The sequence below is a fragment of the Salvelinus namaycush genome, chromosome 18, assembly GCF_016432855.1.
Source record: "Salvelinus namaycush isolate Seneca chromosome 18, SaNama_1.0, whole genome shotgun sequence".
In the NCBI taxonomy this organism is placed as follows: Eukaryota; Metazoa; Chordata; class Actinopteri; order Salmoniformes; family Salmonidae; genus Salvelinus; species Salvelinus namaycush.
In genome coordinates, this window is record NC_052324.1 from 30,475,843 (window position 1) to 30,531,049 (window position 55,207).

Here is a 55,207-nt window from a genome sequence, read left to right on the forward strand (position 1 = left end):
ATTCTCTGCATAATAGGCTACCACTGTGAAATTTCCTATTACACAGTTCTATTTTAGTATGTTAGGAATCTTATCAAGTTATCCAGGACATTATGGAATGTATGGAGATCTGCTATGTTTGGCTGTTCACGCATACGCTTCTCCTCTGGGTCTACTCTGGTTGGTTTGCTTTTGCTCTGATAGATATTGATATTTTATGATTTTTGTTTATTATTATCGTATATTGTGCAATGATATGTGTTAAATTGTATTTGATTTAGGAAACATTTTTGATAATGCCAGAAAATGTGCTTGGTCTTTCAGTAAATATCTTGTTCATATGTTAGATGACAATAAAAGGAAAAGGGTAAATGTGTGTCTGTGAACTCATTGGCTGTATGTTGTCTGTAAGCATCATTGCCACAGCTTGAAGAGACTGCAACCATGAAATGAACCCACTTCCCCTGAGAGAGAACGCAAGGAGACTAATGGCTTAGTGACACTTTTGAATTTTAGGTCATTTGAAACCTTCGATCATGGAGCACCTAATGCTATACCTACATGGAGATAGGAGAACATACAGTGGACTATTAGAATAGCAGAACATGTATCTACAGAGAAGTAGAAAGGGACAAGAAACAATGTGTTTTGACGTTTTGAAAAAAAATAAGATTAATATCTATACAGGAAGTAGGAAGTCAGATACAGAACAGTTTTAGTGTGACTGACAGACAGGAGATTTACACCAAAACCCTTAATGGATGTGTGTGTGCTGTGTGTATGTGAGTACGTGCGTGCGTTTTTGTTGTGAAGTGAAACACTGACCTTTCCTATGAAGGAGGGAGAATGTCTCTCAAGCTACCTCGGAACTGGGACTTCAGCACCCTCAAAGCTGAAACCGCCAGAATAGGTAAGTTACTGGTTGTTAAACTGAACATAAAGCTATTCTTAGGTGTCATTGCATTTGTGTAAGTCGGTTTGTTCTATGACCAGTTGCATTGTACACTAGTGTACAGTATGTGTGTGTAACAGGCCTCTAGGTAAAGAGACTGGACCTGTGGGTGTGACATGAGGTTGACTGTGGCAATGTTATTCTCAGACTTGGTTATATTAGTGTGTTTAGTAGTGATTGTGGTCCACGGCCTTGGCTTCCAGCAGGATCGTACACCTGATTACAGGTGAGGCGGTGCACCTATAATAGTGAGTCCATGTGAATACAGAAGTACAGTACATAACCTTATATGGCATGCAAATTAATTCATGCTATAACTATCAGTGGAATATTGCAGTTGTCATCAACATGAGTCAGTGAAAACAATGTGGATACTTATATTTACAGTTTTAGTAGGTTATACTGGATGCACATCAGCATAATATAATAAGCATAATTTAATAAATTGGCAATCATTTATTGAGTAAATTATGATATTATGAAGTGGGTTAAAACAGTATCCTGAATAGTGTAATAACTTTAACCAATAATGTAATAACAACCTATAAAAAATACAATAACTAAATTCCCTGTCTTTTATTTATGCATATCAAGTGTCATGCTTCAGTAATAGCTGACTACACACCATACCACATTCCTGATTCCTTATTTGATATTAATAAAGGACTATAACTGGACAGTTAATTAAACCAGTGGACTAATGTTGGAGGGGCCATACTCATCTTTCCCAGCAGACATAAGTGAGGAGATCGTGGCATTTGAATTCCCGACACACTTAGATACTACAGATAATCCCAACATGTTGTCATATCTACAGAACATATGTCAAATGGAGCCACGAAGGCAAGTTTGTATTAAAATGCTTCTTGTACTATTTGAAAAAGAAAACGTGTAACATTTCCATATGTGAGGGTCATAAGAGGACTGTAAAGGCAGATAAATGAAAGTAGTCTAAAAAACTGATTTTGGCCTTGGGCCGATAGATGTGGTAAAGGAGTCAATGGAACGCAGACGTTCCAATGACCAGATTGGCGCTTATTCAACAAATCGGATATTTGATATTCGTCAAATCCGTCATGATTTATACATTGTAACAGGCCCACATTGTTGTTACTTAAGTCTGATTTGGATATATTTGGCTGTTTTCACTTCATAAAATGTAGAAGTTGTCCCTTTTCAGGTTTAGAAGCAGTGACTGCCTAATGCTAACCCCTGTTCGTATAAACTGGTTAGCATAGCTAGCATACAGAAATCGGTGGTGGTAGTCAGTCATTTTTAACTGTAATGCAATTGATTGGTAACGATGACATAAACATGTGCTGGGGTTGACATCCATATAAGCATTATACACCGATTTTTACCTCAACATAGTGTGAAATACACATATAAACAGCCTAAATGTTGGCCAATTTTGCTGGGGGGCAATGAGGAGACTGGATATATCCCCCACGGACCTTTCCCCCATGCGTTTCCTTGGCAAATCCATTGTTTTGGTCGAGTTCGATTGACCTGTTTACCACATCTATGGGTTAAGTGTGAGTGAGTGAGTGAGTGACTCAGTCAATCAGTCTGTGAGTGTGTGAATCGGTGAGTCTGCCTGCCTGTCTGTCTGACATGAGTCTGGTTCGATCTCCACTCTTTAAGTCAAAGTAGCCTGGTAAATCCTGGGATAAGGAGGATTGAAACTCTTCTTGAATATTTTTGTGATCATTAGAATTTGGCTACACATGACTGCAAGGTGTGTCTTCAAATTGAGGATTGTTGTTGTTTTTTCTCTCTAATGACACTGGATGTTTGAATGGAAGTGCAATAGTAACACATTTTGCAAGTCTGTTGTGGCAATGGATGCAAATTAAAAGTGTTCAAGTGTGTAACACTTAATATGCATCCCATTAATGAATGGTTGTTATTGGTTTAAATTATTACACTGTTGATTAACTTGTTTTGTTTTATCCACTTTGTAATGTAATATATATATTTTTTAAATTCACAACTGTGTGTGAGGTGGGGGGTGCGATTGGGGGTGCTGTGGGATTATTTAAGATACTTTTGGTATTTCAGATGTTTTCGGAGGACGGGCAAGGACTCTGCTGTCCTAGCTTCAGGGGGAAGCTGGTTACACCGTTGGGGTGCCAGGACAGAGAAGAGCTTGGACTGAGCTGAGCTGGTGCTGGTGCTGGGGTGGGAGGGCTAAGAGACCAGAGGCAGAACAGAGTGCTCAGGTTGGGGTGTCAGGTTTGAGCAGAGCCTGAAGGTAGGGAGGGGCAGTTCCTCTTGCTGTTCCGTAAGTAAGCACCATGGTCTTGTAGTGGATACGAGCTTCGACTGGAAGCCAGTGGAGTGTGTGGTGGAGCGGGGTGACATGAGAGAACTTGGGAAGGTTGAACACCAGGCGGGCTGTAGCATTCTGGATAAGCCCAGCCAACAACAAGTTGAAGTAGTCCAGACGTGAGATGACAAGTGCCTGAATTAGGACCTGCGGCGCTTCCTGTGTGAGGCGTTATGCATTCCGCATATTTATTGCATTATTGGCAATTTATTACATTGTCAGCATTTATTACATTATAAATGCTAAAGCCATTACATTATTAGCAGATCATTTCCTGCAATTCTACATATTTTGCCATGGGCCAAAGAGAAAAATGTGCAGTTTTATAGCTATTCACATGCTATTCTACACATTTTCCCATGTGGCTGAAAGAAAATGTTGCTGTTACACATTTTGCCATGGGGCAGAGAGGAATGTGTAGTTTTATAGCTAATCTCATGCTATTCTACACATTTTTCCATGAGGCTAATTTCGTCAGAGCTGTGGGTGTTTCTGCTACTCCAGTGGCAGTAAGGCGTTTTTGATTTCCTCTGTGCTCTGTGGTGCTTTCAGCAGGAAGCTGATGAAATGCCAGAACAGTAGCTGTGAGTAGGCTTGCAAAGGAAGGGTATATTACCGGTAACTTTGGAAGTTTACCAATATACTACCAGAATTTTGGAAACTTTCAAGGATTTTATGGAATTGTCATAACATGTAAAATGTGTAAATTAACAAAATAAGATGATTTTAATATAAAAGAAATTGAATGACAAAGCTGTAAAACATGATCCTAAATACACTGCTCAAAAAAATAAAGGGAACACTTAAACAACACAATGTAACTCCAAGTCAATCACACTTCTGTGAAATCAAACTGTCCACTTAGGAAGCAACACTGATTGACAATAAATTTCACATGCTGTTGTGCAAATGGAATAGACAAAAGGTGGAAATTATAGGCAATTAGCAAGACACCCCCAAAAAAGGAGTGATTCTGCAGGTGGTGACCACAGACCACTTCTCAGTTCCTATGCTTCCTGGCTGATGTTTTGGTCACTTTTGAATGCTGGCGGTGCTCTCACTCTAGTGGTAGCATGAGACGGAGTCTACAACCCACACAAGTGGCTCAGGTAGTGCAGTTCATCCAGGATGGCACATCAATGCGAGCTGTGGCAAAAAGGTTTGCTGTGTCTGTCAGCGTAGTGTCCAGAGCATGGAGGCGCTACCAGGAGACAGGCCAGTACATCAGGAGACGTGGAGGAGGCCGTAGGAGGGCAACAACCCAGCAGCAGGACCGCTACCTCCGCCTTTGTGCAAGGAGGTGCACTGCCAGAGCCCTGCAAAATGACCTCCAGCAGGCCACAAATGTGCATGTGTCAGCATATGGTCTCACAAGGGGTCTGAGGATCTCATCTCGGTACCTAATGGCAGTCAGGCTACCTCTGGCGAGCACATGGAGGGCTGTGCGGCCCCACAAAGAAATGCCACCCCACACCATGACTGACCCATCGCCAAACCGGTCATGCTGGAGGATGTTGCAGGCAGCAGAACGTTTTCCACGGCGTCTCCAGACTCTGTCACGTCTGTCACATGTGCTCATGTGCTCAGTGTGAACCTGCTTTCATCTGTGAAGAGCACAGGGCGCCAGTGGCGAATTTGCCAATCTTGGTGTTCTCTGGCAAATGCCAAACGTCCTGCACAGTGTTGGGCTGTAAGCACAACCCCCACCTGTGGACGTCGGGCCCTCATACCACCCTCATGGAGTCTGTTTCTGACCGTTTGAGCAGACACATGCACATTTGTGGCCTGCTGGAGGTCATTTTGCAGGGCGCTGGCAGTGCACCTCCTTGCACAAAGGCGGAGGTAGCGGTCCTGCTGCTGGGTTGTTGCCCTCCTACGGCCTCCTCCACGTCTCCTGATGTACTGGCCTGTCTCCTGGTAGCGCCTCCATGCTCTGGACACTACGCTGACAGACACAGCAAACCTTTTTGCCACAGCTCGCATTGATGTGCCATCCTGGATGAACTGCACTACCTGAGCCACTTGTGTGGGTTGTAGACTCCGTCTCATGCTACCACTAGAGTGAGAGCACCGCCAGCATTCAAAAGTGACCAAAACATCAGCCAGGAAGCATAGGAACTGAGAAGTGGTCTGTGGTCACCACCTGCAGAATCACTCCTTTTTTGGGGGTGTCTTGCTAATTGCCTATAATTTCCACCTTTTGTCTATTCCATTTGCACAACAGCATGTGAAATTTATTGTCAATCAGTGTTGCTTCCTAAGTGTACAGTTTGATTTCACAGAAGTGTGATTGACTTGGAGTTACATTGTGTTGTTTAAGTGTTCCCTTTATTTTTTTGAGCAGTGTATAACCCATCAACTTAGTGAATACCTTTGGTATTTCCGTTGGGTTTCAGCATGAAATATCCTTTATATTTTGACACCCGTTTATTTATTTTACTATGTCATATGTCTTTGTGGTGGCAGTTGTGAAAAAAGTCAATAGTTGGAAGAGCTGCAGAGTTAATTGCCTATTATGTCATTGTTGATTAGATAATTTTTTCATTAATTAGGCTATTTTCTCTTTATCCATATGGTCTATCCAATATAAATGAATGGACAATATGTCCATAGATATTTTATTGTATTTCATATATACATTACCGGTAGTGTGTGTATGTGTTAGTGATGCGTGGGTTGACTCATAATCTGCCGTCCCCACGGTTATATCTACGGGGTGGGCAGGTTTAGGGTCATGAAATATTGTGTGATGAAGGGTGGGTGGGTGGCGGGTTGAATAAAGAGAAAACTATAACTTAAAAAATCCATAAATGTATCATTCTTGTGCAATTTATACCTATAGGCTACATTGAGGTTTTTCTTTCATTATTTTAGGCTATCTGGCATTAGTGTGTAAGTCTAAGCTGTACACACGTCAAATAGACTGCACACCAACGGGCAGAAAAAGTTAACATTGATCCACAGAGGCCAGAAAAGTAATGTTTGTGAAATATTTGGTGAAGTGGTAAAAGAGGTTGATAGCAGTGCCTTTATGTGATGATTATGAGGCGGTACACAAATTAGACAGTCACAAGACGGGCACTTCAAATAGGCTTATGGTACGTCAAGGGAACTGTAGCCTACTGTTCAGATGGGTTAAATGGAAACTGAAATCTGGACACTGACTGTAGGTCTAAAACCTGTCACATTGCCTTAATATTAACTCCTGCAGAATTAAGCTTTTCTTACTGTAAATTGATACACCAAATGTAGGCTAATTTTGGACTCTGGAACAGGACTGGAGAAATATGATATATTTCTTTCGGCATCTTGAGAGAATGTGAATAGGCAGTTAGATAGAGGTGCTATCTTTATCAGCATCATAAAAGCTGATAGTATTTCAACCACATAAAATATGCATCCAAGCCGAACTGAAATCTTATCAGAAACATGTTGGGTCGTTTTCACAGCTTTCTATTTCCCTACAACCAACCGGTCAAACTGATGTCATTTGGAAATCTTGCACAGAAATTATTTTCAGATTTTTTGCATTTTCTCCCTAAAGATCTTTGTTATCGATGTCAACTAGTATATTGAATAATATATTCTACCGATTTATGACATTATTCTGGTGAGCAAGGGTTTATTCAGGCTTATAAGGAAACATACTGTAGGACAGAAGAGAAGCTGCATGTATCTAATTATAGACAAGTTGACTAACAAATAGCATACCAAAATGTCGGAAATTATAAGCAGAAACACATCTAAATCAGGCAACAACAACAGAATCTGCACCCCCTGTCCAAAAATGTTTCTGCCGTCTCTGACTGTGGCCTACAGCACCGTTTCTATATTAGCGGGTTAGGATCAGGTGTGGGCCTCAGATTTTCACTTTATCACATATAGTCGGGCGGTTGCAGATGGGTTATCCGCAATTTTGTTCACCCAAGTGAACAAACAGCTGACCCGCACACTACTAGTGTGTGTGTGTGTGTGTGTGTGTGTGTGTGTGTGTGTGTGTGTGTGTGTGTGTGTGTGTGTGTGTGTGTGTGTGTGTGTGTGTGTGTGTGTGTGTGTGAGAGAGAGAAAGAGAAAGAGAGAGAGAGACCATGTGAGAAGGCCTGATGTACTTATCTACATCACTACTGTATTTTTCCTTACACCAGTACACTACTATAAATGTCAATGGCATTCCATAGCTAGGCATAAGAAATATATACACAGAATTTAAATGTACAGTTACACAGCTGACTGGGGCAAGTGTTTTCTGTCATTTGAACTGCTAAAGTTGCCACCCTATTCAGTGCATTTTTGACCAGGGCCCATAGGTCTCTGGTGAAAAGTAGTGCCCCATAGGGAATAGGGTGCCATTTGGGATGTATCCTTGGTATCTAGCGTTTTTTAAATTGTATTTTATAATTTTACCTTTATTTAACTAGGGTTCAACATTCACTTTTTCTTCAGAACGTCATTGAGATTATTTGGAACTTCATAATCCTGTGAGTGCTGCACAGTTCAATCAAGTCTCATTCATTTAACATTATTCAACTTGACCTAAAACAGCTGGGCTTGATGGAGAATTTGAACATTCATTTCCGGTTCCATGGGTCTATTGGGTCTAGGCGGGTCTCTGTCTAGTTCCTCAAAGGTCTGTGTCCATCTTTCCAGAGGGTGTTGTGTCTCATACATCACTGTGTGAAGGTTCATCCAGAGCCTTTAGACCAAAGGGTCTGAGTTGTAGGTAGGGGCCTTCGAGTGATGATGCAGTAGCTCTCAATCGCAATCAGTCAAATCTTTCCGGCAACCTATGGTGCCACCGTCTGTGTCACTCCGTCCATCGCTTTCTCTCTCCATCCTGTGCCACGTAGCCTACTTTGGCCAGAATCTCCCTGTTCTGCCTGACTTCATCGTTGTGAGAAAGAGTCTCTCTACGCAGCTGTTCGTTAAGCTGAATGTCTACTCTTGTGCCCCCAAATGTTTTTGAACTCACCGTAGCTTGCAGGTGTGAAGTTGAGTCTTGGTGGCGCAGAGTTGACTTCGTAAAACTTGGTAGGTCTTTGAAACCATTACTGGCCCAGGTTGACGTTTTGTAAGTTCTGAAGAGTAGACAATCCCAGCAGTACAGTTTCCTGATTTGCTCACACCCGGTCATCCATAGATAGGGCTCATAATTGTTAGCTTGAAAATGCCTTTCCAAGCTCTTTCCACATTGCACCAATCAGGGTAGTGCTGGTGTTGGCCACCCCCTCTGCACAACATTTAACTTCTCGTAGAAAGTTAGCCTTGATAAGGGCAATGCCAACAAATTAGCCAACACATCCTCCTTGATAACACCTGCTACAGCCACCCCATTGTCAAACAAAAGCATGGGAAAACTAGGCTACTGCTCACTATTGGCTCCCAGTCAGTAGTGACATGTCTAGGTCTTCCAGAAGGCCTTTTTATACATTTTAAACGACGCCACCCATTGCAAGTCTAAATATGATTGGTTTATTCCACTGTCTAATACAATTGAATGGCAGAGTCCTTCTCTCCAGCTTCTGAAAGCCTAGCCAGTGGCTGACTGAACTAGCTCGATTTTTCTTCCCAGAGACCACCAAAGAAAATTCCTGATTGGATATTCTTTTCTCTTCAGAATTAACTCTTAGCTTTCCAACACAAACGGAAGCAATGAAATCAGAAGAGCATACATTAAAAAAAACATTTTAAAAGAAGTCCCTCAAGATTCCCCACTGACTTTGGGTCGCACACATCCCACTGAATGTGGAGCTCCAGTTCATCTGCTGATCTTTCAGCAGTTTGCTGACATTTTCGTGGGATTCTAAATATAAAATCTGTTTGCACTCGGTTCGCAAAGCACTCTGGCAGGCAAACGTTATTGGTGTGACACGTAGCCTACAACTTTACCTCCATTTCCATCCTTTCTTCATACGATTATTTTTTTCTCTCTCATGTTCTTCTCTGACATCAAACACAGACGACTAAGACAGTCAGGATGTTGCTGAGCAATGGATGTCCTTTTAGTAAAGGGTAAAGAAACCCAAACATGGACAAATGACTCAACCTTGTTTCATATGGTATGTATTAATTTGTCGATGTTCATCACCCATTTCATATGATGTGCTATGAATTACAATTCATATTATTTTATATATAATATATGTTACGAATTTGCAAAAGCTAGCAGGCTAACGTTAGCAACGTTTGGTTTGCTAGATGTTCAGGTTATATGCCTACCCATCCACCCCGACCAACCACCCTACTTTTGTTTTTGCCTTAAGTAACCATCTGTGCTATGTAACCATACCAAACATAACATATCATACTAATTTGAATATTTACTATATTACGTCTAGTCTATGAGACCAGGCTGAGTTGAGACCAAACTGTATTATTGTTCCTGATTTGCTCTTTCCTCTAGTGCACTTTACTGTTGAAGGCCCAGTGTATTTGTTGTTCGCTACTTTCCATCCACTGAACAATCACAGCAAGAATTTACAATAGCATGTACCTTGACAGGTCAGATTGAGGCAGCTGTATCCTGCCAGGCCACCACACACAAGGAGGACAAAAATACACTTGTCAAGTTTCAGCCTGCAGCCCTGCACACAGCCGCACACACTGACTTCTATCTACTGCAAATGTCAGATTGATGCATATTCAAATCAATAAAAGAGGAAGACCTGACTTGACGGATGTTGAGAGCCTTGTTGACATCCTGCCTGTGTTTAGTAAAGAGTCTCTTAAGGCTGTCTTTAACAGTCTGGTGTGTTTGTTTCCACTCTGCTGCAGCGCGGTCTAAGAGTGTGATGCCTGGAGAGGGCAGCCCTGGGTCAGGCTCGCCCGGCTCCAACACCAGGTCCATGGAGAGGCCACTGAAGGCCGGCTGGCTGAGGAAACAGAGGTCCATCGTGAAGAACTGGCAGCTGCGTTACTTTGTGCTGAGAGGGAGCACACTGACCTACCATAAAGATGAAAAGGAGGGGAGTGTCCAGGTGAGAGATGGGCCACTAGCTATCCTTTACTGGCGTTTCCTGATCTGGTCATATCGTTAGGAAAAACTCAGGGACCTTTAAGCATCCAAACAACACTACTGCTGTCAATATTCAGTTAGCATGTTTCCATCTTTATTGAAGTAATTTCCTGTGTTTCCTGTAGCATGTATGTGTTATTTACTAAGATGTCAGTGCCTGTCTGCCCCTCTGTCCCTAGGGAGTCATCCAACTGAGGTTCAGTAAAGTAAATGAGCTCCCACTGAACCAAGATGACCTAGGGAAATTCCTGTTTGAGATCATGCCGCGTAAGCAGAAGACTGTCTCTGGTCTCTTTCGCTCTGTCTCTCTCTCTGTCACTCTCTCTCTCTCTCTCCCTTTTCCCCTTGATCTCTCTATCTTTCTTTCACCCTCTCTCTGTCCCTCCGTCTCACCATCTCTCACTCTCTCTCTCTAAAGACCCATCTATGTATGATGTATCCTAGTGTGTTGGAGGGTCATACCCTCTCTGTATCTCTGTGAATTCCAGGCAGCAGTGGTGATCGGGAGCGGTGCCCCTACATTCTCATGGCCAACTCCCACAGTGAGATGGATGAGTGGGTCCGCACGCTGCGCAGGGTGGTTGGAGCACCCTCTAGTGGAGGTACAGATAGCTTGGTGAATATATTTAGAGACAGGAGTTTTCCCTGGCCAAGGTACTTGACCCGGAAAAACAGCGTATAACTAGGATATATTTTTCCTGGTCGGATCACATGATCAGGAAAAATGCAGGGCTCTAGTGTGACATCTGAACTTATTTCCTTGACTTTTGGTTCGAGAACTCTTTTTGGAGTTGTCTTCGGGCCCATGACATAAACCATACAAATGTTTCTAGCCACGGGTCAGTAGGCCTACATGGTCGCAAAGCATGAGGAGCCTGCCATCACTACCCACCAGACCAGTGGGTCTCGAGCCTCGACCCACAACTTGAGAAACCGTGTTTTTGATTCTCCAGATTGAGAGAATGCGAATAGGCAGTTAGATAGAGGTGCTATCTTTATCAGCATCATAAACGCTGATAGTATTTTAACCACAAAAAATATGTGACTTACTCTAACTGCTCTCTTACCCCCTCAGCGATATTTGGCAAGAGCTTGGGTGATACTGTGACCTATGAGCAGCGGTTTGGCCCCCACATGGTGCCCATCCTGGTGCAGAAGTGTGCTGAATTCATCAGAGAACACGGACTGAGTGAGGAGGGCATCTTTAGACTGCCGGGACAAGACAACACCGTCAAACAGTTCAGGGACGCGTTCAACGCCGGAGAGAGACCTTCCTTCCCCAGGTGAGACGCCTCAGAGCTAGAGCCCCAATATACAAACAGATAACTATTACACCCTTTTTATAAAAACTCAAATGAACCAATTATCATTGCAGATGGGGTACTGTCTCTAAAGGTTGCATAGAGACATGAGAGAGATGCGGTCAGGATGATAGTGCAGAGAAGCCTTCTCACTTCTCTCGGTGCTCTGTGGCTTACACCACATCCTGTCCAACTTGACAGAGAAGAGGAGTGCAACGTTAGTCAACATCCCAGTGAACAGTCTTATAAGAACCTTCTGCTCACACTGAACTCTCTATTGACAAAATTAATGAAAACGGGGACAAACTGTTTTGTAGCTGGATTCAACACAAAATAGCAATACACTCAGCACGACTGTATGTTCGTGTGTGTGTGTGTGTGTGTGTGTGTGTGTGTGTGTGTGTGTGTGTGTGTGTGTGTGTGTGTGTGTGTGTGTGTGTGTGTGTGTGTGTGTGTGTGTGCATGCATGTGTATGTGCGGTAGTGTGTGTGGCTGCGCTTGTATAGCCTGTGTACAGTTTGCACTGTTTGACTGTTTTGTGCCCTGCAGTGACACAGATGTCCACACAGTGGCGTCGTTGTTGAAGTTGTACCTAAGGGATCTGCCTGAGCCAGTGGTTCCTTGGACACAGTACCAAGACTTCCTGGACTGCAGCCCCATGCTGGACCCCAACAGTGCTGCAGTAGGAACTAATATTTACTTAAATGTAGACCTTAGGCAAATATTGTCAAAAATAAACCCTTTGCACTACAATTTGTGATTTAGCACCGTTTCTATCAACTTGTAAAGGAATAAATACAAACTAATTCTTTAGCCAATATTCTTATAATTACACATTTTCTCTTTGCTACAGTTTGTCATTTAGCTCTATTTCTGTCAAGTGTTCCTTTCCTTTCAACGAAGACCATAGCCAAATATTCATATAAAAAAATGTTTTTCGGTACAATTTGTAATTTAGCTCTATTTCTGTCAACTGTGCCACAATTACTATATGGCTGCGTTTAGACAGACATCCCAATTCATATATTTTTTTCCAATAATTGGTATTTTGACCAATCACACCATATCTTTTCAGGTCACATCTTTTTCAGAGCTCATCTGATTGGTCAAAAGACCAATTTGTGAAAAATATATCAGAATTGGGCTGCCTGTTTAAACGCAGCCTATGTAGGCCAACTGAATCAATGTTTTGCCTTACTAACTCTCTCTTTGCTCAGGGTCGTGAAAGACTGGAGAAGCAGATCACCCTCCTTCCTAGACCCAACTATAACCTCCTCAGCTACATGTGCAGGTGAGCTTACAGTCACACAACCAAAGATCAGGGGGGTAAGGGGGATCAGGGGGATAAGGGGGTAATTGATTGAATTACAATTCATAGAACCTGTAGTTTGAAGCTCCTTGCAAAACATTTGAAAAGCAATTTGATAACTACACTGTAATATTTAATCTATAGCTTGCTCATACAGCATTTGTTGTTTGATTAGTACATATTTCTGGTGTGAGTGACTTTGCTGCATAACCTCTCTTTGCAGGTTCTTATTTGAGGTGCAGCAAAACTCCAAGGTGAACAAGATGAGTGTTGAAAATCTGGCCACGGTCATTGGGATCAATCTGCTCAAGCCCCAGATCGAGGACCCCATCACTATGATGACGGGTGAGACCAGACTACTGCCTGTCAGGATCCTCTTAGTGCATACTGTAACAGGGTAGTATTTTATTCTACTTTTATTTTTCACATACTGCTGCTGCTTGATGCAATGACCAACTGACCTTACTGACCTACAATAAATACAAATCATGATGCACTGTTTGATTAAGGGCTTGTAAGTAAGCATTTCACGGTAAGGTTTACACCTGTTGTATTCGGCTCATGTGACAAATACAACTTCATTTGATTTTATTTGATATCAACAAATTGTTTCTTTATCCTCACTATATGTTTACCTTTCAGAAGTGTTTGTGTGTTAACAGACTGTATACTTGTCTGTCTCCTCCAGGTACTCCTCAGATCCAGAAGTTGATGACAGTGATGATCAGACAGCATGAGGCTCTGTTTCCTCCGTCTAAAGACGTGGCTCCTTCACCCCCCAGCAAGAAGAGTGAGAGCAAGAAGAACAGTGCTCCACGCAGCTTTGTGGGCTGGGAGTCTGCTGAGGTAACAACATAACATTTTCAAACGCAGCCCATATGGCCCTAATCAAAAGTAGTGCACTATAAAGGGAATAGGGCACAATTTAGGATGTAACCTTAAAGAGGCTCTCCTATTGTTTCATACTGTGAATGTGGTGAGTAATATACAGTATTATGATACATTATACCAGTAAGCATTGCATAAAGCTAAACGATATAAATATAATCTCTCATTCTAGTTTTGTCGTCTATGCTATATTCCACATCCTCTATGTCCCTGCAGTGTGAGGGCTTTCAATCAGAGTCTCCAGAGGAGGAGGAGGAGGAGGAGGACACAGACACCCTGGGGGCCGAGCCAGTTACCATCTCCATCCCCCAGCAGCCCCACTCCCCCTTCTCATCCTCAGACTTGGACCCCTTGTCTGTAAGCCCCCGCAAACGCACCCAGACCCTGCCTACTTTGAACTGCCCTGTCCCGGGGAGCGGGAGGGCCGGCAAGCTGGAGGCCATGAACCGCTGGAGCCGCATCCAGGAGAGCAGCGAGGAGAATGGAGAGAAGACTCTCTCAGAGGACATCTTTAAGATCCTGGACCTGCAGAAGACGTCTCTGTTCGGAGGCGCCCAGAAGGACTGGGAGGACAGAGGGACGGCCAGGAGAGGAAGTGACATCACAGTCACCTATGATGACATCACAACCATCTCTTCCAAACCCAGCAATGACCCCCGGCAAAAGTCTCAGTCCACGACCCCTGAGAAGAAGACAGAGGCCAGTACAGCTGTGGTTCCATCTTCAGCCCTCCAATCAGACAGCAAGGCTGACCAGCAGGAGGACAGCCAGGGAAACTCAGAGCACCCCAGTACTAGGTCTGTATATTGGGGGTAAGAATACTGTCTGCATCCTAAATGGCACCCTATGCCTTACATGATGTACTGTAGGGAATTGGGTGCTATTTGAGACGCAGACACTATCTTATTGGAAAGGACAAAATGTCAAAGACGCAGACACTATCTTATTGGAAAGGACAAAATGTCAACACTAGTAAGATTATTACATAAATGCATGCACGCACACACACGCACGCACGCACGAACACACACTCACACACACACACTGACCAATACATACTTTACTCTGCATTCATAAATAATATCTCCTCCCCTCTCCCCTGTCATGCAGCCTGCAGCAGAGGAACAAAGAGCTGAGTGCCACAGTAGCAGAACTGCAGTCAGCTCTGGACGCAGAGAAGCGCTGTGTGTCCGCTCTGGAGATCCGGCTGAGGAACGCGGAACACAGCCGAGACGAGGCCCAGAGACGTAACCAGGAGCTGGACCAAGAGATACAGCAGTTCCTCAGCAGAGAACCACAAGGGCCTACTTAGAACCATGAGGGCCAACTTAGAACCACGAAGGGGCCAACTTAGAACCACGAAGGGGCCAACCTAGAACCATGAAGGGGCCAACCTAGAACCACAGGTCCAACCTAGATCCAATAGCTCCCCACCAGGGAACCATGAAGCCTACCTAGAACATAGAACTGCCTATAGCCTTAAGTTATCAACGAGATCCCACAATAAAGTATATGGATATTTAACATAGAGATCTCTAAACTGTAACATAACATAGAGATCTCCAACATAGAGAAGAAAGCCCATCACAGTGGACATCACAGCCTCATGCAGATACCTGACTATAGGCCACCTGCTGTTCTACGAGAGGTAGAGAGTCAGTGTCTTGGCCAGAGCTGTAACTCTGGCTGGGACCTGGAACATGTTGCTACAGATGCAGGATCTTAATTTGACAATATTCTCACAGTGGGAAAATAATCCTGCATTAACAGGAAATGTGAATTCTTGTGTGGATTATAATTAATGGACATTTTTGTAGGGGGTGATACATTTTTTGTTAGGGCAAGTCAAGTCTGAAATTTTCAAGTGGACATTACAAACTTTAGAAGCCTTTTTAAACCTTGAATACACTATACGTTTGCATTTCCTGCTGTGCATAAACTGTCCTGCAAGAACAGGGTGATCAAATTAAGATCCTATATCTGTAAGTTTGTTGAGAAAACCCATGGGTAAACTCTTTAGTCAAACCAGCCATTGTGTTGACTACACTTCACATTTTATAAACACAAAATGAGGAATACTGTGACTGTATATGAATGGCTTTTGCTCGGTGTAGCTGATTATGTAGTATGGATGTGATGTTCAGTAGCCTATACAATGCTGATAGTTGTTGACCATGCCGGCTCCGTTACATTTATATTCTCAGATGATTAGAGCATGTACATGAAATAGCAGGTTGTGCATAATGTCCAGGTTAAGAGAATGTCCAGGACAATTGGACTATAATGGTCTGTATAAGTATTTTGGCCAGGATTCAATTCACAGCGCAGCGCGCTGAAAGCCAACTTTGCCGTTTTTAATTAAATAAATTTTACCTACATTCGCGGAGATCGTATTCACGGTAAACGCTGTGCATGTCGACTCAATTGTTAAGGTTTGAATCCTGTTTATATTTTGTTTGACCAGACATTAATAAAAGAGGAACAGAATAAGACGACTTGGCTGATCAATAATCTGCACCGTTTGTTATTATTATGACTTACAAGGTTGAACTGTAACCTTTAAAGAGGGATTGGCAATACAATAAGTGTTACTATAATAATCATGTTTCATAGAGTGAGTGCTAGAGAGAGAGATAGAAAGGATGAATGAGGGCCAAAGTGAATGTCGTCACTCACACTGACGGGGTCAGAGGAAAGATAGTGTGTCAGTGTAGATAACGTGTGTAAGGCCAGGGGAGAAATGGCTGCTGGGAAGTGTGTGCGTATGTGTGTGTGCACATTTGTTGGTTCATTCGTGTGTGTGGGAGCACGTTTGTTCGTGCTTGTGTGTTTGTGAGAAAGGCTGCGAGAGAGCGAGAGAGAGAGTGGGGCAGGGGCGTTATCAAGCATTCTTCAGCAATGACGGGAGATGGAAGGGAGAAGGGACTGCATACATGGGACTGCACGGGAGATAAGCACCTCTGTCAACTGTCACCCTGGAGGATGAGTAACAGGGGAAGGAAGAGCCTGTTCCTTCCCATGTTCTCCCCTCCTCACTATCAAGAGTGTATCTTTGCAGGTCATAGTCAGAAGCTCAGGAATGAGGACCCCTGAATTGTGGTTGAACCAAGCAGTAGCATCCATACAGATTTTGAAAGTGTAGTTAAATGATACGTCTAAATTTAGGATCTGGAGCTAATGGTAGCATAAATTAACCTCACAGTCTAGCTTTTAAGGCAAATCTGAGAAGACGAAGTGTTGTGATGAGGTATTGAGTGTTTGGAATCACAGTGTTTGGAATCAGTCATCGACAGAGAGAGGAGGTAAAAAGGGCTTTATGAATACATTTGATTGATTGATTGATTGATTGAGAGGTAGAGACAGTGGGCACTCAGTGTAGATTACTCATCTGGTCACTGGTCAGTAGGGAAGTGTTCTAACTTGAGTCATCCAGGTTGCAGTTCTAGTTTGACCTTTGACTCCATGCTGTCTCCCCAATCACAGTGGAATGCTTAGAGACCAGTCTGCCCTTACAAAGCATGGAGTCTGCCCATGCAAAGCCCTCTCTCTCCTGCACTCCACTCTGGGCTGTGGAATCTGGACTAAAGCTAAACTCAGGACCTCAGAAACACTGAACTGAGGGACGTGTGAGGGAACAGCACAGGGCACATTGTAAGTAATTGTAAGTTCTGACTGCTGTGCATTTAATAGACAGTGAGGCCTCTTAATCAGACATCCAGACAGAGATAACCCATTTCCAAAACTGCTGTGACTTCTGCAACATGTTTGCCTACTAAAAGAGGAAGCGTACTTACATTAAGTGTTGCAAACTTCCAAACTCAATTAGGTAATGAGTGGATTACGGGAAAGTTGTGTTTTGTTGTGTAGTCTACTCTGTTTCCACAACAGACGGGGAAACAACAACGCTATATATCAATTTTCTGAAATGTTGGTAAATTAGCTGTTATTGGTTAAAGGAATTATGAAATAGATCGGTGTGTTTTTTCACTATCTAATCATGGCATGGGGTTGTTCAATTACAGACGTATTTGTTTAAAATCTATCACTTGATGGTTTCATTTCACATAGACAAATAATCATGTTTCTTTGCAAAATGCTATACACTCAGTGTACAAAACATTAGTAACTCTTTCCTAATGTTGATTTGCACCCCATTTTGCCCTCAGAACAGCCTCAATTCGTCAGGGCATGGACTCTACAAAGTGTTGAAAGGATTCCACAGGGATGCTGGTCCATGTTGACTCCAATGCTTCCCACAGTTGTTTCAAGTTGGCTTGATGTCCTTTGGGTGGTGGACCATTCTTGATACACACGGGAAACTATTGAGCGTGAAAACCCCAGCAGCATTACAGTTCTTGACACACTTAAACAAGTGCAGCTGGTACGTACTACCATACCTCCTCAAAGGAACTTAAATATTTTGTCTTGCCCATTCACCCTCTGAACGGCACACCTACACAATCCATGAATACATTTTCTCAAGGCTTAAAAATCCTTCTTTAACCTGTCTCCCCCCCTTCATCTACACTGAATGAAGTGGATTTAAAAGGTGACATCAATAAGGGATCATATCTTTCACCTGGATTCACCTGGTCAGACTACAGTGCCTTCGGAAAGTATTCAGTATTCAATTTTTCCACATTTTGTTACGTTACAGCCTTATTCTAAAATTGATTAAATACATTTTATCCTCACCAATCTACACATAATACCCCATAATGACAAAGCAAAAACAGAAATACCTTATCTACATAAGTATTCAGACCCTTTGCTATGAGACTCGAAATTGAGATCAGGTGCATCTTGATCATCAATGAGTGGCTTCCGTTTGGCCACTCTACCATAAAGGCCTGATTGGTGGAGTGCTGCAGAGACGGTTGTCCTTCTGGAAGGTTCTCCAATCTCCACAGAGGATCTCTAGAGCTCTGTCTGTGTGACCATCGGGTTCTTGGTCACCTCTCTGACCAAGGCCCTTCTCCCCCGATTGCTCAGTTTGGCCGGGCGGCCAGCTCTAGGAAGAGTCTTGGTGGTTCCAAACTTCTTCCATTTAAGAATGATGGAGGACATTGTGTTCTTGGGGACCTTCAATCCTGCAGCCATTTTTTGGTACCCTTCCCCAGATCTGTGCCTCGACACAATCCTGTCTCTAAGCTCTACAGACAATTCCTTCGACTTCATGACTTAGTTTTTGCTCTGACATGCACTGTCCGCTGTGGGACCTTATATAGACAGATGTGCCTTTCCAAATCATGTACAATGAATTTAATTTGACACAAGTGGACTCAAATCAAGTTGTAGAAGAATCTCAAGGATGATCCATGGAAAAAGGATGCGCCTGAGCTCAATTTCGAGTCTCATAACAAAGGGTGTGAATACTTATGTAAATAAGGTATTTCTGTTTTTTATTTTTAATACATAAAAAAATAAAAAAATGTAATACGTCATCATGGGGTATTGTGTGTAGATTGATCAGGGGAAAAAACGATTTAATCAATTTTGGAATAAGGCTGTAATGTAGCAAAATGTGGGAAAAGTCAAGGGGTCTGAATACTTTCCAAATGCACTGTATGTCATGGAAAGAGCAGGTGTTCTTAATGTTTTGTACACTCAGTGCATATCTGCCTCACTCAGAGAAATAAGTCACACAGTTAAATGTAACAAATAACAAAAATAATTTATAAAGAAATGTACAAATGATACATTTGTAACATCAATATTATTATTTTTTATAATTCATACAGTAATATGAGCTCTGTATGTAAAACATTTACAACTTAAGATATCTAGGTGAGACAATCACATATCACAGTCAAATATACAGGATATGAACATTCCATTATAGCTAAACAGTGGATACATAGCGTTTCGCAAAACAACAACAAAAAACCTTCATAGACATCTGAAATCTATGAATAAAAAATCTGAGAACAGTAATATTTTACACACACGAACGTACCAATTAGCAATCATTTCTGATGAAAAACATAAATGTGAATAATTGGTGGATAAAGCATTTTGGAAATAAACTCAACATATTCCTCTCTCATTATACTTTTTCTCAAAATAAAATAAATGCTTTTTAGGATTACATTTTTAAGTATTACAACTGATTTATGAAATAATATAACTTCTGTCATAAAATGAAAAGGAAATGCAGGATTATGCGCTGTGCTGTTCTCATCAGCTGATCTCAATCTGTTTGTTTTGTGCAGATTTACTGATGTCCAACAAATCTTTAATCCGTACCCATTACATCTCACACCTCATTAAAATTACATTTAATTTGGGAAGGTACTGTCCAACCGACATATCCTGTCGCATTCATCAACATCAACAAACCCTTTACGGATTTGTCAACAAGAACTGGTCAATGGAGCAAAGTTCTGTATCTGCAGCTCCACCATTTACAAAACAAATAAACACATAAACAAGATCATCCCTGCCTGATTTTCTGACCCAAAAAATATTGCTTTCACAAGGAAGAGGCTAATGTTTACAAAATCGTCATTAAGGAAGTAGTGAGATAATACACACACACACACACACACACACACACACACACACACACACACACACACACACACACACACACACACACACACACACACACACACACACGAAATGCAGAGCTTACCATATCATAGATAAGGGACAGAAAGAAAGCGAGAGGGAGAGAGAGAGAGAAAGGGAGAGAGAGAGAGCGAGAGACAGAGGGGGGAGAGAGAGAGCGAGAGAGAGAGCAAGAGAACAGAGGGGGGAGAGAGAGAGCGAGAGAGAGAGTGAGAGACAGAGGGGGGAGAGAGCGAGAGAACAGAGGGATATACTGGGAGAAAAAACAAAACAGATGCCTCCGTTGGATGCCGCAAAGCCACCCTTTCACCGGAACTCCAACTCTTTGGTAAACAACATCAAAAGGTGTGCATGAGGATAAAGGGTGTAAGATCTGGAATAAAAGCAGTTTATCTGGGTTCCAAGCCACACACAGAGAGAGGAACACACAGAGAGAGGAACACACAGAGAGAGCGACAGAACACAGACCTCCACACTGATCAACTCCAAGGTTCAACAGCACCTTTTAAGTCCCCAGAGAACCGACAACCACCCGGATCAGCAAGAGAAAAACACGGTTGCTGTTTCTCACCCTTCATCAAGCTGAATGTGGACCATTGGATTAACACGTGTGATAGATCTAATTGTGTTCAATCGTAAACAACCTTGGATCATCCCTGTGGACACAACAACAGTACCACTCCTCTCCATGGCGGAAACTGGGCTCCCCAGGTTGGAAGCTACCTTTATCACCCGGATCCTCTTCCCCCTGCTCTTCTTGCTGCTCCTGATGTGGCCCCTGTCTGGGCAGGGCAGCCCCATCTCCCTTGCCCCAGAGAGGCATCACCCTGCTCCCGGGCTGAGGGACAGCCACAGGGGAGTCATAGACCCATCTCTGTTGGAGCAAGACAGTGATGTGGACATGCAGAGCCTGCTGGTGAATCTGAGAGGCCAGTTTCTCCGGACCTTCAACCTGTCTGGCCTGGGCCCTCCTGCCCAGCCACCTGGCAGTGCCCGTGTGGAGCCTCCTGAGTACATGATGGAGTTGTACAACCGCTTCGCCAATGACCGCACCGCCATGCCCACCTCCAACATCATCCGCAGCTTCAAGAATGAAGGTAGAGAACCGCTGTACTGTATTTGGTATCAAATGATTGACGGTGTTAGATGGTGTTCTTCGCTTTCATTTGGAGAAAGAAATAATGAATGTGCTGTATAATAACTTTATAATTAAAGTATTATTATCAGAACTGTTCATCAAAAATGTATTACGTATCAAAATGGACCTGTAGAAGGTCAACACCTGCCTGCATAGTGTAAAAACAATGAAGGATAAACATTTTCAATAAGATTTGTAATACATTTTTTATTTTACAAATACTGTAGCATCTTAAATAATTGAGAGTGTTTTTTAATTATTTGGTTGAGAAGATCCAAAATATTTCAAGGTGAATTTCTCATAATTTATTTAAAAACAAATACAATTACAGTTGAAGTCAGAAGTTTACATACACCTTAGCCAAATACATTTAGACTCTGTTTTTCACAATTCCTGACATTTAATCCTAGTAAAAATGCCCTGTCTTAGGTCAGTTAGGATCACCACTTTATTTTAAGAATGTGAAATGTCAGAATAATAGTAGAGAGAATGATTTATTTCAGCTTTTATTTCTTTCACCACATTCCCAGTGGGTCAGACGTTTACGTACACTCAATTAGTATTTGGTAGTATTGCCTTTAAATTGTTTAACTTGGGTCAAACGTTTCGGGTAGCCTTCCACAAGCTTCCCACAATAAGTTGGGTGAATTTTGGCCCATTCCTCCTGACAGAGCTTGTGTAACTGAGTCAGGTTTGTAGGACTCCTTGCTCCCACACACTTTTTCAGTTCTGCCCACCAATTTTCTATAGGATTGAGGTCAGGCCGTTGTGATGGCCACTCCAATACCTTGACCTTGTTGTCCTCAAGCCATTTTGCCACAACGTTGGAAGTATGCTTGGGGTCATTGTCCATTTGCAAGACCCATTTGCGACCAAGCTTTAACTTCCTGATGTCTTGAGATGTTGCTTCAATATATCCACATGATTTTCCTTCCTCATGAGGCCATCTATTTTGTGAAGTGCACCAGTCCCTCCTGCAGCAAAGCACCCCCACAACATGATGCTGCCACCCTGTGCTTCACGGTTGGGATGGTGTTCTTCGGCTTGCAAGCGTCCCCCTTTTTCCTCCAAACATAACGATGGTCATCATGGCCAAACAGTTCTATTTTTGATTCATCAGACCAGAGGACATTTCTCCAAAAAGTGCGATCTTTGTCCCCATGTGCAGTTGCAAACCATAGTCTGGCTTTTTTATGGCGGTTTTGGAGCAGTGGCTTCTTCCTTGCTGAGCGGCCTTTCAGGTTATGTTGATATAGGACTCGTTTACCTGTGGATATAGATACTTTTGTACCTGTTTCCTCCAGCATCTTCACAAGGTCCTTTGCTGTTGTTCTGGGATTGATTCGCACTTTCGCACCAAAGTACGTTCATCTCTAGGAGACAAAACACGTCTCCTTCCTGAACGGTATGATGGCTGCGTGGTCCATTGGTGTTTCTACTTGCGTACTATTGTTTGTACAGATGAACGTGGTACCTTCAGGCGTTTGGAAATTGCTCCCAAGGATGAACCAGACTTGTGGAGGTCCACAATTTTCTTTCTGAGGTCTTGGCTGAATTCTTTTGATTTCCCCATCATGTCAAGCAAAGAGGCACCGAGTTGCAAGGTAGGCCTTGAAAAACATCCACAGGTACACCTCCAATTGACTCAAATTATGTCAATTAGCCTATCAGAAGCTCCTAAAGCCATGACATAATTTTCTGGAATTTTCCAAGCTGTATAAAGGCACAGTCAACTTAGTGTATGTAAACTTCTGACCCACTGGAATTGTGATACAGTGAATTATAAGTTAAATAATCTGTCTGTAAACAATTGTTGGAAAAATTACTTGTGTCCTGCACAAAGCAGATGTCCTGACCGACTTGCCAAAACTAAAGTTTGTTAACAAGTAATTTGTGGAGTGGTTGAAAAACAAGTTTTAATGACTCCAACCTAGGTGTATGTAAACTTCTGACTTCAACTGTACATATTCATTCAACTTGATCTAGTTCAATGTTGAATGGGATGTTACAGTAAAGCTGCAATTGCCTCTCGGAAGTGTGTTGGACAAAATCTTGGCTCTTGCTGTACTTCCAATTCTGCATGAAGTGTAGTACAATGGTGGTCTATTCAAAGCATCAACAAGGAGAACTCCTGATGAACAGCCTTTGTCTCTGTGTATTCCTCTCCCGCAGACTCACCTCCCTGCAGTTTGGGTAGTGGAGGGGTGAGACGACACCCTCTGCTCTTCAACGTATCCTTCCCCCAACATGAGCGCATCACCGCCGCAGAGCTGCGTCTCTACACCCTGGTCCAGACCAACTGCAACCTCTACACCCTGGTCCAGACCAACTGCAACCTCTACACCCTGGTCCAGACCAACTGCAACCTCTACACCCTGGTCCAGACCAACTGCAACCTCTACACCCTGGTCCAGACCAACTGCAACCTCTACACCCTGGTCCAGACCAACTGCAATCTCTACACCCTGGTCCAGACCAACTGCAACCTCTACACCCTGGTCCAGACCAACTGCAACCTCTACACCCTGGTCCAGACCAACTGCAACCTCTACACCCTGGTCCAGACCAACTGCAACCTCTACACCCTGGTCCAGACCAACTGCAACCTCTACACCCTGGTCCAGACCAACTGCAACCTCTACACCCTGGTCCAGACCAACTGCAACCTCTACACCCTGGTCCAGACCAACTGCAACCTCTACACCCTGGTCCAGACCAACTGCAACCTCTACACCCTGGTCCAGACCAACTGCAACCTCTACACCCTGGTCCAGACCAACTGCAACCTCTACACCCTGGTCCAGACCAACTGCAACCTCTACACCCTGGTCCAGACCAACTGCAACCTCTACACCCTGGTCCAGACCAACTGCAACCTCTACACCCTGGTCCAGACCAACTGCAACCTCTACACCCTGGTCCAGACCAACTGCAACCTCTACGCCCTGGTCCAGACCAACTGCAACCTCTACGCCCTGGTCCAGACCAACTGCAACCTCTACGCCCTGGTCCAGACCAACTGCAACCTCTACACCCTGGTCCAGACCAACTGCAACCTCTACACCCTGGTCCAGACCAACTGCAACCTCTACACCCTGGTCCAGACCAACTGCAACCTCTACACCCTGGTCCAGACCAACTGCAACCTCTACACCCTGGTCCAGACCAACTGCAACCTCTACACCCTGGTCCAGACCAACTGCAACCTCTACACCCTGGTCCAGACCAACTGCAACCTCTACACCCTGGTCCAGACCAACTGCAACCTCTACACCCTGGTCCAGACCAACTGCAACCTCTACACCCTGGTCCAGACCAACTGCAACCTCTACACCCTGGTCCAGACCAACTGCAACCTCTACACCCTGGTCCAGACCAACTGCAACCTCTACGCCCTGGTCCAGACCAACTGCAACCTCTACGCCCTGGTCCAGACCAACTGCAACCTCTACGCCCTGGTCCAGACCAACTGCAACCTCTACACCCTGGTCCAGACCAACTGCAACCTCTACACCCTGGTCCAGACCAACTGCAACCTCTACACCCTGGTCCAGACCAACTGCAACCTCTACACCCTGGTCCAGACCAACTGCAACCTCTACACCCTGGTCCAGACCAACTGCAACCTCTACACCCTGGTCCAGACCAACTGCAACCTCTACGCCCTGGTCCAGACCAACTGCAACCTCTACGCCCTGGTCCAGACCAACTGCAACCTCTACGCCCTGGTCCAGACCAACTGCAACCTCTACGCCCTGGTCCAGACCAACTGCAACCTCTACGCCCTGGTCCAGACCAACTGCAACCTCTACACCCTGGTCCAGACCAACTGCAACCTCTACACCCTGGTCCAGACCAACTGCAACCTCTACACCCTGGTCCAGACCAACTGCAACCTCTACACCCTGGTCCAGACCAACTGCAACCTCTACACCCTGGTCCAGACCAACTGCAACCTCTACGCCCTGGTCCAGACCAACTGCAACCTCTACACCCTGGTCCAGACCAACTGCAACCTCTACACCCTGGTCCAGACCAACTGCAACCTCTACACCCTGGTCCAGACCAACTGCAACCTCTACGCCCTGGTCCAGACCAACTGCAACCTCTACACCCTGGTCCAGACCAACTGCAACCTCTACACCCTGGTCCAGACCAACTGCAACCTCTACACCCTGGTCCAGACCAACTGCAACCTCTACACCCTGGTCCAGACCAACTGCAACCTCTACGACGGGGTCGACCGCAAGGTGACCATCTATGAGCTGGAGCAGCAGGATGGAACAGGGGAGAACAATAGAACAGAGGAGGACAACAGAACAGGGGAGGACAACAGAACAGAGGAGGACACTGAGAAAGGAGGAGGAGGTGAAGGACGGGAGCAGTTAGTGGAGCTGGCATCACGGCAGGTCTATGGTACTGATAACGGCTGGGAGGCCTTTGACCTGACCGCTGCTGTCCAACGCTGGCGCAAGTCAGAGTACGGCACAACCCACAGGCTGGAGGTGCACATAGCAAGCCTGGCCTCTGAGGGGAACGGAGGGCAGGCACTGGCAGAGGGCGAGGGAGAAGGAGAGGAAGAGGGGAGGAGGACATTTAGGGAAGAGATGGAAATAGACACCAGCCCAGAGGACAAACACAAACCCCTGATGATCGTCTTCTCCAATGACCAGAGCGGTGATCACCGTGACGAGAAGCAGGAGCTGAACGAGATGATTGGACACGAGACTTCGGAGGCGGTGCTTCAGGGTGACCTGGGGCTGAATGGGCTATGGGGGGAGCTGAGCCGGGGCCAGGAAGAGCAGGACGAAGAGGCCCTGATCCAGATGCACTCTAACCTAATCTATGACACAGCCTCTAGGATACGCCGCAACGCCAAGGGCAACCAGTGCATGAAACAGTCCCTCTATGTGGAGTTTGAAGACATCGGCTGGGACAGCTGGATCCTAGCGCCGGCTGGGTACGAGGCCTTTGAGTGCAGCGGCATCTGCGCGTATCCACTGACCGAACACGTGGCGCCCACCAAGCACGCCATCGTCCAGACACTGGTGAGCATGAAGAGCCCGCAGAGGGTGGTGCAAGCCTGCTGTGTGCCTACCAAGCTGGATCCTATCTCCCTGCTTTACCTGGATGACACAGGAGTGGTCACGTACAAGTATAGGTTTGAGGGCATGGTGGTGGCAGAGTGTGGCTGCAGATAGCCAGTCTACACACCCTGCTAGTCATATGGACATGGAGAAAGACAGTGGTGAAGAGAAATGACAGGGTTTGGATGGAACAAAGCAAAAACTAAGAACAAAATGGTGGCATTAGAATACACAGACCCTGAATTGAATCTGGTATCACCATTGAGAACAGTTGAGAAGAGAAACAAAAAGGAAGAGTGAGCATTGACAAGGGAGAACAGGACTATGTTGTATCTGCAACTATGATTCATCTAAACTCCTACACTTTGTACATTGTAAATTTATATTTTGAATTTCAGGAAAATGTATGTTATTTTCTACAGTACAACGTCTACGATACGAATTCATCATTCTGAATGACTAAAAAAGTATGGACCTTCAAGAATAAACTATCCTTTTAGCCACACAGCACCCAGGCATACAGTACTGTCCAGTAGGCCTAGCTGGTGGGACCTCACAGGGGGAGCGTTAGCTCTCCTTCTCTGACACTTATCTCTGTTCTCCCCCTAGACGCTAACACTAATCCACACTTAATTTACCTGTCTCTCTAACAGTAACAGCAACAGGCTTCCCAAGGGGAAGCAAAAACCTGACTGGACTGGACTTCTGCTAGGGGCCTGCCCTCATCCTCACCCCCACCACCTCCCCCTGGCACTTGGGCTGAGGTCAGAGGTTAGGGTGGACTGGGTTATCTGGGTTATCTCACCCACCTTCCCACATTGTCCTCAGAGAGTCAGTCACATGACATGTGAGCCATTCTCTCCCACTCCTCTGCACAGATAAGGAGGTGTTGGCACTGAGAAACGTGCTCCGCCACTCACGACTGGGGGGGGGGTCTGTCAAGATTCCATGGTTACTAATAGAAACATGAAAAGATTGTATAAACTTAGACCGGGTGTTGAGCCATTGTATGTACAAAACAATAGGACAGCACTCCAATGAATAAACTTAAATGAACATATTTTTATGTTACACAAACTTTTCGGGTATGAGCCTTTCTTCAGCGAGCATAGGAGGCAATGGCAATCAGTGTCACGACAACAAGCATTTGTGATGCAGTAAAAATATGTTCATTTAAGTTTATTCACCGGAGTGCTGTCCTATTTTTGTTCTACTAACGTTAATAGAAACAGACTCTACTTATACTCTTAGAAAAAGGGTTCCGAAGGGGTTTTTCGGCTGTCCCCATAGGAGTACCCTTTTGGTTCCAGGTAGAACTCTTTTTGGTTCCAAGTAGAACCCTTTTGGGTTCCATGTAGAACCTTCTGTGGAAAGGGTTTTACATGGAACCCGAAAGCATTCTACCTGGAACAAAAAGGTTATTTAAAGCCGTGGAACTCTTCTAGGTTCTAGGTAGCACCTTTTTTTCTAAGAGTGTAGCATAACTCACTGACCTACATGTACCCCCATGTGCCCCCACCATCACCACCCTGAAAACCCCCTCTGTCCCTTCACCTTTACTATCCCCATCCCTCTCCCCCCGGCCCTGCCATCCTTCACGTTTAAGGAAAGGATTTACCTGCATTTGGCCTGTTATCATGGACAGGCTGAGGATGAGAGGAGGGGGGTGGCACCTCATGTCTCTCCTCCCCTCCTCTGTGAGACTTAAGGAGTTCTGTGTGGGGTCCTCTCTTGTTGTTCTGTGTTCTTCTAATACAAATGTAATACAGTTCTCTGCTGCTTGATAATGTGAAAGCCTATTTATTGATGAATTTATTTATGTAAAATTGTATAACATGGATATGCATACAGAGGGTGAACATACAGCACATACTCTGACCATATTTTAGGAAACAGCCTTAATTTATAGATATTTTGTGAATATTATATTTTGTTACCTGTTGTTCTGGTTGCTTAGTGAATCCTATTGTAAAATACTGAAGCAGCAAAACTGCAGTCTTAGAGTGCATAAATAATTATATTTTCATACAATGAATAGTTTAAAAAATACCATTGAATATAAATGATCATAACATCTTCATCAGGAATCATTATCCATTTCTCCCTTGGCCTGACAACTATGAACATAATGCAACACTTTAGAAAGGGGGCTCTCAGGACTAGGAAGCAGAACTCTGAGGTTGGGACAGTTGCGTACCACAGTATCAGCTCACAGGCCATAGTTTACACATGTCACACAAACACAGAACCATGGGAAACTGACTGGAAGCCCAGCTAATGAACACAATGGATGGTCTGCCTGATGGTCTGCCTGTCGCTCGCTATGACAAACTGCAGATGCAGACAGCTGCTCTGGATGGAAAACCTGTCCTTCAAAGCTTTTTTGTACGCTTCAAAACACGGAGAGAAAATGAACTATTAACATGGTTCCTTTGCTTCCAATGCTCTTCTTGATGGACTTATATCAACAGCAGCAGCGGTGTCAAGGCATGTTATTATCATGTAATGTCATTTTCATGTACCAATGCACATAGTGGATGTAAATAAAAATAATGTGCTCCAAAATGTTGTGTAAAGATGCATGACTCTTGCAGTTGTGATATAATGACTTGGTGTAGAAGCACTTGTAGTAGGCCAAGAACATTTTCCTAAGGTTGTGGTGTTGCCTTCACAGATTTGATAATCACTTTGAAGCCATAAGCGTTTTTAAGAAAGCTATAGACTCTGGACTTGATGTAGCAGTAGTCCTACTGTGCCCAGCTAAACAGTACACAGTACACTGACACAGTGCAAGGGCCAGTTGACTGTATGCCAGTCTGTGTAGGCATGGTGTCTCCCTCTCTAAGAGGGCTAGTGTGACCCTTGTAAACACACTGAGGAGGGACACATGCAGAGAAGCAGAAACATGGAGGAGCTATTGGCTTTCCCAAGCAGCTAGTTTAAACCCTGTGATAACACAAAAACATAACAGAGTATATAAGGACATGGGAACATTTCCTTCCCGTGATGTGGATTGATTCAGAGATTCAGAGACAAAGAAAATGGTCATAAAAAACAACAACAACAGAAATACAAATAACACTAGTTATATGAATAGTCTGGAAGCGGTTCACGCCACCCAGAAAGACATTTCTGACTACGAGTTATGATATAGTAAGTCATAATTATTAGATAGTTATTATGAGATAGTAATTCTGGATCATGGACAGTCCTGCAGGTTGACCCCTTTTAAAGGAACAATCTGCAATTCAAACATTAACAAAGCTGGCTGGCTCACTTCCGAGAGGCAATCCTGGCTATTTTATTTGGTAAACAGCTGAGGAATGGAGATCAAAATGATAGTTTTAACTGTGTTTTGAAGCTATGCAGTGTTTGTTTATGATTACATTGTCTACAAACAATGGAGTAAAACAAGCTTATATTTGGGGTTCTGATGGGGTAAGACTGTTGCTCATGAGGCATTTCTAAGTTACATTCTTCAAGAATCAACGTCTATATATTAATAATTTATATAAAAGTCCAAAAATGTATGTACCAATCCCAGATTGCCCTTTAATGGATTGAATTGAATGAATGAATGAATTAAATCGGATGTCAACCAGACGTCATCAAACAGGCACCAACTCACATCAACAAAACTCTCCAATGCATTAAAATGGAACAATATTAACACAAACTCTCACTCGCTCTCTCACATAGACATGCACACACACACACACACACATACGCACACACACACACACACACACACACACACACACACACACACACACACACACACACACACACACACACACACACACACACACACACACACACACACACACACACACACACACACACACATAGACACACACACAACACATTTATGACTTGCTATCTCATAATAATAACTCACTATCTCATATTTTCTGACTTATCTCATAACTCGTAGTCAGATTTTCTTCTTTGTTTGAAATGGGCTTCCATAGAACAGAGCCCTTACACAAAATGTAATATTAATGAAAGGATTAGTTCAACAATACACATAACACTTGACAAAACATGCCTCCACCAATCAAATACGTGCATCAAAGCTCATTAACTGCAAAATATGAAAAGTTAAGTAACATCGACACACTTTTTTTGAAGAGTCCTACGTCATACAACTACATGTCTGAGTTATTCACAACCACAGACACAGCTCTTTGAAATCACCATACTAATGACAAGTGCATTGCGATGTTTTGGCAAGAAAAAAATAGGAAACTATGAGATCAGTGACCTCTGTCGTCTCGTGTTAGATGAAAGCAGAGGCCGTCTATATATGGCTGCAAACCAGAGGGCAAGGACCCTAACCAATTACTGGACGACTGGACGTCAACATGCTAGCATGCAAGCCTCGGTGTAGGAGCTCTATAATTTAATATTTACAGAAACCACTGAAAAGAGGAGTCTGGCCACTGTCAACTAATGCCCAAGTCTAGGAAGCATGTTGAAATAGGAAGTCTTTAATGGTTGTGCTGACGATATCTCATGAATGTGGTTTCTATGGCTACTGCTCATGCTACAGAATGACACAATTCTCAAAACATGCAGTGTATGACCCATCAATTGACTATCATAAAAAATAGATTCTTACTCTTTGTGTAATGGTGCATGTGCCAGATTTATGAAATCAAGTTTTTTTCTGGATGTGAAACACACTTAGGCATAATTGTGCAATTGTTATGTTTAAGTAATACACTAGTTTATCAAAGCTAGAAAATGTGTTTTGATTTGTCATCCTGCCCTGCCTTTTCTCTGACGTGGGACAGCTACCATCCCATCCCTCCCTCTGGATCCTTTAGGCCCATATCAGATCATCTCAATAGCAACCCAGCTCCTTACGCTGATCCCCCTCATCCTGCCCTGCAGCTGGACAACAAGACATTACATAGACCTAAACTTTACTCTGTCATTGTATGTCTCTACTCTGTCAGTTGTGCAAGGGCGTGTTTGTGGGTGTTCTTTCCAGCTGGGATTTTGTGTAATTATCTATCCATGCTCATAGGAATAGTACAACGGAGAAGAGGAGAGAGAATAAATAATAGATACACAGATAAAGAAGAACAGAGAGGTTTAGTAGAAGAGAGAGAGGCAGAGCGAGACAGAGCAAGATGGAGAGAGATGAGAAAAGAGAGATGGAGAAAGAGAGAGAGAGAGATACAGAGAGAGACTGAGCAAGCGAGAGAAAGGGGGAGGGAGCTGTGAGATGTAAGGAATCATCGAACGTGAGTATTTACACGGGAGGAAACCTCCTAATTGCCTGTAATGAGGACAGGGGGATGTGTGGCGTACGGTCGACGATGCTGCCCTCCATTCAGCCAGCTCTCTGCCCCACAGCCCCACTGATCAGGGAGATACAGTAGTTGGCACACTTGTGGGAGGCCAATTGTACTGAGGAAGCTGTGCTGAGGTCATGTTGACATGTGGACTAGCTGTGTGGTGAAGAGCTAGGTGTGTGCCTGCATCCTCCAGGGATGGCCCCGGGCCTGTCTTCCCCCTTCAATATATAACAATAACGAGGCTATATATAGGGGGCACCGGTACCGAGTCAATGTGCGGGGGTACAGGTTAGTCGAGGTAATTTGTACATGTAGGTAGGGGTGAAGTGACTATGCATAGATAATAAACAGCTACTAACAGCAGTGCACATAACAAATGGAAGGGGGGGCTGTCAATGTAAATAGTCCGGGGGCCTTTTTATTAATTATTCAGCAGTCTTATGGCTTGGGGGTAGAAGCTGTTAAGGAGCCTTTTGGTCCTAGACTTGGCATTCCGGTACCGCTTGCCATGCGGAAGCAGATTAAACAGTCTTTGACTTGGGTGACTGGAGTCTCTGATAATTTTTAGGGCTTTCCTCTGACACCGCCTATTATATAGGTCCTGGATGGCAGGAAACTTGGCCCCAGTGTTGTACTGGGCCGTACGCACTACCCTCTGTAGCGCCTTACGGTCAGATGCTGAGCAGTTGCCATACCAGGTGGTGATGCAACTGGTCAGGATGCTCTCGATGGTGCAGCTATAGAACTTTTTGAGGATCTGGGGACCCATGCCAAATCTTTTCAGTCTCCTGAGGCGGAAAAGGTGTTGTTGTGCCCTCTTAACGACTGTCCTGGTGTGTTTGGACAATGATAGTTTGTTGGTGATGTGGACACCAAGAAACTTAACTCTCGACCCGCTCCACTACAGCGTCGTTGATGTTAATGGGGGCCTGTTCGGCCCGGGTTTTCCTGTAGTCCACGATCAGCTCCTTTGTCTTGCTCACATTGAGGGAGAGGTTGTTGTTCTGGCACCACACTGCCAGTTCTCTAACCTTCTCCCTGTAGGCCGTCTCATTGTTGTCGGTGATCAGGCCTACCACTGTTGTGTCGTCAGCAAACTTGATGATGGTGTTTGGCCATGCAGTTGTGGGTGAACAGGGAGTACAGGAGGGGACTAAGTACACACCCCTGAGGGCCCCCAGTGTTGAGGATCACCGTGGCAGACGTGTTGTTGCCTACCCTTACCACCTGGGGGCGTCCCATCAGGAATTCCAGGATCCAGTTGCAGAGGGAAGTGTTTAGTTCCAGGGTCCTTAGCTTAGTGATGAGCTTTGTGGGCACTATGGTGTTTTTAACGCTGAGCTGTAGTCAATGAACAGCATTCTCACTTTTGTCCATGTGGGAAAGTGCAGTGTGGAGTGCGATTGAGATTGCGTCATCTGTGGATCTGTTGGGGCAGTATGCAAATTGGAGTGGGTTTAGGGTATCCGGGAGGATGCTGTTGATGTGAGGCATGAGCAGCCTTTAAAACACTTCATGGCTACCGACGTGAGTGCTACGGGGCGGTAATAATTTAGGCAGGTTGCCTTCGCTTCCTTGGGCACAGGGTGCCCACCCATAGTGGTGGTCTGCTTGAAACATGTAGGTATTACTATTACTATAGACTTACTATTCCAGCTGTGCTCTATGCTGCTCAGGGCTTTACTGTTGTACTATTAGTAACTTTCATCTCCTCAATCAGTGCTAAACTGACTATCACTGATATGGGGGAATCCTTTTTTGGGGGGACAATTTACAAAATGTTGTCGTTGTAGCCTCAACACACACACACTAGACTAGTGTACTGTAAAAAACAACTATTTCCTGTGTCTATGATTCATGGTTTCGCTCTCAGTCTAGCATCTATTTCTCCCCAACCACACTGTGACTCTACTGAGTAGCCTACATGTTGCAAGTTATTGACTTGAGCCCCTTGTTACAATCAGTCAGAAATTGACTCAATGAAGACATCTTGTGGTCTTCCAGGGTATTTATGGACTCTGATTCTGCATCATGTAAACTTTCCAGGACCACCATTCTGACATTATGAAACCGCGTCTTAATGAAATACAGCAGTTACTACTCAGTACTTAGCCGTATGCCAGAAAACATTATCTGTGATTGAGTTCAAGTAGAGTGAAATTTACTTTTTGTTAACAAAATGTGGAAAAGGGGAAGGGGTCTGAATACTTTCAGAATGCACTGTACTTTGAATAAACCTTAAGTACATTTTATGTATATTTCTCAACTTATTAGTATTTATGTATTTACTACAATTCTAATTTAGTGTAAACAAATATTTATATGTAGTTGACCAATCAACAGTGGTGGAAAAAGTACTCAATTGTCATACTTGAGTCATTTTCGATTAAGGCATCTTTACTTTTTTAAGTAAAAGTCAACAAGTAAAATATTACTTGAGTAAAAGTCTAAAACTATCTAGTTTTAAATGTAATTAAGTACAGTGCTAGAAAAAGTACTCAATTGTCATACTTGAGTAAAAGTATAAAAAGTACAAGTAAATGCTATACATCAAATTCCTTATATGAAGCAAACCAAACAGCACGATGTTCGTGTTTTTTTTTGTTTGTTTTTACAGACAGGAGCACACTCCAACACTCAGACATTATTTACAAACTCAGTACTTGTGTTTTGTGACTCAGCCAGATCAAAGCCAGTGGGGATGACAACGCATGATATTGATAGGTGCGTGAATTGGACCACAATTCTGTCCTTCCTGATTCTTTGAACAGGTACTTTTTTGATGTCAGGGAAAATGTATGGGAGTAAAAAGTAAATGTTTTCTTTAGGAATGTAGTAGAGTAAAAGTTGTCAAAAATATAAATAGTGAAGGAAAGTACAGATACCCCCAAAAACGACTTAAATAGTACTTTTAAGTATTTTTACTTAAGTGCTTTACATCACTGCCAATCAAAGTCATTGTATTATAGTATACTAGCATGATCAATTAATAACCTTTTACTGCAGTTGGCTGAATCAAGGTCACAAAGAGTGTTTCTTGGTAGTATTACATAAATCTACTTTGAAACAAAAGTAGACACCTCACACACATGGGAATGGGCTTAAAAAGCCTGCACCATGTGAGATACAGCGTTGAGGTTGCATCCCAATATTACGCTTTATTTCCCTCACAGCAGACTGAAATATAACAGAACCGTTTTAAAAAGAAACACCAGATTTTCGGCGATACACTTTAAAAAAAAAATGAATTCTGAAAAATATGAATAACATTCCACCCATGAGGCTACTAGAGGATGATTTGGTAATTTGTATTTTCTTTACAAATAAAGTGTATTTATAATATCTTCCAAACATACTTTTACAAATAGACCTAATAATTAACCACATTGACCATTGTAATTAGCCATGCAAAGGTTACCTTGTGGCAGGGAAGTCAGGCGCAGGAGAGTTAAAATGGAGACTTTTATTAAATGTCCACTTAACATGCTCCAAACACAAAAATGTACATACATAAAATAAACATGGGTACGAGGACCCGTCGCACACCTATACACCAAGAAACACTTGACATAAAACAATCTCTTACAAAGACATGAGGGGAAACAGAGGGTTAAATACACAAGAGGTAATGGATGGGATTGAAAACAGGTGTGTGGGAAGACAAGACAAAACCAATGGAAAATGAAAAATGGATCGATGATGGCTAGAAGACCGGTGACGTCGACCGCCGAACACCGCCCGAACAAGGAGAGGCAACGACTTCGGCAGAAGTCGTGACAGTACCCCCCCCCCCCCCTGACGCGCGGCTCCAGCAGCGCGTCGACACCGGCCTCGGGGACGACCCGGAGGGCGAGGTGCAGGGCGATCCGGATGGAGGCGGTGGAATTCTTTTAACATGGAAGGATCTAAAACGTCCTCCACCGGAACCCAGCATCTCTCCTCCGGCCCGTACCCCTCCCAGTCCACGAGGTACTGAAGGCCCCTCGCCCGACGTCTCAAATCCAAAATGGATCGAACAGAGTACGCCGGGACCCCCTCGATGTCTAGAGGAGGCGGAGGAACTTCACGCACTTCAGCCTCCTGGAGCGGGCCAGCCACCACCGGCCTGAGGAGAGACACATGGAACGAGGGATTAATACGGTAATTAGTGGGCAGTTGTAACCTATAACATACCTCGTTCACTCTCCACAGGACTTTAAAACGGCCCCACAAACCGCGGACCCAGCTTCCGGCAGAGCAGGCGGAGGGGCAGGTTTCGGGTCGAGAGCCAGACCCTGTCCCCTGGTGCGAACACCGGGGCCTCACTGCGGTGACGGTCTGCGCCAATTTTCTGGCGCCTTATGGTGCGCTGAAGGTGGACGTGGGCTGCCTCCCAGGTTTCCTCAGCGCGTCGAAACCAATTGTCCACCGCAGGAGCCTCGGTCTGACTCTGATGCCAAGGAGCCAGAACCGGCTGATACCCTAATACACATTGAAAAGGAGTGAGGTTAGTGGAGGAGTGACGTAGCGAGTTCTGGGCCATCTCTGCCCAGGGCACGAACTTCGCCCACTCCCCCGGCCGGTCCTGGCAATAGGACCGCAGAAACCTGCCCACATCCTGGTTAACTCTCTCCACCTGCCCATTACTCTCGGGGTGAAAACCTGAGGTAAGACTAACCGAGATCCCCAGACGTTCCATCAACGCCTTCCAGACCCTTGATGTGAACTGGGGACCCCGATCAGACACTATATCCTCAGGCACCCCATAGTGCCGGAAAACGTGTGTAAACAGGGCCTCTGCAGTTTGTAAGGCCGTAGGGAGACCGGGCAAAGGGAGGAGACGACAGGACTTCGAAAACCGATCCACAACGACCAGGATCGTGGTGTAACCCTGTGAAGGTGGAAGATCAGTCAAAAAATCCACCGACAGGTGCGACCACGGCCGTTGAGGAACGGGTAAAGGTTGAAGCTTACCTCTGGGCAGGTGTCTAGGAGCCTTGCACTGGGCGCACACCGAGCAGGAGGAAACATAAATCCTCACGTCCTTAGCTAGTGGGCCACCAGTACCTCCCATCAAGACAGCGCATCGTCCGACCTATCCCAGGATGACCAGAGGGTGACGTGTGAGCCCAATAGATCAATCGGTCGCGGACAGCAGACGGAACGTACAGACGACCAGCTGGACACTCAGGAGGAGAGGGCTCTGCACGTGACGCCCGCTCAATGTCCGCGTCCAGCTCCCACACTACTGGCGCCACCAAACACGAAGCTGGGAGTATGGGAGTGGGATCCATGGACCGCTCCTCTGTGTCATACAGCCGAGACAATGCGTCTGCCTTGACGTTCTGGGAGCCTGGTCTGTAAGTAAGGGTAAACACAAAACGAGTGAAAAACATGGCCCACCTTGCCTGGCGAGGATTCAGTCTCTTCGCCTGCCGGATGTACCCCAGATTGCGGTGGTCGGTCCAGATGAGAAAAGCCAATGCCTCCACGCCTTCAAGGCTTTTACGACAGCTAACAGCTCCCGGTCCCCCACATCATAGTTTCGCTCCGCCAGGCTGAGCTTCTTCGAAAAGAAAGCACAGGGGCGAAGCTTCAGTGGCACACCCGAACGCTGAGAGAGCACTGCTCCTATCCCAGCTTCGGATGCGTCCACCTCCACTATGAATGGCAAAGAGGGATCCGGATGAGCCAACACAGGCACCGAGGTAAACAGAGTCTTTAGGTGTCCAAAAGCCCTGTTCGCCTCAGCCGACCACTGCAAGTGCACCGGGCCCCCCTTTAGCAGTGAGGTAATGGGAGCAGCCACCTGACCAAAACCCCGGATAAACCTCCGGTAGTAATTGGCAAACCCTAAAAAACGCTGCACCTCCTTTACAGTGGTTGGAGTCGGCCAATTACGCACGGCTGTAATGCGGTCGCTCTCCATTTCCACACCTGAAGTGGAAATCCGATGCCCTAGGAAGGAGATGGATTGTTGGAACAACAAGCATTTCTCAGCCTTGACATATAGATCATGCTCCAACAGGCGACCAAGCACCCTGCGCACCAGGGACACATGCTCGGCGCGTGTAGCGGAGTATATCAGAATATCATCGATATACACCACTACACCCTGCCCGTGCAGGTCCCTGAAGATCTCATCTACAAATTATTGGAAGACTGATGGAGCATTCATCAACCCATATGGCATGACAAGGTACTCATAATGACCTGAGGTGGTGCTAAATGCCGTCTTCCACTCATCACCCTTCCGAATACGCACCAGATTGTAGGCACTCCTGAGATCCAATTTTGTGAAGAAGCGTGCCTCGTGCATTGACTCAATAACTGTATTTATCAGAGGTAACGGGTAACTATATTTCACCGTGATTTTATTGAGACCTCGATAATCAATGCACGGGCGTAAACCGCCATCCTTCTTCTTCACAAAAAAGAAACTCGAAGAGGCTGGTGAAATGGATGGCTGAATGAACCCCTGACGCAGGGATTCAGAGATATATGTATCCATAGCCACCGTCTCCGCTTGCGACAGGGGATACACGTGACTCCTGGGATATGCAGCGTCTACCAGGAGATCTATCGCACAATCCCCCCGTCGATGGGGTGGTAATTGAGTCGCCTTCTTTTTATAGAAGGCGAGAGCCAAATCGGCATATTCTGGGGGAATGCGCACGGTGGAGACCTGGTCTGGACTTTCCACCGTAGTAGCACCAACGGAAACCCCATAACACCTACCTGAGCACTCTCGCGACCACCCCGTGAGAGCCCTCTGTGGCCAAGAAACAGTGGGGTTATGACAAGTTAACTAGGGTAGGCCTAGCACCACAGAATACGCAGGGGAATCAATAAGGAAAAGACTAATCTTCTCCTTGTGACCCTCCTGCGTTATCATATACAAAGGTGCGGTGACCTCCCTGATAAACCCTGACCCTATTGGTCGACTATCTAAGGCATGAATAGGGAAAGGCATATCCACAGAAACAATAGGGATCCCGAAACTATGAGCTAAATTTTTATTAATGAAATTCCCAGCCGCGCCTGAATCTACTAGCGCCTTATACTGGGAATGCAGGGGAAAATCCGGAAAAGTGACAGAGACAAACATTAGTGCAGCAGAGGGCTCTGGATGAGAATGGTGCCTACTCACCTGGGGTGATGCCAGAGTGCCCTGCCTGCCTTCTCTATTCCCAGAGGAACCAACCCGGCACCGACCAGCAGTGTGATCTCTGCGATCATAGATGGTGCTCGAGCGGGAACCCCCTCCGGTCTCCCTGCGCACCATCCCTCCCAATTCCATAGGTTCGGGAGAGAGGGTGCGGGAGGATGGAACAACCAGACCCCGATCTAGACGTCCACGAGTAGCCAGCATGTTGTCCAGCCTGATGGACATGTCCACCAGCTGATCGAAGTTGAGGGTGGTGTCTCTACAGGCCAGCTCCCGACGGACGTCCTCGCGTAGACTACAACGGTAATGGTCGATCAGGGCCCTGTCGCTCCATCCAGCGCCGGCAGCCAAGGTCCTAAACTCCAAAGCAAACTCCTGTGCACTCCTCGTCTCCTGCCTCAGATGATAGAGGAGCTCACCCGCCGCTCTGCCTTCGGATGGGTGGTCGAATACCATTCGGAAATGGCGGATGAACTCCTCAAAATGGTCCAACGCCGCATCCTCCTCTCTACACACAGCGCTGGCCCACTCCAGGGCTTTCCCGGTGAGGCATGAGACGAGGGCGGAACTCTTCTCACGGTCCGATGGTACTGGAGAGACCGTGGCCAGATACAAGTGCAGTTTTAGGAGAAAACCCTGACAGCTGGCAGTATCTCCATTGTATCCCGTGGGTAGGGATAAATGGATCTTGTTATGTTCAGGAGGAGAAAAAGCGTTCAACGGAAATACCGGTTGTGGTGGTGGAGGCGCTGGAAAAACTCCCTGTCTCTCCCAGCGGTCCATATTCTGGACAATGCGATCCATGGCAGCGCTCAGACTGTCAATCTCCTCTGCTTGTTCCATGACGCGTTCCTCTACCTCCATGAGCGAAGTGTCTCGTCCTGCTGACTTCATAGTTAGGGTCAGAGATTCTGTCAGAGTCGTGTGTATAGGTGGCAGGGAAGTCAGGCACAGGAGAGTTAAACGGAGTTTAAATGGAGACTTTTAATAAATGTCCACTTAACATGCTCCAAACACGAAAATGTACATACATAAAATAAACATGGGTACGAGGACCCGTCGCGCACCTATACACCAAGAAACAACACTTGACATAAAACAATCTCTTACAAAGACATGAGGGGAAACAGAGGGTTAAATACACAAGAGGTAATGGATGGGATTGAAAACAGGTGTGTGGGAAGACAAGACAAAACCAATGGAAAATGAAAAATGGATCGATGATGGCTAGAAGACCGGTGACGTCGACCGCCGAACACCGCCCGAACAAGGAGAGGCAACGACTTCAGCAGAAGTCGTGACACCTTGATTGACCAAAGCATCTTCTCAGCCAATGTTACAACAGTTATTTACAAATAGTTGTGGCTGGAGTTGCCATTTACAACTAACACTTTTTATAACTGTGATCAGTTGTTCACATTACAGTAAAACATTAACATTCAAAAAATGTGTAACGTATAATTAAAAGTACAACATTATTCAGTTGGAAAATGAACATCAAATTTGAATAAGCTAAATATGAGAAACAACATATTATAATTCAAAACTTCAGACGCAGAAAAGGATCCTGGGTAATATGCAAAAATATCACAAATATATCATTTGGTTCATTTGCACATTTCTTTACAGTTCAGACATGTATTTGTTTAATATAAAAAAGTAGTTATTTGTTACATTTAACTGTGTAAAACCAAGCAGTACAACTTATTTCTCTGAGAGTGAGGCAGATACAGTTAAGTTGGAAGTTTACATACACCTTAGCCAAATACAGTCCCTCCTGCAGCAAAGCCCCCACACAACATGATACTGCCACCCCCGTGCTTCACGGTTGGGATGGTGTTCTTCGGCTTGCAAGCATCCCCCTTTTTCCTCCAAACATAACAATGGTCATTATGGCCAAACAGTTCTATTTTTGCTTCATCAGACCAGAGGACATTTCTCCAAAAAGTACGATCTTTGTCCCCATGTGCAGTTGCAAACCGTAGTCTGTTTTTTTAATGGAGGTTTTGGAGCAGTGGCTTCTTCCTTGCCTTTCAGGTTATGTCGATATAGGACTCGTTATACTGTGGATATAGATACTTCTGTACCGGTTTCCTACAGCATCTTCACAAGCTCCTTTGCTCTTGTTCTGTAACTGATTTGCACTTTTCACACCAAAGTATGTTCATATCTAGGAGACAGAACGTGTCTCCTTCCTGAGCGGTATGACGTCTGTGTGGTCCCATGGTGTTTATACTTGTGTACCTTCAGGCATTTGGAAATTGCTCTCAAGGATGAACCAGACTTGTGGAGGTCTACAATTTCTTTTCTGAGGTCTTGGCTGATTTCTTTAGATTTTTCCATGATGTCAAGCAAAGAGGCACTGAGTTTGAAGGTAGGCCTTGAAATACATCAACAGGTACACCTACAATTGACTCAAATGATGTCAATTAGCCTATCAGAAGCTCCTAAAGCCATGACATCATTTTCTGGAATTTTCCAAGCTGTTTAAAGGCACAGTAAACTTAGTGTATGTAAACTTCTGACCCACTGGAATTGTGATACAGTGAATTATAAGTTAAATAATCTGTCCGTAAACAATTGTTGGAAAAATTACTTGTGTCATGCACAAAGTAGATGTCCTAACTGACTTGCCAAAACTATAGTTTGTTAACAAGAAATTTGTGGAGTGGTTGAAAAACAAGTTTTAATGACTCCAACCTAAGTGTATGTAAACTTCCGACTTCAACTGTATATAACATTTATAAAAATGTGTTGCTACCCGCGGACATTCATCCACTCGCAAAATATTTACAGCCTCCAAACAGCAGTGAATGGAAAGAGACATCTGTTACACAAAACACCAAAAAGTGTGATGACATTTTCTGATTGTCATTAACAGGGATGCAAATTGCTGAGGGCCCAAAAAGGTGACACTTTTTTTTTGTTGCACTGAAACATGCAAAAAATCCCTGTTCGGGGGAGATGCAGGTTTTAACTAATTAAACAACAAAGAATATGATCTACATGATCAGTCTCCATGTGTAAAATAAAAAGTGGTTCGTGTGAACCTGACTCACAGCTAAAAAATGTAAAGCAAGCAATCCAATGTTATTTGTTGCCTAGACTTTACTGCAAATGACAAGTCTACAGAAAAAAACAATACACTAATTTTGCAGTTAGCCATGCCAGCCTTTATAATGGAACGTTTGTGACCACACACACAAATATTGCACTTGGGAAAAAAACATCTTAAAGTAGAAATAGAATGAAACAAACAGGCATTATATTTTTGCTCTATTATAGTGGCCACTATAGTAGACATCGATCAAGTGCACAAGGCTATATTGGCAAAAATAACATTCACAGAGTAAAAAAATATATATAATCCCCCCTCACTCACGTGTTACTGTCAAGTTCAACACAACAAAAACAATATATTTGGGCTACACTGCACATTATTAAATTGTACACTTTCTGTCTGTGGACATCAACAAAAGTGAGAAAGAGGGAAAGTGTGTGGTGTTCCTTTCACCTCTATAGTGGCACCCAGTTTAAGCCAGGCCCAGCTCCAACTACACTTGATCCCTGAATCCGCAATGCCTCATTTTCACCTAATTCTCTCACTCTGAAAATTAACCACATACTGTACAGGGAAAACATTAGTTAGCATAGTGGTTAGTTTGTTAGCTAGTTAACATTTCACATAGATTGCCAGGGTCCAGTAAGCAACTAACATGCTATAACTTGAGGAACGGCAAGGAGTCGTATACCAGTTAATACTATAGCGAATTGTTTAGGTTACTAATGTTAGCTCATCTGATGTTGTAACTTTAGCTAGCTGACGTTAACTGTCTGATTTTATTAGCAATTTTATTAACTGCAAAGTAGGCTTACCTGGTAGAATGAATTGTATCAAATCGGGTGGTATTTTGTTTTGCAAACTCTGCTATTCCACATGCACAAAAAAAACTAAAGTACAAAAACACTGCCAGCCAAAAACCAGTCTCTTGATGTGCTCAATTGAAATTAAAAGGGGAACTAAAACCTGCAAAATATATAGTTTTATTTTCTTCCCCACACCTCAAAAGTGGTCTCCTGATGTGATTTAAGCTTTGTTGTACTTAGAAAAACAACAAAATTGTATAAAAAATAATAATTTTGAGAGTGAAAACTGACCTGTCAGTTATTTGAATGCTTCATTGCTTGCATACATTTTAACACACGCATGCCTGCGCACATACACAGTCAGACCCCAGGCTTTTCCTCCTCCTCCTTCTCCTCATTGTCCTCCCTCCATGTTTCCTTCCTGCCTCCTCCCTTACCCTCAGGTAGGTCCCACAAAGCCAGTCCCAGTGCCTGAAGTAGGGGGCGTAGTTCCCCCTGTAGACGTGGTGGTGTGCCTGGTGGAAGGGGGCCCCTCCAAAGCAGGGCAGCAGTCTATGGAGGGCCCAGGGCAGGTCATAACCACAGTGGTCCTCTATGGCCAGCCAGGTGTTGAGCAGGTGGAACAGGGCCTCGCTCAAAGGGTGGCAGCCCACCACCCAGGCACTGGTCAGGGCCAGCACCTGCAGGGAGAGGAGCTCAGCCGGGCTGGCATCCTGGGCAGTCAGGGCAAAGGTAATCCGGTTCTGGTGGTGAGCCTGGTGGACCATCCGATACAGCCAAGGAACCCTGGGGACCATACAGACAGAACTTTGATGTGTATGCACTGTATTGTGTTGGTCTATAACTTTGTTGTCTGGGTTACAACTAAATTATCAAAAACATAGGTGTGTGGTGAATTAATAGGAGAAGCCTTTAGTGATTGAACCAGTGACACCTCAAATCAAATCACATTTTATTGGTCACATACACATGGTTAGCAGATGTTATTGCCAGTGTAGCGAAACGCTTGTGAAATGCTCTGGTGATTGAACCAGTGACCCCTGCAGTTACAGGGCAAGCACACTCTTGGCAGATGCCATGATATGCTTACATACAGGAAGGCCCTGAGAAGCATTGACGTGCAGTCAGGGTAGGCAATGCTTAACCTGTGATAATCTAAGAAAAAAAGCTGCTATGAAAAGTCAAATAAAAATCACAATTATATAATTATTATTTTTTGTTATCTAATGTTTTTTCTCAAGGATTCTAGTTGTTTTCATGCTCAATCTCAAGAGTTGCTAAAACTGCATCAAAACCTCAGGAAAGGAGCCAGGGTATTCATGCCTTCCTTCCTGACTCCAGTCACTGTTCAAATCACATTTTATTTGTCACATGCACCGAATACAACAGGTGTAGACCTTCAAGTGAAATGCTTACTTACAAGCCCTTAACCAACAACGCTTTAAGAAGTTAAGACAAAAAAAGTAGAAAATAGAAAATAAAAGTAACAAATAATTAAAGAGCAGCAGTAAAATAACAGTAGCGAGGCCATATACAGGGTGTACCGGTACAGAGTCAATGTGTGGGGGTACCGATTAGTCGAGGTAATTGAGGTAATATGTACATGTAGGTAGAGTTAGTGACTATGCATAGATTATAAACAGAGAGTAGCAGCAGTGTAAAAGAGGGGTCTGGGTAGCCCTTTGATTAGATGTTCAGGAATCTTATGGCTCGGGGGTAGAAGCTGTAAGAAGCCTCTTGGACATAGACTTAGCACTCCGGTACCGCTTCCCGTGAGGTAACAGAGAGAACAGTCTATGACTAGGGTGGCTGGAGTCTTTGACAATTATTAGGGCCTTCCTCTGACACCGCCTGGTATAGAGGTCCTGGATGGCAGGAAGCTTGGCCCCAGTGACGTACTGGGCCGTACGCACTACCCTCTGTAGTGCCTTGCGGTCAGAGGCCGAGCAGTTGCCATACCAGGCAGTGATGCAACCAGTCAGGATGCTCTCGATGGTGCAGCTGTAGAACCTTTTGAGGATCTGAGGACCCATACCAAATCTTTTCAGTCTCCTGGGGGGGAATAGGCTTTGTCGTGCCCTCTTCATGACTGTCTTAGTGTATTAGGACCATGATAGTTTGTTGGCGATGTGGACACCAAGGAACTTGAAGCTCTCAACCTGCTCCACTACAGCCCCATCGATGAGAATGGGGGCGTACTCGGTCCTCCCTTTCCTGTAGTTCACAATCATCTCCTTTGTTTTGATCACGTTGAGGGAGAGGTTGTTTTCCTGACACCACATGGCCAGGTCTCAGACCTCCTCCCTATAGGCTGTCTCATCGTTGTTGGTGATCAGGCCTACCACTGTTGTGTCATCGGCAAACTTGATGATGGTGTTGGAATCGTACCTGGCCATGCAGTCATGAGTGAACAGGGAGTACAGGAGGGAACTGAGTATGCACCCCTGAGGGGCCCCTGAGGGTATAGCGGGATTTCTTATAAGCTTCCGGGCTAGAGTCCTGCTCCTTGAAAGCGGCAGCTCTACCCTTTAGCTCAGTGCGGATGTTGCCTGTAATCCATTGCTTCTGGTTGTCGTATGTACGTACGGTCACTGTGGGGACGATGTCATCGGTGCACTTTTTGATGAAGCCAGTGACTGATGTGGTGTACTCCTCAATCCCATCGGAGGAATCCCGGAACATATTCCAGTCTGTGCTAGCAAAACAGCTCTGTAGTTTAGCATCTGCTTCATCTGACGAGTCACTGTTGCTTCCTGCTTTAGTATTTGCTTGTAAGCAGGAATCAGGAGGATAGAATTATGGTCAGATTTGCCAAATGTTGGGTGAGGGAGAATTTTGTACGCGTCTCTGTGTGTGGAGTAAATGTGGTCTAGAGTTTTTTTCCCTCTGGTTGCACATTTAACATGCTGGTAGAGATTAGGTAGAACGTATTTGAGTTTCCCTGCATTAAAGTCCCCGGCTACTAGGAGCACCGCTTCTGGATGAGCGTTTTCCTGTTTGCTTATGGCCGTATACAGCTCATTGAGTGGGTTTTAGTGCCAGCATCGGTCTGCGGTGGTCTATAAACAGCTACGGAAAATATAGATGTAAACTCTCTTGGTAAATAGTGTGGTCAACAGCTTATCATGAGATACTCCACCTCAGTCAGGCAAGCAAAACCTTGAGACTTCCTTAGATCACACACCAGCTGTTGTTTACAAATATACATAGGACACTGTTCTATCCTGCCGAAAAAGCATAGAACCCGCCAGCTGTATGTTAATCATGTCATCATTCAGATATTAAAGTTTTAAGATACAGTTTTTAATGTCCCGTTGATAGGATATACGTGCTCGTAGTTCATCTATTTTATTATCGATTGATTGTACGTTGGCTAATAGGACTGATGATAAAGGTAGATTACCCTCTCGGTGACGGATCCTTACAAGGCACCCGGACAGTCGTCCACGATATCTCTGTCTTTTCCTCCTGAGAATGACGGGGATGAGGGCCCTGTTGGGCGTCCGAAGTAAATCCTTCCCGTTCGACTCGTTGAAGAAGAATTCCTCCAGTACGGGCTGAGTAATCGCTGCCCTGATATCAAGAAGCTCTTTTCGGTCATAAGACATGGTGGCAGAAACATTATGTACAAAATAAGTTACAAATAACGCAAAAAAACATACACAATAGCACAATTGGCTACGGGATCGTAAAACGGCAGCCATCTCCTTTAGTGACATTATTATTTCCATGGGAAGGACAGGGTAAGCAAAAGAATCACTGCTTTGCCTAGCTTCATTTGTTGCATTGAGACTATTTCATATGTTGTGCATGCGTATTGCCTAAACATTTGTGTGTAAGTCTGTGGTAAACTCTGCACATTTGGGGTGTGTCTACATAATTCTACATAAGACAGCCGATCAGAGATCAGAGGAATGTTTTACAACACTTTGGACAATAGTGTTCCAATGAAAGCCAGGTTTGATAATTTTGTTATCCTTGGACGTACAACGCTGTCACTGAGAGGTTCACCCTAAAAGACAGACGAATAGACTTCATTTACAAGGAAAGGTAGGCCAAAACACATTTTCCTTGCAATTTGTGGGTTAGGCTACTGTTGAATGAAAATACATGTAGAGCATATAACTTTGAAGCATTTTATTTATCTAGCTAGAATTTCATTTTCAATCATTTTGATTGTTGATATGGACATTTTGTTAGAACATTATTTATTATACAGTACCAGTCAAAAGTTTGGACACACCTACTCATTCAAGTGTTTCTTTATTTTTACATTGTATAATAACAGTGAAGACATCAAAACTATGAAATAATTATGTTGCCAGTTATCTTCTGAACACCTCCCCTACCTTGTCACAACACAACTGATTGGCTCAAATGCATTAAGAAGGAAAGTAATTCCACAAATTAACTTAAGGCACACCTGTTAATTGAAATGCATTCCAGATGACTACTTAATGAAGCTGGTTGAGAGAATACCAAGAGTGTGCACAGCTGTCATCCAGGCAAAGGTTGGCTACTTTGAAGAATCTCAAATATAAAATATATTTTGATTTGTTTAACACTTTTTTGGTTACTACATGATTCCATATGTGTTATTTCATAGTTTTGATGTATTCACTATTATTCTACAAAGTAAAAAATAAAGAAAAACACTTGAAAGAGTAGGTGTGTCCAAACTTTTGACTGGTGCTGTATATGTGTGTGTAATAATATTTCACATAATAATATTATTGTGTGTGTGTGTGTGTGTGTGTGTGTGTGTGTGTGTGTGTGTGTGTGTGTGTGTGTGTGCGTGTGCACGACGAGCAACCGCAGGGTGCATGTGACACGTCTAGTGCAGTAGTGCCTAGGTAGAGTTTAGTGGCATGCCCGCTTACCACATGTTTGCATACCCTTGCTTACAGCTCACTGCCGCCGGCAAGCCCTTGTGGTGAATTGGGCAGCATCTTCATGCACAAGTCTCCCCTTGTCGGTACAAAGCCTCTCCATGACCAACACTCCTGTCGGGCCTCCTCACGGTGGCACACGTTAACTGGTTGTCTTGAAATTCCAGGCTAACCGGCAGGGGACCTGGGAGCAGCAGTGGGCCCCAGAGATGCATCTGTACAGGCCCACCTCTATGTGGACACGTCCTGGCAGCAATCAACCACTGTCCCACTGCCTTGTGGGTTAATCTGGTACAACAAAAGCTAGGGGATCACACCCTGAGAGAAAAGCAGCGTGCTGGCGGCATGCGGTAGGCGGACGCCGACAGACTGGAGTTCCGGCAGCCTCCTGCAGCTGTGGAAGATACTGGTCGTCCTGGGTTTCCCCCTTGTCACTGGACTTTCACCTTCCTGCAGTGAAGTAGTGCTGTTGGGAATTGCGCACCCTCAGCGGCACTTAAAATAACTTCCTTTGCGCAGGTATCGGCTTCTGACCTTGGTGAAGCCATCAACCAGAAACCGGACTAAAGTCTGGCGGCGTTGGGGTGTCTGGTGATGGGGGCAGGAGTGAATGCACCGGGAGCCCTTAATCATACCCTTTCAGGCCAGCGGCACAGGGCTACTATGGTCGCCAGCAGCTGGGACTTGAGTGGAAGCTGCTCTCGTCAGACCACTGTGTGACTGATTAGCCCTATTTAGGAGCCACACTGCTCACCCCAGCTGGGGAGAGGTCTAGAAAAGGTGGCCTAAAAATTGCCCACTCACTCCATCCTGGATAGGCTACTGCACCTATCGGGAATTCCACTCAGCGGTCGAAAAATGCAAAAGAAAATTATTCCCCTGAGACTGGCGACATGGAACATCAGAACTCTTTTGGACACTGACGATAATAACGATAGACCCATCGGAGAACAGCTCTGATTGCTGCAGAACTAAGGTGCTACAACATTGACATTGCTTCCCCGAGTGAGACCAGGTTCCTGGATGAAGGTTCCCTGAAAGAGGAGGGAGAAGGTTAAACCTTCTTCTGGAAAGGTTACCCTCCGGGTGGACAACATCAGCACGGTGTAGGACTGGCAATTGAGAACAGCCTTCTACCCAGCCTCACCGAAACACCTGTCGGCATAAGTGAAAGACTTATGTCTCTCCGTATCCCCCCAGCCAAGATGCGTTATGCTACTCTTCTCAGTGGATACGCACCAACGCTACCATCTGAAAATGAGAGAAAGGACTGCTTCTACCAGTCACTAGATGAGGCAATTCACAGCATACCCATGAATGACAATATCTTTCTGCTGGGTGGCCTCAACGCAAGGATGGGACAGAACAACAAAATATGGAATGCTGGGTAGGCATGATGTTGGCCAGGTCAATGAGAACGGCATGAGACTGCTAACTCTATGTGCCGTGCATGATCTCATTGTCACTAACACCTTGTTCCAGCAGAAGAACAAATATCCAACATCATGGATGCACCCACACTCCAAACACTGGCACCTGATTGACTACGTCACAGTGAGACGTTCTCATACTAATGACATACTGCTGACACATGCCATGAGAGGTGCAGAATGCTGGACAAATCACCGTATGATACTGGCTAATCTCCAGGTGAGAATAGGTCCCGCCCAGATCCTGAAGTGGGTTGACCACTTTGAAGCACTACTCAATCAGCATTCTCCTACAGACCACTCCATCCTGGAAGAACTGCCTGTTCGTCTACCCATTTGGCCAAGACCTCAACCATTTGCCAACCTTCCAAGAGGTGTTATCAGCCATCTGTTCTCTCAAGAACAACAATACTCCTGGCGCTGACAGCATCCCGGCAGAGCTACTTAAGGGAGGATATTTCTGCATATTTCTGCGTTCAGCAAGGTCCTGGCCAAGGTGATGCAACACAGGCTGGTGAACAACATCACAGAGGAACTGCTGCCAGAGTCACAATGCGGCTTCAGAAAGAACAGGAGTACGGTCGACATGACATTCACGGCAAGGCAACTCCAGGAGAAGTGAAGCTTTTTTTGGGCGGGAACAAGCTGTCGTACACATCAATCCAGAGCATCCAGAGCATCCCAAACATGCTCAATGGGTGACATTTCTGGTGAGTATGCAGGCCATGGAAGACCTGGGACATTTTCAGCTTCCAGGAATTGTGTACAGATCCTTGCGACATGGGATGTGCATTATCATGCTGAAACATGAGGTGATTGCCGCAGATGAATGGCCTGACAATAGGCCTCAGGGTTGCATTCAAATTGCCATCGATAAAATGCTATTGTGTTCTTTGTCCGTAGTTTATGCCTGCCCATACCATAACCCCACCATGGGTCGCTCTGTTCACAACGTTGACCTCAGCAAACCGCTCGCCCACACGACACCATACGTCTGCCATCTGCCTGGTACAGTTGAAACCAGGATCATCCATGAAGAGCACACTTCTCCAGCGTGCCAGAAGCCATCGAAGGTGAGCATTTGCCCACTGAAGACGGTTACAACGCCGAACTGCAGTCAGGTAAAGACGCTGATGAGGACAACGAGCAAGCAGATGAGTTTCCCTGAGTCAGTTTATGACAGTTTGTGCAGAAATCCTTCGGTTGTGCAAACCCACAGTTTCACCAGCTGTCCGGGTCGCTTGTCTCAGACGATCCCGCAGGTGAAAAAGCCGGATGTGTAGGTCCTGGGCTGGCTTTGGTGGAAATTCCTGCAGTCAGCATGCCAATTGCACGCTCCCTCAAAACTAGAGACATCTGTGGCATTGTGTTGTGTGACAAAACTGCACATTTTAAAGTGGCCTTTTATTGTCCCAAGTACAAGGTGCACCTGTGTAATAATCATGCCGTTTAATCAGCTTATTGATATGTTACAGCTGTCAGGTGGATGGAATATCTTGGCAAAGGAGAAATGCTCACTAACAGGGATGTAAACAAATTTGTGCACAACATTTGAGAGAAATAAGCTTTATGTGTGTATGGAACATTTCTGGGATATTTCATTTCAGCTCATGAAACATGGGACCAACACTTGACTTGTTGCATTTATATTATTGTTCAGTATATTTGGATGAAATGTGTACATATTTTGGTATTTTACTGCCACCTATTGGTTGTAACTGTGGATGCTACATTGATCTAGAGAATCCCACAGTGGCGGTGTCATACAGAGAAATGGTTCCAATCATTTTTCCCATAGGGGATTTTAGAAACAACAACCTTATTTCGAGCCAAAAATAAATGATAAGGGCTGTGTTTCGTGTAGGCTTACCATGGTGTGACGTTTTGATAACCATGTAAATCTCTCTCGGACAAGGTGACTTGAACTTGTGGTTCATTATGATTGCCACATTAGCCGCTAATTTGCATTTCATTTTTGAGGGGTAAATACAGGCAATATATATTGATAAGTCACCATGTCCTAGAGAGACTTACACAGTTATACAAAACGTCACGGGTTCGCGCCCGTGTCGGGGCGTGGGGACGGTTTAAAGTTATACTGTTACACCTGGGTAAAATCTACACCAAACACAGACCTTATTTTAAGTGTTTCTAAAATCTCCTATGGGAAAAAAATAATGGCGGTAACACGACTGGAACCATTTCCCTGTATGACTACTAGGCTTTGGGGGTTTAATGACTCATACTGTGGTACTCTATTGCTGAGCTGAGCTGAGTTGAGCAGTGTCATTTTGTCAGATGATATGAAATATGCCGCCATATTATGCACAACCTGAAGTGAATCACTACACATCAAAATGCCTCATAAAAACAAAAAGCTTACCGATGCATGGTATAATGCCATATGAAGAACAGCGCATCGAATAGAAGTAGGCACGCGATAACCTCCGCTATGAGCACTCTCCAGGATGGCGCGAGTTCTGGAAATATTGGATTCCGAACGCTTTGGTAGAGCGCGCTGGCCGGGAGAATAGTTGTCAGGTATTTGATAAAAATCCTCCAAAAGCAGTCAACCCATCGCTGCAAACACAGCCCCAACGGTTCAGCGTTCCTAGAGATCCTATAGAAATTTATCCGTGGCCAGAAACATCCCAGCGCTTCAAATACTAGGAAAGGTGAGCAGAGGAGAATGTGGATGAAGAAAGCAAAGCATGCGGGCAGATAAGGTGACGTGAGAAACTCCCGTCGCGCTCGCAGATCATCCCACAGCGCCTGGAGCAGTAATCTATCTCCAGTTGAGTCCCCATGTTGATCAAAAGTACAATTCATGTCAGCCATAGACTTCATATTTAATCAAATCAAATTTTCAACGGGAAGCGTTCTCAGCATCTAACCAAGTGTTGACTATTGGAAATATCGGCAGTCCTCTCCAGCAATTTCAATCCAACTGAAAGTAGGCTACGAATTTAGTTATACAAATACTTATTTTCTCCTCCTTCATGGTTGGGAACACACCCACTGTGCACAGACATCAATTCAAATGTTGGTTCAACGTAATTTCATTGAAATCACGTGGAAACAACCTTGATTAAACCAGTGTGTGCCTAATGGGCAGGCTTGTCTGTTATTTGGTGGGAGGGTAGTAGATTCATAGCAGCAGTTAAATCTATGAGACATAACCAAACCTCTTGCATGGGGTCTCTCTATTTTCAGAGACAGATTCAGAAATCATAGGCATGGGGCTTTGTTTATCTATAGCCCCCCACCCCTCGTCCCTGCACACTATCATTTTCTGTAATCAAATCCTTGCACCAAGATGCAATCCGATGCTTGGTACATTTACTGTTGAAGAAGAAAAAACGTTATAATAAAGCCATAATGTTTGCCATGTGGCACAGGCTACAGTTGAGCAGAGGCGATTTCAGGATTTCCACACATAGATAAAAAAAAATGTTTAACAGGGTCTGGAAAAAATCTGCCTTTTAATCTTTTTTAATACCACACCAATGATCGAAATGAGTGGCTACTCTGACTGACAAAGTGATATCAATCTGGTCTTGAATTCGAACAAACAATAGCCCAGGCCAATGAACACAGATTGTACAATATTAGGAGGATATACAGTACCAGTCAAAAGTTTGGACACACCTACTCATTCAAGGGTTTTTCTTTACTTTTAGTATTTTCTAGATTGTAGAATAATGGTGAAGACAACAAAACCATGCAACAACACATATGGAATGATGTAGTAAAAGTGTTAAACAAATCAAAATATAGTTTATATTTGAGATTCTTCAAAGTAGCCACCCTTTGCCTGGATGACAGCTTTGCACACGCTTGGCATTCTCTCAACCAGCTTCATGAGGTGGCACTTCTGGCATTTCAATTAACAGGTGTGCATTGTTAAAAGTTAATTTTTCGAATATCTTTCCTTCTTAATGCGTTTCAGACAAACAGTTATGTTGTGACAAGGTAGTTGTGGTATACAGAAGATAGTCCTATTTGGTAAAAGACCAAGTCCATATTATGGCAAGAACAGCTCAAATAAGTAAAGAGAAACAACAGTCCATCATTACTTTAAGACATGAAGGTCAGTCAATCTGGAAAATGTAAAGAACTTTGATAGTTTCTTAGGAGGCCATTCCTTCTCTTGCTAGAACAAAATAAACATTTTCTAGCTTTGACAAACTGGATGTATTAGTTAAACATATCAATTGCACAGTTATGACTAAGTAGGCTATGTATCAAATCCAGAAAAAACGTTGCCACGAATCTGTCACAAGCAGACATGTACACATTTTCTGTGAAATAGGGGTAGACTAGACTAGTCTGTTCCCAATGTGTTTCATTCAAACTAATGCTACTTCTTCACTTGGAAATTATTTTGTTCTGTCAGTCCTCTCTAAACTAAAATGAAACTATGAATTGTCTCATGCTTGAAATCCCCTCTACAAGACTATCTGAAGCAGGAATACTGGCACCCTGGTCCTGCCCACACAACAGAGTCACAGACTTCTGATTGCTCACACTTCATACCTGACTGGGAATCTACACTCTTAGAAAAAATGGTGCTATTACCCTAGGGTTCTTCGGTTTGTCCCCATAGGGGAACCCCTTTTGATGCTACGTAGAAGGTCTTACCTTGAACCCTTTACTTAGTAGAATCCTCTATGAACAGTTCTAGAACCTTTTTTCCTAGAACCCTCTATGAACGATTCTACTAAGAACCCTTTTATCTTTGAAGGGTTCTTCCTAGAACCTTCTATGAATGTGGTATCTATGAATGTTTCCATCAGCCTTATTAGCCTTCACAATTAAACTATTTATGACAATATTGTTTTACTCGACACAAAGAGAAATTACACTCAACTCTGGTTATTAACACCAACACTGGGGTTATTTTACACCACTGAGTGTTAATTTAACTCCTGAATGAACACGGGAAATGTTACACTGAAATATCAACACGAGGTAAAACTGGCCAATTTGCTATCTACCATACAATATACTGCTGTTTCATGCATACTCCCTTCTATTCTTCTACTCTCTGCTCAAAAAAATCTCTGAAAATACTAATTTGAAAGACAGAATTGATGGCACAGATATCAACTATGTCAGTACTGTATATGTAAAATTATTAAGGGAATACCAGATACATGCACAAATATTCCCATATAGGTAGTTTACAACATTCTCACATTTTTAAACTGGTCAGATTACTCAAACTCCTGATGTTAAAGTTTAAACACAGAGGTAAACACTAATGCTCAGGCACTATTTAAAAGAAAGAAAAAAGTTACAAAATAAAGCTTTTTCAGATTCAGAAGTGTTCTATAGAACCCTTCTTGCCAACCAAATAATTATTCTTGCCTTCCAAAGAATAATCAAAGAACCCTTTCTGCCAAAAAACTGTTGTTAGGATGTTAAAGGTTCTAGGTAGAACCCTTTGCCTTACAATGAACCGTTGTCTCCCAAAAAGTTTCTTCAGATGAAAACTGTTATTGGTAGAACACTATCCCTCCACCAAGAACCCTTTTAGTAAAAAACTATTCTAAGAGTGTAGGGTGTTTCTCACAGGAGATACAGTTGAAGTCGGAAGTTTACATACACCTCAGCCAAATACATTTAAACTCAGTTTTTTACAATTCTTGATATTTAATCCTCGTAAAAATTCCCTGTCTTAGGTCAGTTAGGATCACCACTTTATTTTAAGAATGTGAAATGTCAGAATAATAGTAGAGAGAATTATTTATTTCAGCTTTTATTTCTTTCATCACATTCCCAGTGGGTCAGGAGTTTACATACACTCAATTAGTATTTGATAGCATTGCCTTTAAATTGTTTAACTTGGGTCAAACGTGTCAGGTAGCTTTCCACAAGCTTCCCACAATAAGTTGGGTGAATTTTGGCCCATTCCTTCTGACAGAGCTGGTGTAACTGAGTCAGGTTTGTGTAACTTAAGCCATTTTGCCACAACTTTGGAAGTATGCTTGGGGTCATTGT

The 55,207-nt window shown here is 44.2% G+C and overlaps 3 protein-coding genes across 3 annotated transcripts; 2 read left to right on the forward strand and 1 right to left on the reverse strand.

Annotated features, from left to right (window-relative positions):
• Window positions 1-518: 518 nt before the first annotated feature.
• On the forward strand, window positions 519-16,257 carry LOC120062779 (rho GTPase-activating protein 25-like). Its single transcript, XM_039012846.1, has 11 exons — window positions 519-889; window positions 10,032-10,234; window positions 10,452-10,539; window positions 10,761-10,874; window positions 11,348-11,555; window positions 12,123-12,255; window positions 12,791-12,864; window positions 13,106-13,227; window positions 13,571-13,728; window positions 13,987-14,567; window positions 14,881-16,257. Exons 1-11 carry the CDS (start codon window positions 826-828, stop codon window positions 15,080-15,082), a joined length of 1,947 nt encoding a protein of 648 aa, XP_038868774.1. The 5' UTR covers window positions 519-825; the 3' UTR covers window positions 15,083-16,257.
• A 4,354-nt stretch (window positions 16,258-20,611) lies between these two features.
• On the forward strand, window positions 20,612-29,098 carry LOC120063346. The gene is made up of 2 exons (XM_039013676.1): window positions 20,612-21,437; window positions 23,651-29,098. Exons 1-2 carry the CDS (start codon window positions 20,927-20,929, stop codon window positions 26,677-26,679), a joined length of 3,540 nt encoding a protein of 1,179 aa, XP_038869604.1. The 5' UTR covers window positions 20,612-20,926; the 3' UTR covers window positions 26,680-29,098.
• Window positions 29,099-41,994: 12,896 nt separating this feature from the next.
• On the reverse strand, window positions 41,995-52,060 carry LOC120062780 (cholesterol 25-hydroxylase-like protein). The gene is made up of 2 exons (XM_039012847.1): window positions 51,588-52,060; window positions 41,995-43,671 (listed from the first exon to the last, which is right to left on the reverse strand). The coding sequence occupies exons 1-2, from the start codon at window positions 52,049-52,051 to the stop codon at window positions 43,215-43,217; spliced, it is 921 nt and encodes a 306-aa protein (XP_038868775.1). The 5' UTR covers window positions 52,052-52,060; the 3' UTR covers window positions 41,995-43,214.
• Between the last annotated feature and the right edge of the window lie 3,147 nt (window positions 52,061-55,207).

Excerpts from the sequence above, each read along its gene's own strand:
- LOC120062779 (XM_039012846.1), top strand. The coding sequence starts at position 826 with ATGTCTCTCAAGCTACCTCGGAACTGGGACTTCAGCACCCTCAAAGCT. Across the intron at positions 12,256-12,790 it reads TGGACCCCAACAGTGCTGCA|GGTCGTGAAAGACTGGAGAA; the intron begins GTAGGAACTAAT and ends CTCTTTGCTCAG. Across the intron at positions 12,865-13,105 it reads CTCCTCAGCTACATGTGCAG|GTTCTTATTTGAGGTGCAGC; the intron begins GTGAGCTTACAG and ends CTCTCTTTGCAG.
- LOC120063346 (XM_039013676.1), top strand. The coding sequence starts at position 20,927 with ATGTGGACCATTGGATTAACACGTGTGATAGATCTAATTGTGTTCAAT. Across the intron at positions 21,438-23,650 it reads CCGCAGCTTCAAGAATGAAG|ACTCACCTCCCTGCAGTTTG; the intron begins GTAGAGAACCGC and ends CCTCTCCCGCAG.
- LOC120062780 (XM_039012847.1), bottom strand. The coding sequence starts at position 52,051 with ATGAAGTCTATGGCTGACATGAATTGTACTTTTGATCAACATGGGGAC. Across the intron at positions 43,672-51,587 it reads TGGCATTATACCATGCATCG|GGTTCCTTGGCTGTATCGGA; the intron begins GTAAGCTTTTTG and ends TATGGTCCCCAG.